Source organism: Aegilops tauschii, chromosome 2 (assembly GCF_002575655.3).
Source record: "Aegilops tauschii subsp. strangulata cultivar AL8/78 chromosome 2, Aet v6.0, whole genome shotgun sequence".
In the NCBI taxonomy this organism is placed as follows: domain Eukaryota; kingdom Viridiplantae; phylum Streptophyta; class Magnoliopsida; order Poales; family Poaceae; genus Aegilops; species Aegilops tauschii.
The window spans coordinates 48,411,457-48,483,545 of record NC_053036.3 but is presented as its reverse complement, the minus strand read 5'-3'; the positions used below and the strand labels follow the sequence as shown (position 1 = coordinate 48,483,545).

Below are 72,089 nucleotides of genomic sequence, written 5' to 3'. Positions count from 1 at the left end.
GGAGAGGGGTATATCGACGACGACAGACCCGATAAAACATAAGAAAACGAAGAAGAAACAAAAAGAGGAGAAGAAGAAAAGGAATAGAGGAGAAGATCGAAGAAAAAAAGAAGAAAAAAAAAGAGGAGAAGAAGAAAGGAATAGAGGAGAGAATAAGAAAAAATAGAATTTTTTCTATTTTTTCTTCTTCTCTTCTTTTTCTTTTTTTCCTCTTCTTATTTATTTCTCCTCTTCTTCCTCTCCTCTTCTTCTCCTTTCTTCCTCTTTTTATTTTCCTTTTTCCTCTCATTCATAAAAAAATGTTCAAATAGAAAATTTCGAAAAAAAGTAAAGGTTTTGCCTAATGCATTGTTCATATGAATATACAAACATTTGCATATTCTACAATAATTAATATCACCAAAAAATCTATGAACAGAAAAAAATACTAACTTTTCTAAAAATCTATCTTTTGCATATATACATGAACATATATATACACAGAGAACATAAATACATACATATACACAGAGAAAATGCAAAAAAAGATCTAAAAAAAGGACATATAAACAGATATACACACATACATATACTCATACATATACATATAAGCATATAAATGTGCAGAAAAAACAGGGAGGAAGGGGGCAGTGCCGGCCCTGACCAAGGCGATGGCGGCGCGTCGGGGCAGGGGCAAAGGCAGAGGCGGCGTGGTCGGGGCAGGGGCAGAGGCGTCGGCGGCGAAGGGCGGGGCAGGGCGACGGCGACGACGGGGATGGGCCGGGGCGGCGCGCGTCGGGGCAGGGGCGCGGCTGACGGCGAGGGCGCAGGCAACGGCGACGGCGGGGGCGGCGGGCGGCGTCGGCGTCGTCGGGGCAAACTGCAGATGAACTCTGAAAAATTTCCTAAGTGTTTGCTTATATAGCAAAGCCTTTAGTCCCGGTTCGTGGCACCAACCGGGACTAAAGGTAGGCATTAGTCCCGGTTGGTGCCACCAACCGGGACCAAAGCCCTCTTTTCAGCAGCGCAAAGGGCGGGAAGCGGCGGCCTTTGGTCCCGATTGGTGGCACCAACCGGGACTAAAGGGGGGGCATTGGTCCCGGTTGGTGCCACGAACCGGTACCAATGCACCCCTTTAGTCCCGGTTGGTGGCACCAACCGGGACCAAAGGCCTCTTGCTGCCCGCGTCGCGGCCAAAAGTTTAGTCCCACCTCGCTAGTTGAGAGGGACTCGGAGTGGTTTATAAGCCCCGCTGCGGCTGCTGTCTCGAACTCCTCTCTATAGCAGGCTTCTGGGCCTAACTTTGGCGCGCTGCCCGTTGAGCCCTCTAGCCCTTCTGGGCCTGTATTTGCAAACCCGAGGGTTGGAGGGCCCAGCGGGCAGCGCCCCAACAATTTTTTTTGCTGTATTTAGTTTTTTTGTTTTCTTTTTTGCTTTATTTATTTTGTTTTGTTTCTACTTACAACAAAATACTTATTTATTTTATTTTATTTTTTTTCTAATTACTTATTTATTTTACTTTATGATAATTCTTTTTGCTATTAAAGTTTCTATCAAAAAAAGTTCTTTATGAAAATTCTTTTTGCTGTATTTAGTTTTTTTGTTTTCTTTTTTGCTTTATTTATTTTGTTTTGTTTCTACTTACAACAAAAAACTTATTTATTTTATTTTATTTTGTTTCTAATTACTTATTTATTTTACTTTATGATAATTCTTTTTGCTATTAAAGTTTCTATCAAAAAAAGTTCTTTATGAAAATTATTTTTGCTTTTAATGATTTTGAACAGAAAAATACTTCGATAATTTTAGTTGCATCAATTTTATATGATTTTAGTTTCAATAATACTAGAGGTTTCTTATAATGTTTTGAACAGAAAATACTTTGTTAATTTTAGTTTCATAAATTTTATTAAAATTTATTTTATTTTGTCGGAACACAAGAAGTCCGGAGTTGTAATAAGTTATTAAAAATAAAAAGAGGCGCAATGTTTGTTGATTTGCTTTAAGCCTTTCGGAATAGTGTAGACTGCACTGCACATAGCTCCATGCAGTCTACCTTATTCCTCAAGGCTTGAAGCTAAGCAATGTGAGCATTGCGCCTCTTCTTCATCGTCTCTGCACTCAGGGCTTATAAACCGCTCCTAGTGCCTCTCAGCTAGCGAGGTGGGACTAAAAAACTGCTAAGTAAGAAACTCTAGTACCGGTTCGTGCCACGAACCGGTACTAAAGGTGCTCGTGGGGCCACAGCCTCATTAGTACCGGTTCGTGGCACCAACCGGGACCAAAGGGTGGAATTGGTCCCGGTTCGTGCCACCAACCGGAACCAATGGCCTTGCACAGCGGCGTGGTGGTGAGTTTAGTCCCACCTCGCTAGCTGAGAGAGAGCCGCACCTGTTTATAAGGTGCGGTGCGCCTGAGCTGTCGAGCTCCTCTCCAAAGCAGGCTTACGGGCCTAACCTCTCTGTACATGCCTGTGGGCCTACTGGGCCTTCTGCGGGCCTGAATCCTGGCCCATGGATGGGTTTCTAATCATATTCAGGCCGTGGTGGCCCAGTAGGTGGCATAATTTTTAATTTTTGGCCTGTTATTTTTCATGCATTTACTAATTATTTTGAGCTATAAGACCCTAAAATTGAAAAGCATTTCAAATGAACTCTGAAAAGGTTGAAAGTTGGCATGGTATCATCATTTCATCCACATAGCATGTGCAAGAAAGTTGAGAGGGTTACGGCAAAAACTAGATGCACTTTGTGTACAAAACGGACAATGGTATCATACTCGTCTGTTACAAAGTTGGCATGGTATCATCATAATAGTTGCGGGAGAAAGTCTTCACTTTTTCTTCGCTTGTGTCATTTGCTTATTGCGCCGTAACCATGGATAATCTTCATCGTTTATCAGGATGCTTGGGTCAGCCTTGACTTTGAAGGGAGGAATTTCATGAAACTTTTCATAATCTTCAGACATGTCTGTCTTGCCCTCCACTCCCACAATGTCCCTTTTTCCTGAAAGAACTATGTGGCGCTTTGGCTCATCGTATGATGTATTCGCTTCCTTATCTTTTCTTTTTCTCGGTCTGGTAGACATGTCCTTCACATAGATAACCTGTGCCACACCATTGGCTAGGACGAATGGTTCGTCAGTGTACCCAAGATTGTTCAGATCCACTGTTGTCATTCCGTACTGTGGGTCTACCTGTACCCCGCCTCCTGACAGATTGACCCATTTGCACTTAAACAAAGGGACCTTAAAATCATGTCCGTAGTCAAGTTCCCATATGTCCATTATGTAACCATAATATGTGTCATTTCCCCTCTCGGTTGCTGCATCAAAGCGGACACCGCTGTTTTGGTTGGTGCTCTTTTGATCATGGGCGATCATGTAAAATGTATTCCCATTTATCTCGTATCCTTTGTAAGTCAACACAGTCGAAGATGGTCCCCTGGACAACGAGTACAACTCATCACAAACAGTGGTGTCACCTCTGAGACGTGTTTCCAACCAACTGCTGAAAGTCCTGATGTGTTCACATGTAATCTAGTCGTCACACTGCTCCGGGTATTTGGAGCGCACACTGTTCTTGTGTTCATCGACATACGGGGTCGCCAAGGTAGAGTTCTGTAGAACTGTGTAGTGTGCTTGAGACCAAGAATATCCGTCCCTGCATATTATTGAGTCCCCTCCAAGCGTGCCTTTTCCAGTCAGTCTCCCCTCATACCGCGATTTAGGGAGACCTATCTTCTTAAGGCCAGGAATGAAGTCAACACAAAACCCAATGACATCCTCTGTTTGTTGGCCCATGGAGATGCTTCCTTCTGGCCTAGCGCGGTTATGGACATATTTCTTTAGGACTCCCATGAACCTCTCAAAGGGGAACATATTGTGTAGAAATACGGGCCCCAGAATGACAATCTCGTCGACTAGATGAACTAGGACGTGCGTCATGATATTGAAGAAGGATGGTGGGAACACCAGGTCGAAACTGACAAGACATTGCGCCACATTACTCCTTAGCCTTGGTATGATTTCTGGATCGATCACCTTCTGAGAGATTGCATTGAGGAATGCACATAGCTTCACAATGGCTAATCGGACGTTTTCCGGTAGAAGCCCCCTCAATGCAACCTGAAGCAGTTGCGTCATAATCACGTGGCAGTCATGAGACTTTAGGTTCTAGAACTTTTTCTCTGGCATATTTATTATTCCCTTTATATTCGACGAGAAGCCAGTCGGGACCTTCATACTGAGCAGGCATTCAAAGAAGATTTCTTTCTCTTCTTTCATAAGAGCGTAGCTGGCAGGACCTTCATACTGCTTCGGAGGCATGCCGTCTTTTTCGTGCAAACGTTGCAGGTCCTCCCGTGCCTCAGGTGTATCTTTTGTCTTCCCATACAGGCCCAAGAAGCCTAGCAGGTTCACGCAAAGGTTCTTCGTCACGTGCATCACGTCGATTGAAGAGCGGACCTCTAGCTCTTTCCAGTAGGGTAGGTCCCAAAATATAGATTTCTTCTTCCACATGGGTGCGTGTCCCTCAGCGTCATTCGGAACAGCTAGTCCGCCGGGACCCTTTCCAAAGATTATGTGTAAATCATTGACCATACCAAGTACGTGATCACCGGTACGCATGGCGGGCTTCTTCCGGTGATCTGCCTCACCTTTGAAATGCTTGCCTTTCTTTCGACATTGATGGTTGGTCGGAAGAAATCGACGATGGCCCAGGTACACATTCTTCCTGCATTTGTCCAGGTATATACTTTCAGTGTCATCCAAACAGTGCGTGCATGCGTGGTATCCCTTGTTTGTCTGTCCTGAAAGGTTACTGAGAGCGGGCCAATCGTTGATGGTTACAAACAGCAACGCGTGCAGGTTAAATTCCTCCTGTTTGTGCTCATCCCACGTACGTACACCATTTCCATTCCACAGCTGTAAAAGTTCTTCAACTAATGGCCTTAGGTACAAATCAATGTCATTGTCGGGTTGCTTAGGGCCTTGGATGAGAACTGGCGTCATAATGAACTTCCGCTTCATGCACATCCAAGGAGGAAGGTTATACATACATAGAGTCACGGGCCAGGTGTTGTGATTGCTGCTCTGCTCCCCGAAAGGATTAATGCCATCCGCGCTTAAACCAAACCATACGTTCCTTGGGTCAGCTGCAAACTTAGCCCAGTACTTTCTCTCGATTTTTCTCCACTGTGACCCGTCAGCGGGTGCTCTCAACTTCCCGTCTTTCTTACGGTCCTCACTGTGCCATCTCATCAACTTGGCATGCTCTTCATTTCTGAACAGACGTTTCAACCGTGGTATTATAGGAGCATACCACATCACCTTCGCAGGAACCCTCTTCCTGGGGGGCTCGCCATCAACATCACCAGGGTCATCTCGTCTAATCTTATACCGCAATGCACCGCATACCGGGCATGCGTTCAGATCCTTGTACGCACCGCGGTAGAGGATGCAGTCATTAGGGCATGCATGTATCTTCTGCACCTCCATTCCTAGAGGGCATACGACCTTCTTTGCTGCGTATGTACTGTCGGGCAATTCGTTATCCTTTGGAAGCTTCTTCTTCAATATTTCAATAGCTTCTCAAATCCTTTGTCAGGCACAACATTCTCTGCCTTTCACTGCAGCAATTCCAGTACGGTATCGAGCTTTGTGTTGCCATCTTCGCAATTGGGGTACAACCCTTTTTTGTGATCCTCTAACATGCGATCAAACTTCAGCTTCTCCTTTTGACTTTCGCATTGCGTCCTTGCATCGACAATGACCCGGCGGAGATCATCATCATCGGGCACTGGTTCCTCTTGATCTTTAGCAGCTTTCCCCCTTGCAGCATCATTGGGCACATCGTCTGGTTCCTCTTGATCTTCAGCAGCTTCCCCCATTGCAGCATCACCGTATTCAGGGGCACATAGTTGTCATTGTCCTCTTCTTCTTCGCCGTCTTCCATCATAACCCCTATTTCTTCGTGCCTCGTCCAAACATTATAGTGTGGCATGAAACCCTTGTAAAGCAGGTGGGTGTGAAGGATTTTCCGGTCAGAGTAAGACTTCGTATTCCCACATATAGGGCATGGACAACACATAAAACCATTCTGCTTGTTTGCCTCAGCCACTTCGAGAAAATCATGCACGCCCTTAATGTACTCGGAGGTGTGTCTGTCACTGTACATCCATTGCCGGTTCATCTGCGTGCATTATATATAATTAAGTGTGTCAAAAACCATTACAGAACATCATGAATAGATAATTAAGTGACCAAATTAATAGAAGTTCATCATCACATTAAAACCAAAGTACATGCATAGTTCTCATCTAACAACATATATATAGCTCTCCAGAGCATCTAATTAATTAAACCATACATTGAAACTATGTAAAACATTTCAATGCGAAAACAAATGCGATCATAATCGCAACCAAGGTAACAATTGATCCAACGGCATAATGATACCAAGCCTCGGTATGAATGGCATATTTTCTAATTTTTCTAATCTTCAAGCGCATTGCATCCATCTTGATCTTGTGATCATCGACGACATCCGCAACATGCAACTCCAATATCATCTTCTCCTCCGCAATTTTTTTATTTTTTCCTTCAAGTAATTGTTTTCTTCTTCAACTAAATTTAACCTCTCGACAATAGGGTCGGTTAGAATTTCCGGTTCAACCACCTCCTAGATAAATAAAATCTATGTCACGTTGGTCGGTATATTTGTCATAAACAATAAATGAACCAAATAGTTATAAAAAGATAATATATACCACATCCGAATCATAGACAGGACGAGGGCCGACGGGGGCGGATACCAAAATCATCGCACTATGTAATAAGAAGGAATAATAAAAGTAACAAAATTAGACAAGTAACTATCTAAAGTAAGAATTTTTTCCTTTCAGAAAGAAGATAAGAACAAGAGGCTCACCACGGTGGTGCTGGCGACGAGATCGGCGCGGGTGATCGACGGCGGTGAAGACGGGGACGGGACGTGACGGACCGCTAAACCTAGACAAATCTCGGAGAAAATGGAGCTCGGAGGTCGAGTTTCGAGAGGAGAAAGATTAACTAGTGTGGCACAGACATTTCATCGAACACCTCATGTGCATAGGAGGTGAGCTAGAGCACCCAAATGCCCTCCCCTCGCCGGCCAGAAAAAACAGAGCACTGTGGAGTGCTCTGCTGTGGCGATGGGGTATATATAGGGAACTCATTAGTCCCGGTTGGTGCCACGAACCGGGACCAATGCCCCCTTTAGTCCCGGTTGGTGGCACCAACCGGGACCAAAGGCCTTGTGCTGCTCCGCGTCAAAAGTTTAGTCCCACCTCGCTAGTTGAGAGGGCTCGAGAGTGGTTTATAAGCGCTGCTGCTCCCACCCTCTCGAGCTCCTCTCAACTGCAGGCTTTCGGGCCTAACCGTTCTCTTTGCCTGTGGGGCCTACTGGGCCTTCTGCGGGCCTGAATCCTGGCCCACGGATGGGTTTCAAGTCGTTTTCAGGCCGTGGTGGCCCAGTAGGTGGCATAATTTTTTTCTCTGTTTTTTGTTTTCTCTTTTGCTTTATTTGTTTTGTTTTGTTTCTACTTACAACAAAAAAATTATTTATTTTATTTCTAATTACTTATGTATTTTACTTTAATTATTTTATTTTTATTTATTTTACTGCTGCTATTTTTATTTATTTTACTGCTGCTATTTTTATTTAATTTATTAAGGTTTATTTATTTTAGTTACTATAGTTTATTTTATTTTATTTTATTAAGGTTTATTTATTTTTATTTACTATAAAAAATGAACATAGATGCGCCTATAGAGAAAATTCAACCTAAATTTATAATAAATTTCTATGAAATTCAAAGAAATTTACTGTGAATTTAGCTCAAATTCCCTGTATAAGGGCATCTATTTTCACTTTGAGAGGAGCTCAACAAGGCAGAGAGGGACGGGCTGATAAACTGGTGTGAGCGCCCTTCGGTTGGCGAGGTGGGACTAAACACTGGCCGCAAGTAGGACCAGCCCTTTAGTCCCGGTTTGTGGTATGAACCGGGACTAAAGGGTGGTGGGCCAGGAGCGTGGCCCATTGGTCCCGGTTTGTCCCACCAACCGGGACCAAAGGGTCCGGACGAACCGGGACCAATGCCCCCATGAGGCCCGGCAGGCCCCTGGCCGCACGAACCGGGACCAATGCTCACATTAGTCCCAGTTCGTGACTGAACCGGGACTAATGTGAATATTGCCCTGTGACCAAAGCCCAGTTTTCTACTAGTGCATGGGCGGAATGTCTTCCGGTGTGCCTCACACATCTTCCCATGAAGATGTCGTTGAAGATCTTGCCAACACCGTCCGAACTTCACGTGATGCGGTGCGCGACAATGATGATGAGGACGAGGAAGAATCATCTTCGGAGGAGCAAGAATCGTCTTCGGAAGATGAGGACGAAGACGAGGACGAGGCTTGATGTGTTTTTCGTTTGTGTCATGAACTTGGTTTGCATTTTGAACTTGGTTGGATGAACTTGTGGGCATGAACTTTTATTTCATCAACTTGTTTGTCTGAAATTTATATGCCATGTTCATTGCATTTTGAATATTTGAAATCCATTTTGTGTTCAAAATGCAACATATGGCATGCGCCGGCGAGTCGCGTGCGCTGTATTTTTGCGCGCTGCCGGCCGCGCCAAATCAGGCGATGGGCGCGCGGCAAACTAGTTTTTTACGCGCGGTGCGTTCGGCGGCTGTTGGAGATGCTCTTATGACGCTGTTTCTGGGCGCCGCTTAATTTGCTACTAATTATAAATAGGGGGTTGAGGTTCCTGATTGATCTTGCTTTATTGTGTGTTCTTTCTTTATATTGTCTGATTTATGGTTTGCGGAAGTTACTTTGGAGGGGGATCCCGTCGTTGATTGTCCTCCTGGAATTCGGTATGTTGTTGTTATTAGTCGTGTGCGTGGTGGACAAGGTCGTGGTCCGGCTCTAGTTTCTGTTGCTGGCCGTGATTCTCTCGGTGCGCTTTTGTTGTGGGTGGGTGTGTCTGTGCCGTCGGGGTGTTGGCCGTTCGATGATTCTTCTGTTGTTGGCACGTTTGGCTTGTTTAGTGCTGATTGTTGATATTTTTCTGGATGCCTGACGTTTGTTTTACAGTACGGGGTGAGGAGAGTTTGATTGATCCGTAGTTTAACAAGTTAGCTAAGTAGAGTTTTTCTATAGAGATGCGGACCCGGACCTGAAACTGATGGCATGTATCCAGGTCGTTTATGAACATACAGGTTTTTACAGCCTTTTAATTTAGTACTGGTAGATTTTTCGAACATACAGGTCATAAATCACTCCATGTTTTTAAGTCTCTTGATTCAGTACTGGTATATTTTCCATTGGAGTTTCAAGAACATCAATTCTTGGCCATGCATCTTGACTACCAAAAAAAACAAAGAAGCAGGAGATGCTTTTTAGTACTAGATATTTGATGCATAAGAGTTTTATGGCTTCATGTCAGAGGCTAAAAAAAGGTGCAAGAATATGTCGCAGTTTGGCATACAGCTGGATAGAAGTCCTGCTTTATTTTTCATTCGCCTAAGATGTGTGTGATTTCTTAGTTTGTAGCAACAAAGGATAATCTGAAGCTTCTTAAATCGTTAATTTTCTCTCTTGCAAGTTTCATTTCTGCAAATAACATCACAGGAGAGCTGCCCTTGAACTTCTGTATGCTCACAAACATGACATATTTGTATGTCTCATTCACGTCTAATTAGTAATTTTCTTGCTTTGGCGACACGTCTGATTTTTACAATCTGAAAAATGTCCTAGCAGAAAGCACCAAGGGCTTCTTTCTTTGTTGGATTATTATATTATGTTCTGTAAATTACATAGAGCTGAAAGAGGAAAATGGTAGAACTAGAAGACATTCTTTGCTTATGTAACACCAAAAGGTTGGTACCAGTTCAGCTTGTGTTCCCTTAGGTTGATTTGTTCATTCAGATGCTGGTAAATTTATGAGCATCATCGACTGGATATGGCCCTTTCAGATGGATGATTGTTTGTACGCATTCTTTTTGTCACAATTTTTCCATGATGAATTGCGAAGGTGGATCAGTGCACCGTTTTTATGTGTCATTGCAAGGGCGTGGCACAACCCTAAAGCCATTGGCACACCCCTAATAACAGTTGCCCTACGGACATTTGCGCATGCAAGGTTTTCCTAATAACAGTTGCTCTAAGGACATTTGTGCACGCAAGGTTTTCCTATCGTGGGCTTTATGTACTGCACACTTGGCTGATACATTGCTGAACTCCACACTATTTTCGCATCTTCATAAGAATTTAGAATATAGATACTTGCTTTACTTTGGTGCTACATTAGCTCATACCTTCATAAGAAGATGTGTAGTAGCTGTAGCCTACATTTCTCGAGTTGCGGTTTGGTCATGACCGCAGTCACGTCAACGTTCTTCCTGCCCAAAGACGGCGATACCAAATGCACAATTGCTGCTTTGCTGTTATGAGAAATACAGTTCTTACTGACGATGTTCTGCCTGTTTCTTGTGTAGGAGATGGCTACAGGGTACGAGATTGTCAGGAGGGCACCTGATAACAGGCATATACTTGTGCTGTAAATTTGTCATCCAACAAGAAGGTGATTGGTCTTTGCATAATTGTGAACTGGTGTGGTGAGCCTTCCCTTCGTTGCTCTAGTTTAGAGCATCTCCAGCCGTTGGCCCCCCGACGCTAACCGCGTGCTGAGGACGTGATGCTCCCCAGTCGCCGCGCCCATGTTTTTTTTTTTAAAACAAATTCCGGCACAAACAAGGCGCAAATTCAACCAAACTTCGGCTAGTTCATAACATATTTAAAATATTTCACAAAAGAAGAAAAAAACACTACTAGACCCGCCGTCGCCCTCGCCTTTCGTCGCCGGCCGCCACCCTTGAAGCTCTACATGCCGAGGAGCCTAAAGAACTGCGTGTAGTCGCCGCCGCCGTCGTCGTCGTCGCCTCCTCCGCGGCCGCCGTCCCTGCTGCTCCCCTACCCAGGGTCACCGACGCGCGGCGAGTTGGACGGTCTGGGGGCGTCCTCGTCCTCGTCGCTGTCGAGGATCACCACGCCGTTCTCGTCCTCGTGCCCACGCTGGCGGGCGGCTATCTCGTCGCGGAGGTAGTCGTCCCGTGCCCACTTTAGGGCGGCCTCGTCGGAGAAGCCGCGCCGGACGATGGCCTCGTACTCCGCGGGGAGGCCGGGCTCCACCTTCGGCCTGACAAGCCGGGCAGAGGTGGGGGAGGACTCGGCGATGCGGACGCCGGAGCTGCGGGTGCGCTGGCTGACCGGCGTGTCCTCGAGCTCCGGCTTGACGGGGAGGAGGGAGGGAGAGTCGGACGAGCGGCCGTACGAGGAGGAGGACGCCCCCGGGTCCATGCATCTCGGCGTCCACGAGCTCCCACGCCGGCGGGAGAAGGAGGGGGAGCGGGGTACTCCAGCCTGGGCGTGTTGCCGCCCTCGATGTACTCGAGGACGGCGCTCCAGCGTGCGGCCCGGCACGCCCCACCATCGGCGGCGGCCGTCGGAGTTGAGCCTTTCGTAGGGCACGACGCCGTTGGTGGCCTCGAGCTGCTCGGCGTGGCAGCGACGGAAGTACCGCTCCCACAGCGGGCTGTCGGGGATGTACCTCGGTCCTTCCCTCGCCGCCTAGGCAGAGAGGACCGAATACGGGCGATCTCCGCACGACGCGCCGCCCCGGTGGGCGGCGGTGGCACCGGGACCCGCCGGCGCTGATCCTCCACGCCCCGGGTACCCGCATGTCCGGCGGGACCGGGTACTCGGCCTCATAGAGAAGCCGAGCTTCGTCCTCGTGAAGGTGGCGGCGGCCGAAGCCGTTCGCCGCCGCGCCGTCGCCTGGAAAGCGCTCGGTCATTGGGTGAACTGAAAACGGCGAGAAGAGAGGGAGGAACGGGGGAGTCAAGGAACAAGTCGTCGGCGGTGGAGAGTCTTTGCGTCACCGGTGCGGGAGGGGGTCGGCTTATATAGGCGGCGCTCGCGTGGCCGCCGTGTGTACGCGTGGCGGGCGAGGGACGTGCATCGTCCCGTCTTCACTGCGCCGCCCGTGAGGCATCGATGGAGGAAGCTGACCGGCGCGGCAGCGCGCGGCAGCTTTGGCATTGATTCCGTTGCGGGAACCGAGGCGATGAGGACGACGAAGCGACGAGAAGAGCCGAGTCGCTACCAAGGAGGGCCTGCCGATTTTCGCGCCAAAAACGATTCGGCCGGCGCCCCCAAGCGCCCCCAGCGCGCCGGGTTCGGCCTGGGTCCGCCGGCGCCAATTTCGGCCCGAGCCAGCGAAGAAAGGGCCTTTGGGGGCGCGACTGGGCCGATTTTTCGGCGCCGGCGGCCGAAAAATTGCCTGGGGGGCCTTGTTGGGGCGCGGCTGGAGATGCTCTTACCAACGGCAGTCATATCTTCTGAGGTTCCTTTGCTTGGTTTGTACAGACAGATTAATAATTTTTTAGAGCTACTTGCTGAACTTCACCTTGTATCTCCTCTGAACGTTCTGTTTAGCTCTCTATTCAGAAATCGATTGTGGAGTAAATGCCCCGAACTGTATGAATGAGTTTATGGGCTTTCCCCCTGCATGCCAATGACTATGTTACATTTGCGAATTACCTGATGCATATATGCCAACTTTCTTCTCATGTTAAATTTGCATTTAGGTATTGTGTCTATGACCTTGTGTATTTTCTTGATATGTAACCCTACGGCCTTATAAGAAGACTGTTAAAACAATGTCTTGGATGGGTTATCACATTCAATGTTGTGTGGCATTTTTTCAAGGCATGCACAGTTAAATTTTGTGGCCTAGGCACCTGGCTGTATACGACAGAATTTAAGAAAGGAAACCACTAGGGATCAAACTACTGATCCCTAGATATCCATCAGACCAGCCCACTGCCGTACGATTGGGGTTGATCCGAGTGTCTGATCTAATAGGCTAGCTGGACGTGGGCCTTTGGTAGTTAAGCGGGATTTGGTAGTTTCCATCCATCAGCGCTAGCTTTTTAACGGCTAAAAGAAAATTGCTCCATGAATCACGCACGACCTGTACTTTCCATGCACCAGCTTCCATATCTAAACAACTTTCGTCTGGTGATGCTTCCTATTAATTTTCCTCAACAAACCCTTCAAGCATTGCAAACCATGCTTCATAACTGTATGTTTATTTCTGTTATACGGAAGTCATGCTTCTAACACTACAGCCGTTCTTAGTAAATCGCAGCACTATCAAGTGGCGCGCTTTCTTCATTTTTTAGATTAAATGCTTCCAAATCTTTGATTTACTAGCAATCCAGTGGCTTCGTACAAAATTTAATAAATCTGCATAACAAATTAGTGTATTGTTTCGGCAGCAATAAAATTAACAGATCATACATCCATGATTTAAATTAGGCATGGTTCCAGTTTTGTGTTTTAAAGAGGTTACAGATCACAAGTGATTCAAATTCTCATCCAGTAGCAATATTTAAACGAAAACACTAACGCCCACACGTGTGGCAATATTGCAACTCGCCCACACGCCTGGATCACCGTCCAGTTAAATTTGCACGAATCTTGACACACCGAGGCAGTTTTCGCGTGCCACGTAGGACAAGGCCGGTGTGTGGGCGTTGGAGAGGTCGCCCACACGCCCCACAACACGCGGTTGTCAGCTGCGCTGTGTGGGCGAACTAGTTTCTACCCACACAGCCACCACAGCCACCACCTAGTCCACGTGCGTGTGGGCGAATTGCTTTTCGCCCACACGACAGTCGTACGTTATTGGATGTCAACTGCAGTTGCGCGTACATGGCAACTAGGTAAACACACATGGCAACTATGATTCGTTTGCTAGGCGGCAACTGCAGTTGCGCGTACGTGGCAATCAGATAAACATACATGGCAACTGTGATTAACCACACGTGGCAACTAGGTAAACACACATAGCAACTATTGTTTGACCATATGTGGCAAGTAGTTAATCACACAAGACAACTATGGTTTGATTACACGCGGCAACTACCATAAATTAGACATGTCAACTATAGTTAACCAAAATAGAGAGAGTTGTCATGCTTTTACAACCACATTTGCCATCCCGGATGGCAACTAAATCGTCATCCCGCGGGTATCTAATGTAGCTGCGCCAGGACGTGTGGGCATATTTGCTTCGTGCCACACGTGTGGGGTGGGGGTGAGTAGTACTTGTTGGGCGTGTGGCACGAAGTAGTCACGCCCACACGTGTGGGCAATTTTACTGTTCGCCCACACACAGCCCGTGTGGGCTGCCCTCTGCTCATGCCACACACGGTGTGTGGGCGAATGCCTATTATGCCACACGTGTGGTGTATATCGGCGTCCTATTTAAATGTTCATCACATATGCTTCCATGCTTTGAATTATTGTTTCAACCCTTGTTATTGTATGCTTCCTTTTCTATTTTCGTATATGCTTAATATGTTGTAATCGAAGTTACTTGCTTCCAACAGAAATTTTACAGAGATTCATAGAATATTATTCAGTGCTTCGTCAACATAAAAAAGAAGAGCAAAAAATGCACTTTAGTTTCATTGCCTGCTTCAATAGTAGCACCGACACATAAGCACATATTCATGTTAGTTGCTCCCCGATTGTATCAATGTTGTTTTAGTTCTCAAGTAGAATTGTGGTATAGCCGCTGACGGGCGAAGGGGATGTTGTTGCCGTCGGTCGACATCCTCGCCATTGCTGCCGCTACCCCTAGCAGCCACCTTGTTGTTGTCGTCTCCATCTACACATTGGCCCTCGATAGCCGCAGAGAAGCCCTTGGTGAAGCGAAGGACACCACTCCGCTGTTGCTCATGACATTGTGCAACAAGCTTTGCTTCCTACATAGGAGGAGTATGCATCAAACATTGCTTCCAAAGATGTTAGAATTTGCACCCGAAGAAAATAAGGAGCACATTGTAGTGATAGCCAAAATATCTTAGCATTACTGTCGAAGCATTATAGGAGTATGTACTAAAGGAGCATTATAGAGCAAAGCTAGGAAGCACTTGCTCACGTGATGGAAACATTTTTTACATGGAGTAGAAACATATTCTCATGCTGATGAACTATTTTCCCTTGCACGGAAACAACCACGACAAATAGAATGCGACAGAACAACAGGGAAGGGACGACGACACAAGTGAGGCAGTGAGATAGCGAGCGTACATGATCGTCGACGGACGTGGGCGTGGGCGTGCTGAAAAGCGCTCTCGGTCGAGCATGGACAAGTCATTGGCGCCGAATAGGATCGTGGCGGTGGCCACGATGCAGTAGCGGTCGGCGACGCGGGAGGCAAAGTGTGTGTTGTAGCCGCGACAGTCAACGGACGAGGATATGGACGAACAGGAGTATTACTTGCTTGGTATGTCCAACTTAAGCTCCGTTTCAAAAGAAAAACTATGGAAGCAAATCATCATGTGACGCAAAACAGTTGTACTGTACATTAGAAGCACCATCTGCATGCACGAATTCATACGTCTGACCAAGCACCGGCTGCAACAAAGAAAGACGAAAGTGCAGACCTCAGCAAAGTCGACTGTACGTATCTCCGCCATGTAGGACTGCGGCGGTGTGCGGGTAGGCAGGATGGGTCGGGGGCGAGACCGCGCACGAATCCGGCGACCTCGGCGGGGGACGAGGCGCCAAGCAGGGCCATGGGCTCTTCCAGGGGTTTTGCCGCGTGCTCCGGCGGCCACCAGGCCAAGCATCGTGTAGATGGACAACGGCGGGCTGGCCAGTGGAGTGGCCATGATGCTCGGGGAGAAGGGGATCTGGGCGAGGAGGAGGAGATCGGGCCGGTGTGGCTGTGACTGGAATCAGGAGAGATTAGGGGCGATATTAGGGGGAGATTTACGTCCGTGGGCTGCGGGCTGTTAGTTCCTACCGATGTTTTTTTACAGAAAAGAAGCACAATTTCTGAGGCGTTAGATTTCAGTTGAACCAACGGTGTTGGACTGGTCTGGCGATGGACGTTTACAAGACTACAGATTGAAAATGTTTCCCTTTAAGAAAATGGAGAGAAAAAACAGAAGGCCAACAGACTTCCAAGACGAAAGCTAAAATGAAAAGAATCCGTTAAAATATAGGATTGCAGGTTCTCACACTTCAGAAAGATATAAGGTGGTATCAAATGATATAGCACACTGACAACTGATTTTTATGACATGGAAGAAGAAAAGCGAAGTATATAACCGAAGATTGACATTGGATCATTCATGTGTATATAGGTTAAAGAATTTTATATTGATAAAATTTCAGAATTCTTTTAGAATTCCTGTGTTCGCTATGGAATTTCTGGTTTTCTTTGTTTGAAATCCAATTATCTAAATTTTAAACAAGAAGCAGTTCGCCCATTGGCAAATGGTTATCCATCAGTCGGAGGAAATTTGGCTCGACAAAAAAATGAAGCAGAGGAATAGTAATAGAAGAATAAAAACATTTAACTTAAAAGAATGGACTAATAGGGTCAACTATTTAGCCAACTTTCATAATTAAGTACCGTTGCTCTATGGGCAACTATTGTCTCTACCTGTCCGATCTTACAATTCTCTACATGTCCAATCTTACAATTAAACTTAGGATCTTACAACTAGTTATTGCACATCTGAGTGACACAATCAAACACAAAAAGCAAAAAGGAAAAGAAGAAAAAAAATACCTGCATGAATCTTCACCTAAAATTAGGAACATAAGATTTAGATGTGCAATACTTAGGCTGGTCATAGTGGGAAGTAACTTAGATCAGTAACATGCATATATTAGTATTACTATCTTTATAGTGGGTACTACTCCCTCCGGTCCATAATGTAGTACGTATAGAGTTTTTCTTAATGTCAAATTTTGTAAACTTTGATTAAGTTTTTAGAAAAAACTATTTATATCTACAATACCGAAAATATAAAATATGAAACCACATCTTATATATGAAACTACATCTTATGATGAATCTAGTGATATATGTCTGGCACTCTAGATATAAATGTTTTTGTCACGAATTCGGTCAAAGTTTGTGAGGTTTGGTTTTTCAAAAAAATCTATGTGCACTACATTATGGAACGGAGGGAGTAACATATATGAAGTGTCATGTAACCCTTCATTTATTTAGTTGTAGACTCATTTGCTTTCGAGTGTGTTATGTTGCAGTAAGATATTATGTTACCATAAACATCTATTTTCTTATTAATTATTTGCCACGTAAGCAAATTTGTATTGGGTTGCGTTATGTTACTAGCTAAATTACTCTTACTATGACCAACCTTAGGGCACATCTTAGATGTACTTCAGCAAAACTGTTAAACTTACACGAAACTATATAAAAGTAAACAATTATTGGAAAAATATATAATAACCAACAATAAAAATATTTTTATTATGGACTGCACTATCTGTCAATCGTTATGTTTTTAAGGTTAAAAATACCGAACGCATGCATACATTAGAACCAAAGTACCAAACAAATCCTTCTTTGACATTTTTGGATGTGTGGAGTGGGGAAGTGCATGGATAAACCCGGATACATATGAACCCACTTCGGGAAAAAGTCTAAAAAAGGTCCATGTCCTATGTGTGTGCATAAAGTTTCATAGAAAAATAACATTTTTTATGGCTTGTGCAAAAAGATAAAAATTATGTCGTGTAACGCTATTTAGAAACACTAAAATTTGTCTTTATTACGAAGACAAAACAAAAAGATATTTTTTGGTAAAACTTTATGCCGCGCACACACATTTGCGAACATGTATGCATGATTTTTTTGCTTTTTTGACATTATAAAACATGCCTAAAATGCATTTTTTGAAAAGTGGGTGCATATGCCCATGCGTGCAGGACGTGCCTCTCATGTGGGTGAGTTCGAGCTCTCTTCATATCATTGGCACATGCATATGCTCTTTTTTTTAGTGTGTGTGTGTGCGTGCGCGTGCATATAAGACAAAATGATGTTGTAAGCATAGATTTCATCTAGATTTGACTTCACAAAATGCTTTGTGGCTCAAATCTTTCATCCGATTTAAAACCTGTTTTCACCATTAAATCTGTCGAGGCGAGAACTTCAAAACTAGATTTCATGTTGGTATGTTTTGATGACTTTTTTTATCCAAAGTTACCTCACCGGCACCCCTCAAACCCAAACCAAATTTGGGGCGGGTATGGGAGGCTCGGACGTGCCCATCGGACCATCTTGACCCCACACATATCCCCACCTAGACAAACCGTAGACCGCAGTCAAACCACACTCCATTCCACTTGCCGTCTGCTCCTCTCCTCGTCCCCCTTTTGATCCAATGTCAAGCTCCGGCAGCACACCGTCCGATGGCGATGACCCCGTCGACTGGGAGTCGTTGTTGCTCGAGACGGAGGCGGACGATGAGGAGGAGCTCGTCGTCCGCATCACACTGCTACGACTCCGACGGTCCCCACGGCTTCGATGACACACCTCACGCCGACACATACACAGAGGATTATAATTGCAACGGCGACTGCAAGAGACCGACGCGGAAGTGGTGATGTCTCAGTGTCGCTCTCGCTTCCATTTTAGTTTTTAGTTAATTTAGTTTTTATCTATGTTGCGATGATGAACTAAATCTTTTGATCCGATGAACCATCTTTATATGCTCGTATGGAATTTAGGTTGAACTATGTTTATCTATATGTGTATGATCGACATCTGTAGTTTCTCACGTTGCATGAATAGCACGATTTTGAGGGGTCCGATTTGAGATATCCGATTTGTGGACACGGGCACATGGCCATATGAGGGCTCACCGGTCACTGTCTACGAACGCGTCCGTGGACGTTTAGGAGGCTGGTTTTGCTTTATCCGGCTGTTCCGGCTGTAGAAGCTCTAATGGATGATTTTGTATAGACTTTGCTTCATTTCAATGAGAAATGGAACATGGCGTGATGCCTTCATTCTAAAAAAAATACCAGCAAGAATCCCGCTGCTGTAAGAGAAGAACAACATGTTTCCTACAGTTTCATCCTGTAGTTCTGTACACTGACTATCCGGCATCGTTTGAGACTTCGCGTCGTTTCATTCCCCAGTATCCATTAGCCTGCACACCCTGCCTTCTCGCAGCCCGACTAGAACGCCCGGAGCTCTTGGGCCAGCTCCTCCTCCCTCCCGAACACCACCGTCCTGTGGTCGCGCCCGCCCACGACACGGAGCTCCGCGTGCGGGAGCTTCGACTTCAGGTGGCGGCTGCTGCACTCGACCGGGACCACCTGGTCTGCGTCGCCGTGAACCACCCTCACCGGCACCCCCGCCGCCGCCAGCGCCTCCAGGTTCCGGTCCTGCGCCCTCGCCCCGCCGCAGATCACGTTGTGCATCGTGTGCCACGCCGAGTGGTGCGTGTGCCTCGTCAGGTCCCTCACCACGATGTCCACGCCGCTGATGAAGTACATGCATGAGCAAAATGGCAGAGATCCAGGCAAATGTGTCCCTGTTCATGCCTGAGCTCTGGATTAATCTGAGTTAATCGTGATTGATTTGATTTGATCGCTTACCTCGTGCGCGTGAGGATCTTGATGAGCCACTCCCAGAACCGGTGGTTCTTGCAGACGACGAAGCAGATGGTCCTCCCGATGTGCTCGTACCAAGACATCACCGCCGAGCCGAACAGCAACGGCGGCCAGAGCTTCTTCTCGGCGAGCCTGCGCAGGGCCACCTGGCTCGCCCTCTCCTCGCACGGCAGGAAGTACAGCTGCGACCAACACGACGCGACCGATCCATTAAGCAGAAAGCACATCTCAGAATGATGCAGAGCTCTGATCGAGTGCGCGGCGTACGTACCGGGGCGACGAGCGTGACCGATTTGACCCGCGCCGGGTGCTTGGCGGCCAGGGCGATGGCGATGGTGCAGCCCATCGAGTGGCTGACGAGGTGGAAGGAGCCCAGGTGGAGCGGATCGACGAGGCTCCGCTCGATGGCCTCGACGTGGTCCCGCAACGTGTACGCGCAGTTCGCCGGCTTGGGGCTGTCGCCGAAGCCGAGGAGATCCACGGCGATCAGCCTGCGGTGGTTCGCGGCGGCGGGTTCGGGGAACACGGTCTGCGCCCAGAAGGAGGAGGAGGACGTGAAGCCGTGGATGAAGATGGCGTCGTCTCCGCGATCACTCTCGCTCCGCGTCTCCTCTGCACCTGTGAAGTCGCCGGCGTTAATGTCGTCGTCACGCACGGCACGGCAGGTCATGGCGGCGACATTCGTGCGCGCACACAGACGGGTAACTAAAAACGGAAAAAATCTGTCAAGGACAAGAACGATAAAGCACACGGACACGGACCTTTGTTGGGCGCCGTCGGCTCCTGCAGGACGAAGTGCAGCCGGTCGCCGCCGTTGCTCCACCACTTCCCGCACTTCCCGCATCCGCAGTCGGACCACCGCGGGCTCCGGGCCTTCGCCGGCGACGCGTCCTCCTTCCTCCTCGTCCCCCCGCCGACCGGCCCGAGGAGCCGCAGCAGCGCGTCCCGGCACGCGCTCCTCCGGACGTACAATGTGTCGGACACCCCGTCGGCCTCCTCCTCCCCCGTCGCCGCCGCCTTGCCGCGGTTCCGGTGGCAGTAGCAGCCGAGCGGGCTCTCCTCCAGGAAGCCGTCGAGGACGCCGTAGACGAGGCAGAGGAGCACGTCGACGACGTCGAGGGCCGCGAACACGGCGGCCGCGAGCGCCGCCATCGCCGCCCCCGGCCATTTCGCGGGGCACGGCATGAGATCTGCGAGCGCGGCCATCGTGAGCCCGTGATCGACCGCAGGGTGGTAGGTGGCGCGAAGGGCTCAAGAGCATCTCCAACAGCCGCGCTACCGCGCCGCAAATTTGGCCATTTTAGCGCGCGCAACCCGGCGGTGGCTCCAGCGGGCGCGCAATAACCACGCGCGCGGTATAAGGAGTTGGGCGCGTGGTCGGATTTGCTATCTCGCGCGGTGTTTTGAGGCGCCCGCGGCACACTCGAGCGCTCGCGCCGCACTCACTCCTCTCCGCCTCCTACGCCCCGCGCGCGCCGGTGCCGGCGAACTGCACCCATGGACGCACGCGCCGGCACCCCGCCCACTCCAGCCTATAGCCGCGACCCCTCCACCGCCGTCGCCGCCGCAAACCCTAGCGCGGGGGGCATGAGTTTTGCCTCTCATGGGAGGAATGGGTGCACCTCCGGCCGCCATGGGCGGAATGTCTTTCGATGTGCCTCCTCACACACATTCCCATGAAGATGCCGTTGAAGATCTTGGCAACACCGTCGGAGCTTCACGTGATGCGGTGCGTGATGAGGAAAGGGAGGAAGGTTCATCTTCGGAGGCGGAAGAATCGTCTTCGAAAGATGAGGACGAAGACGAGGAAGAGGATTGATGTGTCTTTCGTTTGTGTCTTGAACTTGGTTTGCATTTTGAACTTGGTTGGATGAACTTGTGGGCATGAACTTTTATTCATTAACTTGTTTGTGTGAAATTTTATATGTCATGTTCATTGCATTTTGAATGTTTCAAATTCATTTTGTGCCAAAATGCCATATATGCAATGCCCCGGCGAGTCGCACGCGCTGCTGGAGCGGCGCGCGCTGCATTTTAGCGTGGCTGTTGAAGCCAGCGCTGGCGGCCGCGCAAAACCAGCGAAACGGCGCGCGGTAAATTAGTTTTTTACGCGAGGTGCGAAGCGCGGCTGTTGGAGATGCTCTAAGTGGGTGCGAGTCGTGCGGCTGGAAAAACGCGGCGCTTGTGTGCGCCGCTGCTCCACGTCGCGGCGTTGGCGCGTGTGCCGGGACCAAATCCCCGAGCGTTCGGGCGACTCGTCGTGCCGGCGGCTTCTGGTTTGATCGGCTCGACGGCGACGGGTCACCGGAACGTTCACGTGTGCACGGCAGTCGGCGTCGATTCACCGGGAACTTTTCTAGATTCTGTGGAAGTTCAGCGGCCCCGCGTCAACATCCCGTGGGATCGGAGGGCGCGCGTGCTTTACCGCGGCGCGGGGCACGAACGTTCTGGTGCCACCTACGACGAGGACGACACGGCGGAGCGGAGCAGCGTCTCCATTTCTACATCTATCCTTGGATTCCTCGACGGCGACGTGCGTATATGGCCATGAAAACAATACGACTAATCTCGGCCATGGATTCGAGGACGTGAATTGCTTCAATGGCAAGCGTTCGATATGTGTAGAGAGCAAATCATATTGATTCTCAGAAAATAAAACGTGAATGTTACTCAAGTAATTAACATCCTACCCAGTTTTAATGCGCAATTTATAGTATCTTGGCTAATACTAGCTTCCTCCCAAAAAGCTTGTTTTATATTTGTCTATAGATACGGCATTTATCCATCCATTTATAGTTAAATCCAAGACAATTTTTTTGAAACGGAGGTAATACGTTAACATGCAATTAATCTCCTACCTATATCAGTGTGCATTACAGTTACACACTTAGGGCCCGAACGCCCTAGCTCCGTCGAAGCAACTTCATGAAGAGGGCCCTCCTCTGGTGCAAAATGGAGAGGCGGCTAAAACGCAGCTTCACGACACGACAGAGCGAGGAGTTTGGTAATTACGTAGGGAATCCCACCGCTAAGTCAAAAAACGTTTTGCAAAGGAATAGCTCGTCCCCTCATGCATATGGCCCGCTCGCTTGTACCACATTTCGTGTGCTGCAGCTGAACCTCACTGTCGTCGTGCCCTTCTCCGTCTCGCTCCCGCGTTGCTACCTCCTATGCGCCGCTCCGTCGTGGCCATGGGTGACCTCATGCACCTAGACCCGCGCCGCCAAGTCTGATGCCCATTGCCCTCAACCCTCCTCTATCTCGCTCCCTCGTTGTTCCCTCCTTCCTCTGCCCTTTTTTGTTTTCCCTACATGCCTTCTGATGCTTGCCTCGATGTGTCACCACACTACTCCTCCGCAACGAGACGTGCAAACCCTACCCAGCCCTCTGAATGGAGGTGGAAGAAGGGGTTACAACCGTTGGATGGTGAGACGTGGAGGCATAGCGTCCGTCTACGACTTTTCCTTTGAAATAGATCTGCAACCCAATTTTCTTTGCATCCCGAACATGTCTACTGCGGTATATTTTGGCTACCAACCCATGGTCTGGATCGATAACTTATTTAACAGTGCTCACTGCAGCGCCTAGTGGGCCGGCCCACGAACGCCCAGCCCACCACCCCCTCCCCCCCCCCCCCCCCCCCCCCCCCAAAGAAGTGGTTGTCATGAGGAACTCGTGCCGCCACGTCCTTGGAAGTGTTTAGCTAACCACTAGAGCTTCTGAATGCTAGTGACTGATAACAACGCGCAAAGTTTCAGAACCATTGTAGCCGCGCTATTTCTTGCATAGTAAATTACTGTATCTCTTATATTTTGAATAATAAACCAGTTGGAAAAAAATCATCAACTTTTGGCAAAAAAAGTTCATAATTTTTAGAAAATATGATGAACTTAAAAAAAATCACAAAAGGGGAAAAGTTCATCAATTTTGAAAAAAAAATCCTTCGAATTTACAAAAATTATTACATTTTAAACAAGTTCAAATTTTTTAAAAAGTTTGTCAATTTTGAAAAGTTTCTTTATTTGAGAAAATAATAATTTTGAAAACAAACAGCATGAAAACCAGCCAAAACAAAACAAAACAAAAAGTAAAACCAAAAAAGGTTCACATTGGTTAGTGTAGTATTTGAAAAATAAATAAATAAGGTAACTGGACACAACAGGAAAGTTGTCCTAGAGAAGCTGGAGGACTTTCGAGCTGGTAGCTTCTACACATCGCTTATAGGGACGCAAGAGCTCGCCTCGCCTACAGCAAAGGCATATTTGGGCCGGCCATGAAGGAAACTATTACGAGGCAACGCTATTTTGTGTTCGCTTCGCACGATGGCAAATCCACCATCTGCTCGAAAAAAATTGTCTCAAAAAGAAATCTGCTCGAAGAAATAACGATCTCGACACAATGGTGCACTTTCTTCAACGTACATAATGGTTTGATCTGCAATATGTGATCAAAATAATATAGCAGGAAAATTTCTTTAGATAAATTACTCACTACTTTTATGTGTCTAATTTTAAAAAGTAGAGGCAAAAAATGTTGTGAACTTTTAAAAGAGTGTTCGAACAATTTTAAAATGTTTCATGTAATTAGAAAAGTGTTCTTTTTTACTTTTGGAAATGTTCATAAAATTTTAAAAAATGTTCATGCATTTTAAAAACTATTATGTATATATGTATGTGTATATATATATGTGTGCGTTTTAAAATTAGTTAAACACATGCTAAAGAATTTTTAATAGATGATGAATTTTTTTTAATATGCGAAAAAACCAGTTAACCCAGATTTTTTTTCTTAAGTACCCAATGAGCAATTTTAATTAATCACAATCATTTTTTAATACATGATAAATATTTTTAATACATAATAAACATTTTTTAAGTAAAGGGTGAAAACTTTAAATATAAGGTGAGCATTTTTAATACACAATGAACACTTTTTAAATACCCGATGAGCATTTTTAATACACTGCAAACATATTTTAATACACAATAAACATTTGTTGATACACATTCGTCGATCACAGCAGTGGTGACCGACCTTGATCAAGGTGCGCACTGACATCTCTATGTGACTTTTGTGTTGGTGTCTCCCTTCTTATATACTCCAGTAATATTTCGCATCGTGATGTGTTTGTGACATCTCTGTATAGTAATACATTTGCTCATCGTGATGTGAATCGAGCAGAGTCGCGCTATTTAGGTTGATCCCGAGTTAACTGAATCCATTCGAGCTTCCAAAAAAAGCAAGGGTTCAAGGAAACAACCCTCTCCACAGCCCACCACAAATGTCCATTGTTTCTGGCCTAGAGCCATGTCGGCCTACACGACGAGCTGCCTGCACGGACAGTGGATCCAATTATTTCTCATCAGCGACTTCATTGCTCACTAGTAAGGTTCAGGTTCGATCATCTTCAACAGTACGTGTCAGTCCAGGGCAACATTACAGGACAACAGAATGCAATATATTGCTTGTTCAATCACTTCACTGATTCCCAGCAATACCAGTTTTCCTGTTTGAATATTTGTTGATTATGTTGCTTGATAAAATCTGAGTTGTTGTATAATACTCCCTTCGTCCAGAAATAAGATACTTCCATTTCTTCGACAAGTATTTCTGGGTAATCCCTCCGTTCAGAAATATAAAATGTTTTGGATATTTCATTTACGTTGGTTAGCTAATTAGCAGTTCTTGACTTATGTCATTATCAGCATTATGCTTTACTTGTTTACTCTGAGAGTGGTTTAGCTTAAAAAGAATAAATGGTAATGTGCATGGCAAAACAAATGTTTTTCGCGGCAATTTCAGTCGTGGGAACACGACAATTTCTTCAAACCAACTACCCCCTACATAAACCCGGGCATGGACAGCCCGGCCCAAAAACCCGGGCTCGGGCCTTGTTTTGCAGCCCAGAAAATAGTTCGACCCGGGCTCGGGCTTCTCTTTTTATGTATTTCGGGCCGGCCTTTCGGGCTTCGGGACGGGCTTACACGTGCGTACACTAAAAGCAACGTTCGGGCCGGGCTTACACGTGCGTACACTAAAAAACAACGTTCGGGCCGGGCTTTTGGGCTTCAGGCTTGATTTTGGGCTGGGCTCGGGCTTGAAAAGAGAGAGTATTTTGGGCTTCGGGCCGGGCTCGGGCTTGAGAAATGAAGGTTAGGCTTTTACAAGCCCGGCCCGACGTTTGCCCTGATTTACCCCTACATAAGCCACTATGCTTCCCTGTTGTTTACTTTTGGGCTAGCTTTACACATTTTCTGGACTTAGAAGCGATCAATACTTTCTGTTTGCACGCAATTGAACATCACTGACGACGCACTGAAATAAAATACCAACAAACTTCCAATTGATTCCACTTCGCGCAAATTTGCAGTACAGGAACCACACATGATCCCATGGACAAATTTGCAGTGGTACTTGGAGGTTGGATGACAGTCGACAGATGACCACAAGACACTTTGGTACCGGCGGCTTTGATTACTCGATGACGCGATAAAAATCAGCTTTGATTACTCTAATCAGCACGGTTGATGACTGTTGAGCTGGTGCAAGTGCTGATACGATTTATTTCATGTGGTTGGGACGTGAATTGTCCTGCTCGCGCGTTAACCAACACAAGTAGTACTACTACGCAAGATAAAAGCTTTATTAAACGATCCGTTCGTTCAAAGTTAAAAAAAAGGGGGTTCATTAAACGGCAATGCCTTAACAGATGCTTAAGAATCACGTAAAGGTTCGACCCCTTCCGTTCTAGAGTGTTCGCGAACACGAGCCAAATCCCTAACACTAACAACGCCTTAACGAATTGCAGGTACAGGAAGTTCAGGAGCACAACAAGGCGTCAAAGCCATTTCGGCGTGCCAAACCCTAGTTAACCTTGCATCCGGTACGTTAGGTGGAAGGAGAATTGGGGCAAGCGGACGCAGCGCATCTGTTCGAGCAAGAAGAATGGCGACCGATCAACTCTGCCCACGTACGGCGGCGCATCCTCGACGCGCGCCGCTGCTAGCTGTGCATGCATGCATGGTCGACACGACGACTGCGCCGTCCACGCGGCCGGTGGGTGACCACCGTTGTCCTCTTGCTCCGAACGGCAAAGCGGTCGTTCTTGGCCGTCATTCGTAATGGCGGCAGCAGGTCTGCGACTGCGAGTCTGTCGAAACGTGCCAGGGAGTGCGCGCGGTCCATGGGCCGCTTCGGAAAACGCGGGGTCACGGGCCGCGGTGGCCGGCATGAAGACGAGCAGAGCGTGCAGAGTGATCCGCGTCCACAGTTGATTGATAAATTTAGCGGAGGCTTTGTCTAAGATGTTGCTCCAACGAAATTTCTCGTTCCCTGCCCTAATCCTATCCGGCTAGGGCAAAAAATTTCCTCGAGACTTCACAAGCGAGCCCGTGGATTCGCCTCCGCATTGCTTGTCGCATCATTGGTCGGTGGCAGGGAGAAGAATACCAGTGGCTCCACTTCGGTTATTAGTTTAGGTTATGTTTTTTAGTCCTTGGTGTGATGATCGGGCGGACGGTGGCGCTTCTAAGTTTGTCTTTCTGGATTCAATCCACCTCGAGTTCGTTCATTTGGATGTAGTCAACGGAGCTCCAGCATATATTCCTGCCGTTTTCTTAGAGCGGTGAGGTTAAAATTTATTGTCATGTGACGAGATTTGGTGTTAGATACTTCAGATCTATGCAAGGGTTTAACAGCGAGGACTGTGGCTCCAGACCGCTAGTCCTTTGAGACACGTGCACGAAGACTTTTCGGCGGTCATTGATAAGGTCAAGCTGTCCCCGATAGGGAAGCGGCGACAGCGGTGCGTCAATGGCTCGTTCTGGCGGTAATTTGGTCATTCAGTTGTGTTAAAATCTCGGTGTAATCTTTATTAGTATGTTTGTGACACTTTGCACTCCTGATGAACTTCTATAATATATTGGACCATTTTTGAGAAAGAAAATCTCAATCGATTTCACGGAAGCTTTGGTCTGCGACGAAAATTCGATTGAGGCTTTGCTTGCCAATGGATTGAAAAAGTTAGTCTTGCTCCAAAGAAAAGGCAATGTTTTGACTATGCCAAAAGAACGGTAGTGTTCATTTCGGTCATAATCCATACACACTCTTATGAATGTCGTTCGATGTTTCTTTTTTGTTGAAAAAAGGATTATAACTGGTCCAATGCGACGATACACGCCTCGAAAATATAAATAAATTGACAACCGTGAAGAGTGTACGTAGTCGACGAGAACGCGCGTCTCCTCCCACTAAACACGTATAGCCGGAAATCCTGAAATAAATTCAGGATAAATGCGAGCATCAAGACTTGAACCCTAATAGGCTGATGATATCACTGTCCACCTAACCATTCAACCATAGATTAGTTTGCACTTTGTTTCCACAACTAAGAAGTTATCAAAGCTTCAGCCCCGTAGGACCGATGCTCCAAAAAAGAGGACACCGTTGTAGAAAAGACATCACCGACATGGGACTGGCTAGGAGTCAGTTGACTGAAAAACTAATTTAGGCCAGTTGATTTGTTATGAGCTATCGGATGCAAGATGGATGGTTAGATCGGCTTCTTCAACCTTCAACCCAACCCCATGTCCGTCTTCTTTTCTGAAACCGCCCCACATACCACCGGCCTCCGCCGCCCCGCCCTCTTCACAACAATCATCCACTATCGTGTTGTCGCCGCCCCCGAACATCCCTCTAACCCCGACGATGAACATTTTTTCCCAGCGAACATGCGCCCCCGACCATCCCCTAACCCCGATGATGAACATTTTTTCCTGGCGAACATGCGTCCGACTCAGCTCCAATCATGGAGTTGGAGAAGCTGGCTGCCAGAGCATTACCGAACAAGCTCTTATTCACCAGAAAATGCTGCATCACCATCAAAGTCATGCCCCGCTAAAATCAAACCCTATCCAATCTACAGTCCGACGTCGAAGCACTAGAGTTCCTTGGCCCTTTAGCCGCCGGAGTGGCAGACAGCGGTGGCGACCAACGCGCCTCCCGCTTCCCCTTCCCCGAAGGTAGTGGGAAAGGGTGTATTGACGAGCTTGGTTAGTAATATAAAGATGTCAACCAATGAGTTTGTGTCCATCAAAATCCTATTGCGCTTAAGGTCACTACGAGGTGCTTGCGGCGACTTCCTCATCGATCTTAAAATTTGCCTGACTTCAATATCTCATATGTGTTCGCGGACCGATCCTCTAATGTAAGTCCCGTGGATGAAGAGTTGATGACATGTGGGCCAACTAACATGTGGACCCGCATGTCAGCCACGGTTACATCACCTAACTTGAGTCAGAGGATCTGTGTCCGGTGTCACACGGATAACGTGTTTTAGCAGAAAAAACATTAGCATCCAATGTGTGGGAGCAGATTGTTAAACTCGGTCTACAAGACATCTCTCGGAAGGTGTTTAGAGCTTGGGCAATCATGTCACCTGGACGTCTGGTCGCGAACAAAGCATAGCACTTGCGCGCGCCGCGCGGGGACGTCGCTGTCACGTGGAAGTCCAGAAGGAAGAGCGACGGCGGGTCGATACGCAAGAGCACGGGGACGGAGACGGCCAGAGTGGCCCCAGAGCGGCGAACACGCGCCACAAACCACCAACGCAGTACCAAGTTCACTAGCCGGCTCGTGAACCGTGACCCGCCCGAGTGGTGCCGCGTCAATTCACTCCACCTACAATCCCCTGGTGTTCTCTTCTCGCCCGTGATCGATCATTCGAGCTCGTTAGGCCAACTCCATCGCACAATCCCAAACAGACGTTTGTTTTGTTCGGATTTTATCCGTTTGAGATGACGATAGGTGTCAAAAAGAACATGTGTGTCCGGCTTATGTTCAAGGCGCCCACCGCGGCAACAAACCCCAAAAAGTGTCCGCTGCCCCTGCACCAGCCGTAGCATGCCGTGGCCGCTCGCGCTCGCTCGCCGGGGCCGCCCGCCGCGCCAGCCTGCAGCCGCGTTCCGCCGCCCGTCGTCGTGCCAGCCCGCAACCTCGCCCGCGAGCTCCGGCGCGAGGTCCTGCTCCGCCCAGCGTGCCCGCGCCCTCCGCCCCACCCCAGCCGCACCGACCGCGCCCGCGCGCGCTCCGCCCCGCCCCGGCCGCGCCCGCACGCGCCGCCCCGCCTAGGCCGCGGCGAGCCCGGCCGCGCCCGCGCGCGCCCCGCCCTGCCCAGGCTGCGGCGAGCCCGGCCGCGCCCGAGCGCGCCCCGCCCCGCCCAGGCCGCGCCTCGGGCACCCCGCACCTCGCCCCGCCCCGCACGCCTCGCCCTCACCCCGCCTGCCTCGCCGCCGTCCACGCCTCGCCTCGCCCCGCTCGCTACATCGCCGGAGCTGTCGGTGCTCGTCCATGGCCAGAGAGAAAAAAGGAGGAGAGAGAGGTGAGGATGACACATGGGCCCAGCCGGACATGCAGCGGACGAGGACGCCACAAATTTGTCCGTTTCGTGTCTGCTTTCACCCCAAAGCCAGACCAAGTTTGGGCCGCGAATGGGGTCGAACGGACAGAAAAATCAGATGGGGTCTGCGGGTGGGTGCCGTCTTTTGTCCGTTTTACCCCAAACGGACATATCCGGACAGAATAGGGTCGTGCGGTGGAGTTGGCCTTAAATCAACGAGCTCTCCTGCCTTTTTGCCTGCCCCCGCACCACACCTGCCACGCACGCCGCTCCAGCTCCCCGATCATCCGTGTTGGAAATTGTGGGCTATACGGTCTACCCTCTAATTCCTCTGCCTTATCCATGGTGCCGCTCACAATGCGTATTGAGGCTAGAGGGTAGGGACTTATTTATAAACTCCACGTCCAGGTGTTTTATTATTCCACCTGTTTCCGAAAAGATCCGTATGACTCCTATGCAATGTTACCAACCACGATAAAACATGTCAGTTTTTCAAGTCTAAATATACTAGTCCCTAGCACACATGTGTGAGTCATGTGCCATGATTAGATTGTACATGTGAGATTAACTTTCAATCTTAATCATGTGGGTCAACAGCCTGCAGAGCCCATCCTGCAAAACAAACCCAGCTCTTCCACCCTGTGATGTCCCGGGAAAAATACGTACGTACATATAAAATTCCAGTAGAGTTGATCCCTATTAATTCCTCTATTGTATTCCATCACAGTCGTCCTCGGCACCTCGAGTATTACTTCCTTGAGTGAAATTCCGCATCAGTTATTCCCCGTCACAAACATTAATAATATAAGCATTTCCAAGTTAATTTAAATAAACACTCCCTTTGTTCCTAGATATAGGGTGTATGGTTTTTGGCACGGAAATTAAAAAACACACGTGGAGGAAAAATTTCACAAGTTTTGAGTGAGATTACACATGACTAAGGGCCTGTTCTGAACCTCTCTGAGCTTCCCAAACTCCACAAAATCAGCTTCTGGAGCTAGCTTCAAACTCCACCTGGTGATTAGCAAACCGTTCGGCACGCTCGTAGCTTCTCCCAGAGATTTGGCCCAGTTGGGGAGGTTGTAGGCCTGTTCCGCGCTGGTATAGGCCCGCTGGAAACAGCCCAGCTCGGGAGCAGCCCAATGGAGGACCTTGTTTGACGCTGGTATAGGCCCGCTGAAAACAGCCTAGATCGGGAGCAGCTGCCATGGGTGGACCTTGGGAAGAAGAAAGGGAGCTCGGGGTGGTCTTCTGGATGGGAACCGGCCGGGATGGCCCTGTATATGCCGGATCCGGCAGTGGAGCGGAGCGCCGGCCGACTGAGGGGTGGATCCGGCTGTGGCGGCGGGGGTGGCGGCGGTGGAAGGTTAGGTTGAGGGAGGGAGACGAGCGCAACGATTCGAACGCGAGCGTGGCCTGTCGACTTGGGAAGCTGGCTCTCCGAAGCGTTTTCTTTAGCGGTGGCAGTCTCGTTGTAAATACGGGCAACTCCAGTTTCTTGTTTTTCTGGAGTGGGCTTTCCGGGCTTCATGATTTTACACGTGAGCGGGGCTGAGCTTCTCAAATCCAGCTTCTTCTCAAATAAACGTTCGGGACAGCTTCACACAAGAAGTTTTAGGAGCTAGAAGCTGTAGGAGATCAGAACAGGCCCATAATTAACATGAGAAAATAGAGGAGCTTACATGATATAAGGAAATGTAATCAAATTCCTAAAAAAATTATCCAAACAAATGGTGCAACGCAATACATCTTATATTTTGGACTTTTTCTCAAAAATCTATACAACTTATATCAAGGAACAGGGGGAGTAATAATCATGTTGAATAAATGTTGAAAGCCACATAAATATCCAACAATCCGTACAGTCACCACCGCGCCGGCATTGTTAGCAACTGGCCGTAGCGTATCGATGTCAATGCCACGCGCCGGCCGGTTCCTGTTCTGCATTGCCGCCGTGGGCGCGGTGGTGCTCGTCGTGGTGCCGCCGGCGGGCGTGGCCGGCCACACGAGGGGTGTGCGGCCGGGGCAGGCGGCGGGGCGGCCGTTCCCGGAGAACGCGACGCGGGCGGAGGAACTGGAGCGGCTGTTCATGCGGTGGGTGCGGTACGTGGGCGGCCTCAAGCACAGCACCTTCCACCACGCGCCGCTGGCCCGCGCGTTCCCGTCCTACTCGCTCGTCGTCAACAAGGACCCCGCGGCCGGCGACTTCACGTCCGTCCAGGCCGCCGTCGACTCGCTCCCGACCATCAACCTCGTCCGCGTCGTCATCAAGGTCAACGCCGGCACATACACGTACGTGCATTGCCCCTGCCCCCCTGCCTTCTGCCGTTGCCAGGCCCTGTTTACTTTGCTGCCTCCATTGGAGGCGAGCTCCGAAGATGCGTGCGTGCATCCATCCATCCATCCATCCATGATCAGAGGTTCACGGGAGGAGGAAGGAGGCGTTTCCTTGAATCGAGGGCGTCAGGGAAAAGGCCCACCAAGATAAGAAGCCCACTCCTGACTGGCTGTAGCGTAGCTATACTCACATTATCACATTTTCCCTGGATGCTTCAAACTGATTTACCATTGAAAACTTCTAGCTGTTGTGGCATTTTGGCTACGATTTTCGCCGTGTCTTAGAATTCTGGCTTCCCACAACTTGGTCGCAGGGAGAAGGTGACGATCTCGTCGATGCGCGCGTTCATCACCCTGGAGGGCGCCGGCGCCGACAAGACGATCGTGCAGTGGGGCGACACGGCGGACACGCCCGCCGGGCCGAGGGGGCGCCCGCTGGGCACGTACGGCTCCGCGTCGTTCGCCGTGAACGCGCAGTACTTCATCGCCAGGAACATCACCTTCAAGGTACGTAACTCTCCACCGCCGCTGTCCCCGCTGCTCGGTGCTCCATGTCCTAACACACGCTTGCGTTGGCAGAACACGGCGCCGGTGCCGAATGCGGGGGCGACGGGGAAGCAGGCGGTGGCGCTGCGGGTGTCGGCGGACAACGCGGCGTTCGTGGGGTGCCGGTTCCTGGGCGCGCAGGACACGCTCTACGACCAGTCGGGGCGCCACTACTACAAGGACTGCTACATCGAGGGGTCCATCGACTTCATCTTCGGCAACGCGCTCTCCCTCTACGAGGTACGTGCGTGCTCTCCTCTTCCTCGATGCCTCGACGCTCCATTGCCGGTCCTTCCACGTACGAGCGAGGTGCATGCTGAGCAGCGAGAGGAAAACAGAGCATGTACGACTAGCACGAAAACAGAGTAAAATCAGAGAGCCGGCAAACATCTGTGGCACGCAATGCTAGGATTTTGTTCCGTGACCGGTTGCAGTCGCAATCTTGGCGTCTTCGCCCGACTCGTCACAGCGGCTGAATCATGCATGCACACGGCCTCTTGCTGCTGTCCGTTTGTGCCCCCGGCGCCGCGACCGGCGCCCCGGCGGCCCTACACCCACATGCTCGATAAACGTCAAATATTTCCGTCACGTCTCGCGCCCACGGTCACACCGGGGATCCCCATGTTTTCTGTTGCGCTTTTCTAGATTCACGAACAGTTAAAAAATACAGATATGCTAATGTGCTGTGACGAGGAATATATATGAATGTGTGCGTGGTGTGGGTGCAGGGTTGCCACGTGCACGCGATCGCGCGGGACTACGGGGCGCTGACGGCGCAGAACCGGCAGAGCTTGCTGGAGGAAGGACACGGGGTTCTCGTTCGTCAACTGCAGGGTGACGGGGTCGGGGGCGCTCTACCTGGGCCGGGCCTGGGGCACCTTCTCCCGCGTCGTCTTCGCCTACACCTACATGGACGACATCATCGTCCCGCACGGCTGGTACAACTGGGGCGACCCCAGCCGCGAGCTGTACGCTCTTTCACTCTTCCTTTCTTTTCCACCGTCTCCGTCCTCTCCCCTCTTCCGGTTTCTGACGGTGGATGATGATGATGATGACGCAGGACGGTGTACTACGGGCAGTACAAGTGCACCGGGCCCGGCGCGAGCTACTCCGGCAGGGTGTCGTGGTCGCGGGAGCTCACCGACGAGGAGGCCAAGCCCTTCATCTCGCTCAGCTTCATCGACGGCACCGAGTGGATCAGGATCTGACCCAGGTCGCGTTCCATGTAGTAACACGCACACACGGCATGTAAAGAGGAGGAAGATATAAATGAATTTATAAAAATTCTTTTGCAGTTTCATTTTACTACATGGTACAAACCCATGCATTCATATACACGCACATCAAACTAAAACTAAAGGCAATTTTTAGCATGCACCTCAAACTAACTAAAACTCAAACGTATACACTATCCTTATGAGAAGAGAGATTGTGTCGGCAAATTTGGAGTTTAACAATGTACCACACATCGCCCGCCAGCTTCACAAGCGCAACGCCCCCGCACTCCTATTCAAACTTGATATTGGCAAGGCGTTCGCCTCGGTCAAATGGGGGTACCTCCTCGATCTTCTTCAACGGAGAGGGTTCCCAAGCAAGTTTAGGAATTTGATTGAGGCCCTCCTTTGCTTTTCATCTTTGAGTGAGTATAAAAATTATTAGAAAGTATAGGATAGACTAAGATTTGGTTCTGCCTTGTTTTCTATTTCAAGTTGGTCTTTGTACTCCTATATATATTCCCACGAGGCTTAAGCAATCCATCATCAAAACAATTCCACCAATCCTCTCTCTCCCTTCTAACATGATATCTATCGCAAGTCGATCCTAAACCCTAGCCGCCGCCGCTTCCGCACCCGCGCGCCGCCCTCGGGGCGGTCGGCCTTCATGACCGCCGTCGGAGGCCGCGCCGCCCGTACCTAGGATTCGCCCGCCGGTTGTGTTGACCGGCTGCCCTAGAGAGTCTTTTTCCCGAGCCCTTGCTCCGGGTTTTTCTCTCTCTCGCCGTTCGTCTTGATCGGCGTCTTTGTTTTTGGTTTTCTGATCTAAGATCGGTTTGCGTCGCCCACCGCCCATCGACCTTCGCGCGCCTCTACTTCAACTACGGCGTCGACTACACCGACCTCTGCTTCGACTGTGCGACCTGACTCCGAGGGACGCCCGCCATCCGTCGTTCCACCCGTCGTTGTCCGTCGGTCCGTCATCGCCTGTCGTTCCGATCTGATCTTGGCCTCCACCAACTCTCGCCTCCACTCCAGATCTGACACGGCGTCGCAGGATTCACGCATGCTCACCGTGTATGAAGCTGCCCAGTCGTCTGCGTGGCACGAGGCCAACCCACGCCGTCGCGCGCTCCCTCGGGCGTGGTTGGCGTTGATGCGGCCGGCTGCTCGTGTTGACTCACTGGACCACATGTCCGTGCATGGCTCAAGTATGGTTGCGATATGTGGCTACTCGCACCTACGTGTTTCCACCAAGTTGCATGTGGCCACGTCCATCCGACGCACGCCCTGCGGAACTTCGACTTCGCGGGCGTTTGGACTGATCACCTGAGCGTACGCGATTCACTTCATCCACGCCGCGCGGTCAATCTGATCAGTCGATCTGATCAGTTGTTCGCGCGCGCTCTACAGGTTTCTGTGAAGATTGTCATCGACCACGCGCACATATTCACCGATCGAGCATCGGGCTGCCGCTGCGTCGCCTCATCGGGCCGCAGCGTCGCTGCCCCGTGGTTCTTCTTCCGGCTGCACCGACCCGCGTCACCACTGCGTCGCCCCTTCGGACTGTAGCGCCGCGGTCCGCGGTCTCCGCCGCCGCCCCGAGGTCTTCCCCCGTCGCCCCGACCCGCCTGCCGCCGCTGCGTCGCCCTTCGGGTAGGGGGTCTCCAGCACCAGCCCGTCGCCAGCGTCGCCGTCATCTACCCCGACTGTCGGTGTCAAAACCGACGGATCTCGGATAGGGGGTCCCGAACTGTGCGTCTAAGGTCGATGGTAACAGGAGACGGGGGACACAATGTTTACCCAGGTTCGAGCCCTCTCTATGGAGGTAATACCCTACTTTCTGCTTGATTGATCTTGATGAATATGCGTATTACAAGAGTTGATCTACCACGAGATCGTAATGGCTAAAACCCTAGAAGTCTAGCCTGTATGACTACGATTATGATTCTGCCTATGGACTAAACCCTCCGGTTTATATAGACACCGGAGGGGACTATGGTTTACACAAAGTCGGTTAGAGAGAAAAGAATCTTAATATCCGATCGCCAAGCTTGCCATCCACGCCAAGGAGAGTCCCATCCGGACACGGGAGAGAGTCTTCGGTCTTGTATCCTCATAGCCCATTAGTCCGGCCCACGTACTATAGTCCGGACGTCCGAGGACCCCTTAATCCAGGACTCCCTCATCGACCACTTCGTCTACTCCGACAACCGCGGGCGACCTCGGCCCCGTGCTGATTGGCGCCGCAACCGTCGTCGAGTCCTTCTCTGCTGTCCTCTTCGGCTTCTTCGACATGGCGTACAGCTCGTGCAGGTCCCTCGTCAATGCATGCCCGGTGCTGGCAACACCGATGCGTGCCTTTATCTACGACGTGTCCCCGGGCCTGGCAAGCCTGTTGTGGCGCTTCGTCAACTTCGTCTTCATCCGTCTACGCATGCCCGGTGCTGGCAACACCGGTGCGTGCCTTCGTCCACGATGTGTCCCCAGGCTTGGCAAACCCGCCGCGACGCGTCCTCAGCAACATCTTCTTCCCGGTGCACCACTCCTTCGACACCACTGCGCCCATGCTAACTCGGCGCCACCTTGCGTCCGCGGCTCCACGGCGACTTCCTCGACACCGGCTACCCCGACTTGACATCGACCACGATATTCTTCGCACGGCTACCTCGACCATGGCTGCACCACCATAGGCTCTCGGCTACATCGACAAACGGCACAAAAGGCTACCGCCTGCTTGAGCAACCTCGTCGGTTTACACTCCAGCCATGACTCCGCGATGCATCGACCGTTACGACTGTGGGGGGTGTCCGTCAGCTTGCCTTCGGATTCCTCTCCAGTCTCACCGTCTGCGTCGCTACCGTTGCGACTGCGGGGGATGTTGAGTATAAGGATTATTAGGAAGTATAGGATAGACTAGGATTTGGTCCTGCCTTGTCTTGTACTCCAAGTTGGTCTTTGTACTCCTATATATATGCCCACGAGGCTCAAGCAATCCATCATCAAAAACAATTCCACCAATCCTCTCTCTCCCTTCTAACATTGAGGACATTCCTAAGTGGGATGGCCGGCCCTCCCATCATGCATGGTCGTGGGCTTCGACAAGGGGACCCCCTCTCCCCACTTCTATTTGTAATCGTCATCGACCCACTCCAACAAATTCTTGAGCTTCCAACGAGAAAGAAGATTATTCACAAGATTCGTGGGAGGGGTGTCATGGTGCGGACTTTCCTTTACGCGGATGATGCGGCCGTGTTCATGGCTCCAATCAAAAGAGATATTGAAAATTTTGTTGTCATTTTGGAGGGTTTCAGGGAGGTGACTGGTCTTTGTACAAACTTCCATGAGAGTTTGGTTGTGCCCATCCGTTGCAACTACCTAAACTTGGGGCATACACTTCAAAAATTACCGCTAGCTAGAGCATCTTTCCCGATGCGATATTTCCTTTATCGGTTTGGCAACTCAAGCAAGGGCATCTTCGATTCCTTGTGGACAAGGTTGGAAACAGATTGTTTACTTACGAGGGCAAGAACATTCCAGTAAAAAAACGAGGGCAAGAACATCACCACCATCGGTCATACAACCCACCCTTGTCAAGTCCACAACTACCTCCCTTGCGGTCTACTTCATCACATCGTTTGTCATTCCGTCATCTATAGTTCCGAATGTCAATAAGCTTGAAAGGGCTTTTCTATGGTCCGGCTCGGATAAGACGGCGGGGGAAAATGCAAAGTAAACTGGGAGGTGGTTTGCCATCCACGTGAGTAAGGTGGACTAGGATCTCAGCACGGACATTTCGTTCGCGCCTTGCGCTGGAGATGGCCTTGATATGAATGGAAGGAACCAAACAAGATGTGGGTGGGGATGGGAAACCCATGTGATGAGGAGGATCTAAACTTTTTCATGCTTCCACAACTACCATTGGGAATGGGGCGAGGACTCCATTTTGGGACTCTCCTTGGCTTCTTGAGCACAAGCCTAAGGAAATTGCTCCGCTAATTTTTAACGCCTCCTCGAGAAATAATTGGAAGGTGCATGAGGCCCTAAAGAACAACACGTGGATTGTCAAGATCAGTCTTTCTATCGTTGCGTTAATTGAACACATCCGACAATTCTTCACCCTTTGGATACTTCTCCGTGAGGTGCACCTTGATGAGTCCACCGAGGATGACATTGTGTGGATGCATACGACTAGTGGGCTCTATTCGGCCTCCTCCACTTACAAGACACAATTCCTTGGCATGACCTTTTGTCCATTGGACCAAATGGTTCGGAAGGCTTAGGCTCTGCCAAAGGTTAAGTTCTTTGCAAGGCTGGCTATTTAAGACCGAATTTAAACCGCCCATAGGTTGGAAAAGCGAGGATGGACAAATTGTGGACTTTGTCCTCTATGCAAGAGAGTACAAGAGTGCGGCACACACCTATTTTTTAAATGCGGTTACACCTTGAGGCTTTGGGGTTTGGTCATGGAAAAGCTTGGGGTTGAGGATTTGGGAGTGGCCTATTGACATTCGGAGGGCTCCGTAAAGGATTGGTGGCAAGTAGAACCGGCCCCGGAACCATCGGGAGGAAGGCCATGGCTTCGCTTACCATGCTTGTATCGTGGATCATATGGAATGCGAGGAGCGCAAGGATTTTCCGCAACAAAAGTGCGCCACCAACAATTTTGCTAATAACATCATGACCGAGGCAAATCTTTGGGTCACCGCCAGAGCGAGGAAGTTAGGGTCAATCGTGTAGCGAGAATAATAATTCATGCCCTGATTGGGTGGTATGTAACGAACTCTATCCTCTTCTTAATTAATGGACGAGGCAAATCTTTTGCCTCCGTTTAAAAAAACAATGTACCACACATCATCTTTCAAAACAAAAACAATGTACCGCGCATCGCAAAGCTGGGCCCGGGCACCTAGGGCTCAGGTTCAAGGTGTGGCTTTTCTTTTTAGCTACCATTTACCTATATTTTTGTATGGGCCCCTGGGCTTAGCCCAACATACACAGTCCAGGACTAGTTCCACTACACCTAACGCCAAGCGAGCGCTATTTCTCGCATTAAGCGAGACGGAAGGTAACTCTCGCAGCGAGCAACTACCACATCAGGTCGGCCCATTAACACAATTTTCGAGTAAGAAATGAAGCACTCAAGAGGGATCGATCCTGGGACCTCCATGTTCCTTCGAGGCACAACCGGCCACTGCGCCAGCATCTTCTTCGTGTACAATACGTGGTCGCGACTTACTAGAAGAAGGAACACGAGCCGACTTTTCACACTGGTCCACCTTCTTTTTCCTATTTTTACTAGGGTTTTTCTTTTCTTTTCTTTTTCAAATTTTATTCGATTTTCTCCTGTTTTCTTTTCCCCATTTCCTTTTGTTTTTGTTTGCTTTTCTTTTTTTTTTCTCAATTTTTCTTTTTCTTTTTGTTTCGTCCATTGTTTTTATCCCTTTTCTTTTCTTACACATTTTTCTTGTTTCATTCTATGGTTTTTTGTTACTTTCTTGGCTTTCAATGCTTTTTTAGTTTCCTTTTTTTCTTTTTTCTTCTCCAGTTTTTTGTTTTGTTTTCATTCTTTTGCATTTCTTCTTCCGTTTTATTTCTTATTTTCCTTTTTCTTGGGTTTATTTTTTCTAAGTTTTTATTTTTTTGTTTTCATTCTATATATTTTGTATATGTCAATAATATTTTTAATACACTTTTAACATTTTTCTAATACAAATTTAACAACTTTTAATACATGGTCAACCTTTTTTCTATACACATTTTAAACATTTTTTCAAATGCTTGATTAGCATTTTTCAAATACAAGATTAACATGTTTGAACTCATGCTCATCATTTTTCCTATACACACTTTTTAAACGTTTTCAATCGCTTGACTAACTCTTTTCAACTACTAGATTAACATTTTGTAACACATGGTCAATATTTTCTCTATGCACATTTAACATTTTTTCAATGGTTGATTAACATTTTCTAAATGCAATATTAACTTTTTTTAACACATGGTCAACATTTTTTCTATACACATTTAACATTTTCCAAATGCTTGATTGACATTTTTCAAACACTTGTTCAACATTTTTTTCAAATGCTTGATTAACATTTTTTTATATACATGATCAGGAAATTTATTCATTTTTTCAATACATGGTCAACATTTTTTTCATACACATTTAATATTGTTTAAATGCTTGATCAACATTTTTCAAATACTTGTTAAACATTTATTTCAAATGCTTGATTCACATTCATCATTTTTTGATAAGTGATTGACATTTTTTGTATACACGTTCAACATTGTCTGAACGGTTGTTCAACATTTTTTAAATACTTATTCAAATTTTTTAATACTTATTATACTTTTTACAAGTACTTATTCAACAATTTCAAATACCTATTTACCATTGTTTTAAATGCTTGATTAATATTTTTATATACATGATAAAGAAATTTCATCATTTTTTAATACATGGTCAACATATTTTGTGTATTCAACATTTTTCAAAGCATGATTGACATTTTTAAATATTATTTGAAGTAAAATTAATATATATGTTTAGAATATTTAAAAGTGTAAATAAAAGAAAAAATGGAAATAAAAAATGCAACATGAAAAAAATACAGAAAAGAAAAAGCCGCCGCCAATTGGGCCGGGCCATATCCTCGTGCGCTTCAGCGAGTCCGAAGACTCGACTCGCTAAACGCGAGAGCAGCGCCCCTAACGCCAGGGCCCAACCTAATTGAGCTTGCGTGCACGCACCGTTGGGACCGACCCATGAGAAGCGAGCTACTCCTGGCAGTGCGCCACTGGCAACTTCATCCCGCTGCCCGCTCCATTGCCCCCCACTGGCAACTTCATCCCGCTGACCTTTCCTTGCCCGACTTTTGACCACAACTAGCGGTTGGGGCGCGCCATGGTGCGCCTCCTAAGCGGGACCTCTGCGCACTTGTCTTGCTCAAGCACCGTCGTAGTGACTGGCCGCCGCCTGGGGCTTGTGCACGGGCGCCGCCATGCCGCAGCTACAGGAGGACTGCCGTGGGTCAAGCCCGGGGCGGAAGAGCATCGGTGGCGCAGTTCGGCGAACATGATGGGGCAGCGATGGAGTTATCTTCTCCATCATCGACCGGCTCTGCCCTAGTGTACGTCCTGTAGGGGCGCGATCGACGCTTATGTCACCGACGGATAGACACCGCTTCGGACTGGGAGGCGGCGCCGCCGGCCTGCGACGCCAGCCCCAACCAACTCGGCACTGGTGCCGCCGGAGGCGGAGGCGGAGTCCATGATCCTGGTCTCCGGCCCCCGCGTTGCCGTATCCGGTCTGAGGCACGTCGGCTGCCGCGCAGGTGGGGCTCTCCTTCTCCTTCCCTTCCCTTCCCCGCGGCCGTAGCGCCGGCTCGGATTGATAAACCGTGGGGATTGTACTTCCCCCAAATCTCATTTCTGTCAGTAGATTCAGGTTTTCAGAGTTAACCTTGGCCCCTCCCCTGCTTGAGAAAGGCCAAGCCTGCCTTCCTTAGCTCATTCCACATGGTATGGCTAGGCTATTATTCCCTGCTAAGAAAACCTTCATCTTATAATGTCTTTGTTAGCTCTATCTGAAAATTTTCTTATTAACCTCTCGGTGCCCGTGTTCTCAAGCAGGTGAATGTATCTTGTTCGTCAATGCCGGCGGGTGTGCCATTGAAGGCGATGACCCCTCTGCAAAGTTTTCCAGTGATTGTTTGTTTAAAGGCGGGGACATCTGAGAGCATAGTTGAAGGCGTCGACTATCCGTCGCTGTACAGCTCGGCACACTACTGCGATTTCAGCTACAAATTCGATGGTCTTGCCCCTGGAGACTATTATCTGGATCTGCATTTTGCTGAGATAGTGGACACGGATGGGCCAAAAGGAATCAGATCATTTGATGTGCTCGTGCAAGAAGACGAGGCAAACTTACTGACTTGTCTGTCTCTTTAAATTTCTTTGCATGGTTTCCTTATCCACATTTGGCTCAAACAGTCTGCCTTTTCTGTTCACAGATTTTGTCTGCTGGATGTCTTCGTGGTAGTTTGGAGCTAACAGGCCCCTTCAGGTGCTTGACATTAGGGCTTTTATTGGGAGTAAGAGCAATGGTGCTATCATCACCCAGTAGTGGCCTCGCGTCGCTCCCCAGGGCGACTTCGAGGCGAACCCTAGCGCCGCCACAAAAGCTCCCCACGCCGTCGGCTCCCTCGCCGCCGCTGCTGCCGGCATCGGCCGCGGTGGCGGCGGGCCCAGCACCGAAGGTGCCTGGGGCTGGAAGGTTGCGGCGGCGGCCCGCTGGTGCTGCTGGGGCGGTGTTCGCGGCGCTCGTCCGCGGGCGGCGGCCTGGGCGGCGCTCCCCGGTCGAGTTGGTGGTGGTGCTCTCCCCTTCCACTGTGTGCGGCGCTGGTCGTGGGGCGTCCGAGTGGCACGAAGAGCTGCGCGGCAGAGGTGGCGACGCACGTGCGGATTGGATCTGGCATGCTCGTGGTGGCGGTAGCTAGATTGATGTTGTAGCACCGTCAGGCTGTGCGGGATTCGGTCCGGCAGTTCTGGCTGGCGTGACGGGGCGGGGTGGCAGCCCCTCCTCTCGTCTTGGTGCTGCGCGTCCCGGCTCTGGCCGTGGGATTCGTCTCCGGTGGTCGTCCGGCTGGAGGTGCTGCGGTGACGGCTCCCTGCCAGGCCTCCAGATCTGGCTGGCGTGGTTGGTGAGGGGTGGCAGCCCTCCCATCCCTGCCCCTGTGGCCGCCTTGGGTGTTGCGGATATGCTCGAGGGTTGGACTCCGGGGCGGCGGGCCCGGGACGGCGGTTGATGTGTCGGCGGCCGTGGAGTTCGCGTGGGCGACGCGGCAGCCGCGGTGTGCTTGGTGGAGGGAGGCTCATCTCTTCTGTATCGTCAACGAGGCGTGGTGGTGGTCCCTGCGTGGCGATGGCGTGGTTGCTGTGCAGGGGTGCGCGGGTCAGTGGAGGTGCGGGTTGGCGTTGGCCGACCGCGCGAGAGTGGTGGTGATTTGTGCATCCTCAGCTCTCGGGTCAAAATCTCCGGACGAAAATCAAGATCCTGGTTGGATCAGGTGGCGGCGTGGGTCAGTGGAGGTGCGGGTTGGCGTTGGCCGACCGCGCGAGAGTGGTGGTGATTTGTGCATCCTCAGCTCTCGGGTCAAAATCTCCGGACGAAAGTCAAGATCATGGTTGGATCAAGTGGCGGCGTCGTCTCCAACGTTGTTTTCCCTCTTTGGGGCGCCGTCTAGGAGATCTTGGTCCCATTTGTGCTTCCTGCAGGCTGGACGTGCACGGCATCGTGGTCGGCTGGTGCCTGACCGGCGGTGAAGTTGGTGTGGCGTTGCGACGCGTGTGGCAACGACAATGGTGGCGAGCAGAACCGACTCGCGGCTTGTCCTTCTGTTGTCGACGGTCCGGCGTGCCTATGGGTGTGCCCATACTGGTTTCTGGCTGTGACAGAGAAGTCCGAGCTGCGAGAGGCGGGGCCACTGCGCCAACGATGACTCCATGAGGGCGGTTTTCAGTGGACGGTGCTCTCCGAATGTTGCGCTGGACTAGGTCAGTGCGAGGCTTGCAACTTTTCCTGTGATGCTTGTCAGCAAAATCGGAGCTGCCATGTCCTCGACGTTGCGGTCGACTGTTTGGTGTTGTTGTGGCCAAGTCCGTGTGGGGTTTGTATCACGTTTTTGCCTGGTTTTCCTTTAATTAACCGGGCAACTCTCTTCTTCTTAATCAATGAAAATGGCAAATCTTTTGCCTCATTTCAAAAAATAAGTTATGGTGCTATCATCAACTTCAAGGGTGTAAGGGGGAACCCATGGTTTGTGGCATCTGCATTCGGAAAGCCCCACCAACACCAGGTACTTTGTTTATTTTAGATGCAATGTGCTCATTCGCGAGCTTGCATTCCCACCGATAATCTTTGCGTTGAACGTGCAGCGGCAAAGTTAGGTACACCTGGGAGTGGCTTATGCAAAAAATGTTAACTGATGTTCAGATTTCGTCACCTATTCACGTCAGTTTCACAAACTATTTTTCCAACATATCTCATGTAATCCTGATATATGATCAATGTACAAAAATTGCAGGAAAGGACAGCTAAACTGATCCCAAAGTACGAGAAACAAATTGAGGAGCTAACCAGCCAATGCACCATGAAGGCCGTGGTCTTTAGTAGAATCTACCAATCAGGAACTTGTCAGGCTTAGGATGCAGCTTCACCAAAAGCTTTGCAAAGTGATAATTTTGGTAAGTACAAACTAATGCATTAAGCATCGCCCTGTCCTAGTTTTTTATATATATGTATCATTGCTCTAACATATAACACAATAACTTGCACAACAAGTTCTTGACAAACGAACAGACCAACGAAGAGAAGTTTCTCAGAACTACGAAAATGACAAGAAACTATGGGCTGCTGCTGTAAAACATGGTCCACACTGACGATGATATAAATATGGAGGTTGTTCGCCCAGAGAAATCCCGAATGCGAATCTAAATATATAGACATGTTATTAAAGAAAAGAAACGCAAAACTGTAGACATTCAAGTGAAGATAATCAGAAATTACCGGCTCAGACTCCAAAACGAGAATCTTGTTTGCTCTTTTAATGTTCACGGCTGAGTTGTCCTGATATGTTAAAAGTAAAATTTAGAACATCACAATTTTCTTATGAACTAAAGTAAAATCCATGCATGAAAACGCAAAGATACCTTACTAAGCGAACACTTACATTTCTTCAAAACAAGGAGGGTGGCAGATTGTGTGGAAAATAACACATACCTTTGTACTGATCGTCACCGTTAGCGCATCTGCCTCTTCAGTAAACAATGAACTTTTGCCATTAGATTTGAGAGAATCAGAATGCCTAGGTGAGAACCAAGAAACCAATTAAGTTATGAGACAAATAATATGGACAATCAGGGCAAGCCAAAAATTGGAGCATAGCTAAACCAGACAGCTATGCATATTTAACGATTGGTAGGCCTAACTTTAGGTGCATCATTACATTCATATATTGCATTGCTATAATCCCACTTCCTATCCATCCACCAGCCCAAGGTATAAATGCAACATGCCAAATGCAATACCAGTTTTCTTGGTCTGAACTTGCTGCGTGATGTAATGCATTCCCTTAAAAATAGTTTAAATCAGATTACATCCAAGCTTCATGTACCCGTTCCCCGCTCCTTCCACTGCCAATCGGTACAGCTTCACTTTCGCACGGACACAAGAAGAAGCCTCCGTCCTATAAATTAAAACATCGGGTCATAATTTGTCTGCATGGTTCTTTGCTACATCACATTCATCAGAGCAGGATATATAGTTATATACGTCACTTCACAAAGTTTCCTTTTCATAAATTAAAAACAAGATACTTCAGACACAATAATGCATATTGTATTGAAAATCCATGTGCAAAAAAAATATGGCATATAGCTAGCAAAGAATAGAAAAAATCATTACCCCAAAAAACAGACAAGTGGCGCTCCAGACATGACAATAGCGAAGTATCCACTTTCAGAGATTTCTAAAGCTTGCGAGATATACTCAGCCAAATCTGTTACTATCTCATCTGAACTCTCAAAAATCCTTATTTCAGTATTGAGTTTTGGTTAATAAGGCAGCTATTTTCCTGTCCACTGTTTGCTCTGGCCTAGAACTCTATCATTCTTGCTAGACCAAATAATCCCGCGCAAAAAGCACCAGTATATTACAAACAAGAACGCCCGAAGTGACCCAACTCGTGGACAGAACATTAGAATTTAAGAAAACTTCAACATAGTGATAACATCTAGTAATACATCTCTAGTAGTAGTTACAGATGTCACACATCAAATGCGAAAGTTATTCAGCGAACCTCTATAGCTTGGTTCTCCGCCATGCGCTGGTCCATGTTGAGTGCTAGCAGCGTCTCCAGCTGCATCAGAGGCGGGGCCATCTCCCCATCGACCATCTCCGCCGCCAAAATGTTGTTGTAAATTCAGATAAAGAAAATTAATGCAAGGAGAGAAACTTAGATCATACTGGGTTTATTTCATCCCTAAAAGCTTATGATACTGTTCACATATATGTATGCTCAGATGTAGTAACAAAGATGAATAATTTCAGCCCTTAAGCCCTAATAAATGCAGCAAAAGATTCACTATTTTTTTAATGCATAGGAATCCAAAAAAAAAAAGACTTGAACAGACAGAAAATAGTAAATTGTAACTGCTTCAAGGTGGAAACTATGAATGCCATTATCGTGTTGTAACCTCTAAAATGAGTTTGGATCTCCCTGAAGCACGGTTTCTCAGTTATACGAGCCTGATCGAGCTAGTTGTGCACTAAGAAAATGTATAAAACAAAGATAAGTGCAAATGTACATACAAACATGTAGCCGATATAAAGAGAAAATGAAGGCACCTCTTTGGAGACATGGAAACGATGAACAATAGCACCAAAGCATCGCCCTTGTAAATCACTGACACTACAAAGTACTCTGTACCAGAAAAAAAAGGCATAACCAGTGGTTAAAAGTAGGAGAGTTACAGGCTAAAATCAGTAGCAAACCTGTAGGCATTAACATGGAAACCTATAAAATATAATCTGTAGCTCATACGGGGATTATCAAACATGGACATTTTAACTCATCAAGAAAGTGAGACGGTAGAATCATACCTACCTACGTTTTTTCCATGGAAGCACAACATTACCAGCAAGATATATATCATGATATATGTTCAAACACCAACCATATATGACTGGTTGCAATCACACAAAACACCTCTCATATGCAATGAGTGACAAAAAGATCTCAATTCAAATGACATTAGAAACGGAATATCCAGAATGATAAAAATGCTAGTAGTAAAAAGGATAAAAGAGCAGGTGACCACTGTCAAGATTCCATGGCACTTAAAATCAAACTATGACATGGTTACATCCACTGATTTGCAAGAAAACCTTCGCAAGAAGATGGCTAGAATCTCATGTCTTGGATCTGTCACCCATAGCTCCTCCTATAGCTATTTCCGCACATCCACTGCAAGTATTGGTTCTGTCCACCATAGCTCTTCCTTCAGCTAGTTCACCACATCAACTGCACAAGGCCAACAAGAGAGCTTCCATCAGGACAGAACACAAGCATATCATGTTAATTATCTTGGATTGTAATACTGCCGCAAGAAATAAAAAAAAGGTGAGATTAGCCTTTGTTGGTGCAAAAGTAAATCACCTTGGGCATAGTTTATGGGAGACACGGCCATCAGCCGCAGAAGGGATAGATGATGCCACATAGATGCCCTGGTATTGAGGAATACTTCTATCTATTACAGATGTAACGACAGTACCAAGACCCGTACTACTATTGGGGAATAACAGAGAGTTGTAGGCTAGATAAAATGCCGCAGCAGTAACTCGTTTTAGCAAGCATAGGGAATATCCATGACAATATATAACTTGAAATAATAGAAGTATAGCTCTTTCAAACCAAAGATTTCTAGCCGCTTTCTCTAAAATATGTTATTTTCAGTGTAAGTGTTCAATAACGAATTTACTACTGTTGGTTAGGCTAAAGCACTACTTCAAGTTCCATCGATCAAAAAAATATGAACACAACACCAATGCATTAGCTCATATATATTTTCAGCAAACACAAATCGAGCAAGGCAATGAAAAGAAACCCAACCAGAGAACCTAGAGTTCCCTACAGGACAAAATACAACATGAAACACATGACGAATCAGTTAATACACATTTCGTCAAACAGGACAGGGGCAAGGTAATGAAGAAAAATCTCAGCTTGGGCAAGGTCAGTGGCGTTGTCCTGCTACTGCTAGTAGAGTAGCAGGGGAGAGATGATGAAAAGAGAGAGAAAGAGCTCACATGTTTCGCCGTTTCTACATGCAGCAACTTCCAGATCCCCTCCACCCGAGGTCCTTGTGGCGACTCAGGCACAGCAACGAGCCCCGTGCTAGTTCTCTAGAGTAGGAGAGAGTCTGTCAAGGAGGAGGGGAGGACGCATGGCTGGAGGTTGGCTAGGAGAGAGCCTCCTTGGACCTGGGCGACTGAGGAAGGAGGCGCCGGTGCAGCACCAGGGCCGCGCAGGTCGCCGCCGCCCAGACCGTGCACCACCGCCCGCTGGTCATCCAGATTGTGCCCGGCCGCGGGGCGGCCAGATCGGCACACGGTCGCCACGGCAAAGCAGACCGAAGACGGCGGGCAGAGTAGGGCAGGCTGAGTCGCAGGCGGCGGCGGCGTTTCTGGGGGAGAGGAGAGGAAGAAGGCTGCGTGTGAAGGAAGGCAGAAAGAATAGATTTTGGCATGACCCCTGATCTCCTTTTTCCTGTCCCACCCAATCGCTAAACGCGATAATTTTTGTCGTACCTCTGATGAGGTGGACATCGTCAGGAGGCGCTATTGTAGCGACTGTTAGAGCATCTCCGGCCATTGGCCTTCAGGGCGCCTAAAATCGCCGTCTAGATTTTTTGAAAAATTATTTCCGCCACAAACACGGCGCAAATTCAACCAAATTTCGGTGAGTTCATACATATTTAAAATATTTTACAAAAAATAAAAAAAGCGTCTAGGCCCGCCGTCTCCCTAGCCGCTCCTCGCCGCCCGTCGCCCTTGCAGCTCTACATGCCGAGGAGGCTGTAGAACCGCGTATAGTCGCCGCCGCCGTTGTCGTCGTCGTCGTCGTTGCCGCCTCCTCCTCCGCGGCCGCCGTCCCTGCTGCAGCCCTCTCCAGGTTGGCGCGGCGGGTTGGACGGTCCGGGGGCGTCCTTGTCCTCGTCGCTGTCGAGGATCACCACGCCGTGCTCGTCCTCGCGCCCACGCTTGCGGGCGGCTATCTCCTCCAGAGCCCGGCGCTGCCGGACCATCTCGTCGCGAAGGTAGTCGTCCCGCGCCCACTGTAGGGCGTCCTCGTCGGAGAAGCCGCGCCGGGCTATCTCCTCGTACTCCGTGGGGAGGCCGGGCTCCGGCTTCGGCCTGACGAGGACGAGGCGGCCAGAGGCGGGGGCGGAGTCGTCGATGCGGACGCTGGAGCTGCGGGTGCGCGCGCTGACAGGCGTGTCCTGGGGCTCCGGCTTGACGGGGCGGAGGCAAGGAGAGCCGGATGAGCGGCCGGACGAGGAGGAGGACGCCCCCGGGTCCATGCGCCACGGCGTCCACGAGCTCCCACGCCGGCGAGAGAAGGACGGGGGAGCGGGGTACTCCAGCCTCGGCGTGTTGCCGCCCTCGATGTACTCGAGGACGGCCTCCAGCGTGCGCCCGGGCACGACGCCGTTGGTGGCCTCGAACTGCTCGGCGTGCCGGCGGCGGAAGTAGGGCTCCCACAGCGGGCTGTCGGGGATGTACCGTGGACCTTCCCTCGCCGCCCGCGGCAGAGAGGCGCGGATACGCGCGATCTCCGCACGCCGCGCCGCACCGGTGGGCGGTGGTGGCACCGGGACCCCGTCGGCGCTGATCCTCCACGCCCCGGGCACCCGCATGTCCGGCGGGACCGGGTACTCGGCCTCAAAGAGGAGCCGAGCTTCGTCCTTGTGAAGGTGGCGGCGGCCGAAGCCGTTCGCCGCCGCGCCGTCGCCTGGGAAGCGCTCGGCCATGGTTGAACTGAAGACGGCGAGAGGAGAGGGAGAAATGGGGGAGAAACGGCGCGTCGGCGGTGGAGAGGCTGTGCGTCACCAGCGCGCTGGGGGTTGGCTTATATAGGCGGGGGCGCCGCGCGTACGCGTGGCCGCCGTGTGTACGCGTGGCAGGCGAGGGGACGCGCGTCGTCCGGTCTTCACCGCGCCGCCGGTGAGATTGGAGGAGGCTGACCGGCGCGGCAGCTTTGGCATTGACTAGCCATTGATTCGCCGCGAGAAACGAGGCGATGAGGACGACGAAGCGGCGAGAAGAGAGACGAGTCGCTGGCAAGGAGGGGCCGCGGCTATTTCGCGCCAAAACGATTCGCCCGGCACCCCCGGGCGTCCCCCAGCGCGTCGGGTTTGGCCTGGGTCCGCCAACACTGATTTCGGCCCAGGCCGGCGAAAATCGTGATCCTGGAAGCGCGACTGGGCCGTTTTTTCGGCGCCGGCGTGAAAAAATCGCCTCAGTAGGCCTTTCTGGGAGCGCGGCTGGAGATGCTCTTAATGTGTTTAGTTATGCCTACCATAAAATGTCTTGATATCCAATTTGGAACATTGAAAAGTATTGAAGCTTCGAAACCGTACACCTACCTTTTTTTGAAAACACCCATTTCACTAAACGCCCAGAATCCCCTCTCAACATGTGAGAGGTGGGCAACTTTAACGATAGTAGGTTAGATCGCATTTGTTGTTTGACTGCACGCTCGAGGAGTGCCTATGTATGGTTTATTGCGAGACAGAAGACCTTGCCTCAGGCACCCTGTTAGATGGGTGAAAGAGAGACATGCGCCTTGCACGATCTAGCACACATACACATATTTCTTTTGTATTTTCTCACCTATTTTGGTTATTTATCGAAATGGTTATAAAAATATATGAAAAAAATCATTTAATAAAAATATCCGATGAATATTTACAAATTTCTTCGGCAAATTTTCATGAAATTTTTTGAGTTAGCATTTTTTTCTAATACAATGTACGTAGAGCAGCATCGGTCTCACTTTTTTTTTGTGAGTGCATCGGTCTCGCAATAGGCCAGATGTAGCAATTGCGTTTTCCTAGGCGGTGCTTCTGGCTGCAAAATGGGCCCGTTTTCTCTGGCGTGGGCTCAGTCGGCGCACTATACCATCAGGGCATCTTCAATAGATTGTATGTTAGTCTTGTTGGTAAAATGTTCATGTTATCAACCAACAAGCTATCATACAACTACTCCAATAGGTTGTATCTAAGCTATTCAATAGATAATGAAAAAATAAATGTGATTGCTTTCTATTTCACCTTGGAGCTTGTGTAAAGGTTGGAGTACAACTTTGCTCTCTCTCCACATTTATTACATGCCATATCATCACTATGTCATAGGTGTCAAATTTACCAACACCTATCTTACAGCTGTTGGACATGCCCTTAGATGCTTCCGTGGTTTGCCTAAAAAAAATGCTCCCGTGGTGTGGTGACTCCTTTATATTCGTCGGGCCCGTTTGTCTGTGGGGTTTTGAGGTTCCGATTGGTGGTGTTCTGGGGAAGCTGCTCGGTTTGCTTGGTCGCATGGCCTTTGTTTCTCCGTCCCCGCCAGAGGGAGCATCGTTGTTCCTGCTGCTGAGTGTTCTTCTTCTTCCTCTGCGGTAACGTATTTCGTGGATTTCGGCCGTCCTTGGTCCTGGACCGATTTCTGTGGGTTTGCTGCTCTGTTCTTTGTCTTCTCTTCTTCAGGGTCTAATTTGGGTGCTATTTTGGTTTTTGGCTAGTTGGCCCTTCCATCCCAGCCTGCTCGTACTGTGCTCTGTTCTTCCGATCGGTCTTCTTCTCAAGGGGTTGTTCATGTATGAACACGTGCATGTCTGGTCCTTCATTTGATCTGTGTTTGCGCGATTCTCTGTCAAGTGTCGAGATGAAATCTGGGATAATCATAACTTGTTCGATTGCCTCAACAGATAAGGCCATGCATGTTGTTGATCTTAAGAGCATCTCCAGCCGTTGGTCTCCCAAGGGCGCCGAAAAAGAGCGGTCTGGGGGCAAACCGGCGCTAGATTGGCTCCTGGGGCGATCTAGCTCCCAGCCACGCCCCCAAGACGTGGCAAGTTCAAACTTGTTCATTCCCGCGCACAAAAAACGCCACAAGTCCGGCGATCATCAGCAGCTCATCAGTTCGGCGATCACCTTGCCAGAGTTCGGCGATCGGATGAAAAGTTCGGCAGACAAAAAAAAGGAAAGGACGCGTGGGCAGCGCATCAAACGGTGGGGTCGGCCTCTTGCGTCGGCGGAGTCGGCGTGCGCGGGCTTGGCGGCGTCGACGGAGTTGCTTCTTTGCTGGGCGGCGTCGGCGCGGCTTTTGTGCTGCTGGGCGTCGTGGAGGCATCATCGCTCAGGCTTGGCGGCGTCGTCGGCGTGGGCATGGGAGTTGGCGGCGCCGTCGACGGCAGCGGGTTCAGGATGAGGCCGTGCTCCGCCAAGTACCACACCTTGAGCTGCTCGTCGTTGCTCTGGAGCATGTTCGCCCCGCCCATGAGGAAAGCCAGGTCGGTGTTCCTATTCTTCGCGGCGACGTTGGTCCGGAGTAGGTCGAGCTTGACGGCGCTGTTCGTCATCAACGCCGACCACCGCGCCTCGGTCTTCTCTTCACGCAGGGCAGCCCGGGCCTGTCCGTCAGCGAGGCAATGCTCAATGGACTCCTGCACTCGCGCGGTTGCCGAGTCGGCTTGTTTCCCCTTCTTGGCCCCTTTGTTGCCTTCGGGGCACCCGTCGCCCGCGCCCGGCGTCGGCGCGTCCGGCTTGTAGGTCTCCTTGGCCTTGGCGAGGGTGCGCCGGACATCCGCCCACTTCTCGCACTTCTCGATCCGCTTGAAGACGTGGAGGTACTTGAAATCTTGGTTGACGACAAGAAGCCGGCCGGAGAACCGACGCTTTGTTGACTCCAGGGCGCGTACGGGCCATGGCCGCCGGGTGGATTCATCATCCCCACGCGAACCACCTCGGCTTGTTCGGTCAAGCGCTCCGCCTGCTCCGCCGCCGCCGCACCCGCGAGACGCGCCGCGCTTTCCCGTGCCTTCTTGGCGTTGGCCCTGTTCTGCCGGTCGGTGGTGACAGTGTTGGTGAACTCAGTATTTCAAAAAATTTACCTACGATCACGCAAGATCTATCTATGTGATGCATAGCAACGAGCGGGAGAGTGTGTCCATGTACCCTCGTAGACCGAAAGCGGAAGCGTTAAGTAACGCGGTTGATGTAGTCGATCGTCTTCGCGATCCAACCGATCAAGTACCAAACGCACGACACCTCCGCGATCTGCACACGTTCAGCTCGGTGACGTCCCTCGTACTCTTGATCCAGCTGAGGCCGACGGAGAGTTTCTCAGCACGACGACGTGATGACGATGATGATGAAGTTACCGACGCAGGGCTTCGCCTAAGCACTGCGACAATATGACCGAGGTGGAAGTCTGTGGAGGGGGGTACCACACACGGTTAAACAATCAACTTGTGTGTCTATGGGGTGCCCCCCTCCCCTGTATATAAAGGAGTGGAGGAGGGGAGGGCCGGCCCTCTCTATGGTGCGCCCCAAGGGGGGTTCCTACTCCTAGTAGGAGTAGGTTTCCCCCCTTCCCTAGTTGGGGTAGGAGAAGAAGGAAGAGGGAGAAGGAGAGAAGGAAAGCGCCCCCCCCAATTCGGATTGGGCTTGGGGGGCGCGCGCCTCCCACTTGGACGCCTCCTCCTCTCTCTCCCACCATGGCCCATTAAGGCCCATTAACTCCCCGAGGGGTTCCGGTAACCCCCCGGTACTCCGGAAAATGCCCGAACTCATCCAAAACCTTTCTGGTGTCCAAACATAGCCTTCCAATATATCAATCTTTATGTCTCGACCATTTCGAGACTCCTTGTCATGTCCGTGATCACATCCGGGACTCCGAACAACCTTCGGTACATCAAAACACATAAACTCATAATACCGGTCATCATTGAACGTTAAGCGTGTGGACCCTATGGGTTTGAGAACTATGTAGACATGACCGAGACTCATCTCCGATCAATAACCAATAGCGGAACCTGGATGCTCATATTGGTTCCTACATATTCTACGAAGATCTTTATCGGTCAAACCGCATAACAACATACGTTGTTCCCTTTGTCATCGGTATGTTACTTGCCGGAGATTCGATCGTCGATATCTCAATACCTAGTTCAATCTCGTTACCGGCAAGTCTCTTTACTTGTACCGTAGTTCATCATCCCGCAACTAACTCATTAGTTACAATGCTTGCAAGGCTTATAGCGATGTGCATTACCGAGAGGGCCCAGAGACACCTCTCCGACAATCGAAGTGACAAATCCTAATCTCGATCTATGCCAACTCAACAAACACCATCGGAGACACCTGTAGAGCATCTTTATAATCACCCAGTTACGTTGTGACGTTTGACAGCACACTAAGTGTTCCTCCGGTATTCGGGAGTTGCATAATCTCATAGTCATAGGAACATGTATAAGTTATGAAGAAAGGAATAGCAATAAACTAAACGATCATAGTGCTAACCTAATGGATGGGTCAAGTCAATCACATCATTCTCTAATGACGTGATCCCGTTCATCAAATGACAACTCATGTCTATGGTTAGGAAACTTAACCATCTTTGATTAACGAGCTAGTCAAGTAGAGGCATACTAGTGACACTCTGTTCGTCTATGTATTCACACATGTACTAAGTTTCCGGTTAATACAATTCTAGCATGAATAATAAAAATTTATCATGATATAAGGAAATATAAATAACAACTTTATTATTGCCTCTAGGGCATATTTCCTTCAGTCTCCCACTTGCACTACAGTCAATAATCCAGATTACATAGTAATGATTCTAACACCCATGGAGTCTTGGTGCTCACCATGTTTTGCTCGTGAGAGAGGCTTAGTCAACGGGTCTGTAACATTCAGATCCGTATGTATTTTGCAAATCTCTATGTCTCCCTCCTTGACTTGATCGCGGATGGAATTGAAGCATCTCTTGATGTGCTTGGTTCTCTTGTGAAATCTGGATTCCTTTGCCAAGGCAATTGCACCAGTATTGTCACAAAAGATTTTCATTGGACCCGATGCACTAGGTATGACACCTAGATCGGATATGAACTCCTTCATCCAAACTCCTTCATTTTCTGCTTTCGAAGCAGCTATGTACTCCGCTTCACACGTAGATCCCGCCATGACGCTCTGGTTGGAACTGCACCAACTGACAGCTCCACCATTTAATATAAACACGTATCCGGTTTGTGACTTAGAGTCATCCGGATCAGTGTCAAAGCTTGCATCGACGTAACCGTTTACGACGAGCTCTTTGTCACCTCCATAAACGAGAAACATATCCTTAGTCCTTTTCAGGTATTTCAGGATGTCCTTGACCGCTGTCCAGTGATCCACTCCTGAATTACTTTGGTACCTCCCTGCTAAACTGATAGCAAGGCACACATCAGGTCTGGTACACAGCATTGCATACATGATAGAACCTATGGCTGAAGCATAGGGAATGACTTTCATTTTCTCTCTATCTTCTGCAGTGGTCGGGCATTGAGTCTGACTCAACTTCACACCTTGTAACACAGGCAAGAAGCCTTTCTTTGCTTGATCCATTTTGAACTTCTTCAAAACTTTATCAAGGTATGTGCTTTGTGAAAGTCCAATTAAGCGTCTTGATCTATCTCTATAGATCTTGATGCCTAATATATAAGCAGCTTCACCGAGGTCTTTCATTGAAAAATTCTTATTCAAGTATCCTTTTATGCTATTCAGAAATTCAGTATCATTTCCGATCAACAATATGTCATCCACATATAATATCAGAAATGCTAGAGAGCTCCCACTCACCTTTTTGTAAATACAGGCTTCTCCAAAAGTCTTTATAAAACTATATGCTTTGATCACACTATCAAAACGTATATTCCAACTCCGAGAGGCTTGCACCAGTCCATAAATGGATCACTGGAGCTTGCACACTTTGTTAGCACCTTTTGGATCGACAAAACCTTCTGGTTATATCATATACAACTCTTCTTTAAGATATCCATTAAGGAATGCAGTTTTGACATCCATTTGCCAAATTTCATCATCATAAAATGCGACAATTGCTAACATGATTCAGACGGACTTAAGCATCGCTACGGGTGAGAAGGTCTCATCGTAGTCAACTCCTTGAACTTGTCGAAAACCTTTCGCAACAAGTCAAGCTTTGTAGACAGTAATATTACCGTCAGCGTCAGTCTTCTTCTTGAAGATCCATTTATTATCTATGGCTTGCCGATCATCGGGCAAGTCAACCAAAGTCCATACTTTGTTCTCATACATGGATCCCATCTCAGATTTCATGGCCTCAAGCCATTTCATAGAATCTGGGCTCATCATCGCTTCCTCACAGTTCATAGGCTCATCATGGTCAAGTAACATGACCTCCAGAACAGGATTACCGTACCACTCTGGTGCGAATCTTACTCTGGTTGACCTACGAGGTTCGGTAGTAACTTGATCAGAAGTTTCATGATCATCATTATTAGTTTCCTCACTAATCGGTGTAGGAGTCACAGGAACTGATTTCTGTGATGAACTACTTTCCAATAAGGGAGCAGGTACAGTTATCTCATCAAGTTCTACTTTCCTCCTACTCACTTCTTTCGAGAGAAACTCCTTGTCTAGAAAGGATCCATTCTTAGCAACAAATATCTTGCCTTCGGATCTGTGATAGAAGGTGTACCCAACAGTCTCCTTTGGGTATCCTATGAAGACACATTTCTTTGATTTGGGTTCGAGCTTATCAGGTTGAAGCTTTTTCACATAAGCATCGCAGCCCCAAACTTTAAGAAACGACAACTTGGGTTTCTTGCCAAACCACAGTTCATATGGTGTTTCTCAACGGATTTAGATGGTGCCCTATTTAACGTGAATGCAGCCGTCTCTACAGCATAACCCTAAAACGATAACGGTAAATCAGTAAGAGACATCATAGATTGCACCATATCTAATAAAGTGTGGTTACGACTTTCGGACACACCATTACGTTGTGGTGTTCCGGGTGGCGTGAGCTGCGAAACTATTCCGCATTGTTTCAAATGAAGACCAAACTCGTAACTCAAATATTCACCTCCACGATCAGATCGTAGAAACTTAATTTTCTTGTTACGATGATTTTCCACTTCACTCTGAAATTCTTTGAACTTTTCAAAATGTTTCAGACTTATGTTTCATCAAGTAGATATACCCATATCTGCTCAAATCATCGTAACAAGAAAATAACGATACCCGCCGCGAGCATCAATACTCATTGGACCGCATACATCAGTATGTATTATTTCCAATAAGTCTGTTGCTCGCTCCATTGTTCCGGAGAACGGAGCTTTAGTCATCTTGCCCATGAGGCATGGTTCGCAAGCATCAAGTGATTCATAATCAAGTGATTCCAAAAGTCCATCATCATGGAGTTTCTTCATGCGATTTACACCAATATGACCTAAACGTCAATGCCACAAATAAGTTGCACTATCATTATTAAACCTGTATCGTTTGGTTTCAATACTATGAATATGTGTATCACTACTATCGAGATTCAACAAAAATAGACCACTCATCAAGGGTGCATGACCATAAAAGATATTACTCATATAAATAGAACAACCATTATTCTCCGATTTAAATGAATAACCGTCTCACATCAAACAAGATCCAGATATAATGTTCATGCTTAACGTTGGCACCAAATAACAATTATTTAGGTCTAAAACTAATCCCGAAGGTAGATGTAGAGGTAGCGTGCCGACGGCGATCACATCGACTTTGGAACCATTTCCCACGCGCATCGTCACCTCGTCCTTAGCCAATCTTCGCTTAATCCGTAGCTCCTGTTTCAAGTTGCAAATATGAGCAACAGAACCAGTATCAAATACCCAGGCGCTACTACGAGCATTAGTAAGGTACACATCAATAACATGTATATCAAATATACCTTTCGTTTACCCATCCTTCTTATCCGCCAAATACTTGGGGCAGTTCCGCTTCCAGTGACCAATCCCTTTGCAGTAGAAGCACTCAGTCTCAGGCTCAGGTCCAGACTTGAGCTTCTTGATACGTCTCCAACGTATCTACTTTTCCAAACACTTTTGCCCTTGTTTTGGACTCTAACTTGCATGATTTGAATAGAACTAACCCGGACTGACGCTGTTTTCAGCAGAATTGCCATGATGTTATCTTTGTGCAGAAACAAAAGTTCTCGGAATGACCTGGAAATCCACGGAGATTATTTTTGGAAAATAAGAAAAATACTGGCGAAAGAGTCAAGGCCAGGGGGCGCACACCCTGTCCACAAGGGTGGGAGGCGCGCCCTCTCCCCCTGGGCGCGCCCCCTGTCTCGTGGGCCCCCTGATGCTCCACCGACCTCAACTCCAACTCTATATATTCCGTTTCGCGGAGAAAAAAACAGAGAGAAAGTTTCATCGCGTTTTACGATACGGAGCCGTCGCCAAGCCCTAATCTCTCTCGGGAGGGCTGATCTGGAGTCCGTTCGGGGCTCCGGAGAGGGGGATTCCTCGCCGTCGTCATCATCAACCATCCTCCATCACCAATTTCATGATGCTCACCGCCGTGCGTGAGTAATTCCATCGTAGGCTTGCTGGACGGTGATGGGTTGGATGAGATTTATCATGTAATCGAGTTAGTTTTGTTAGGGTTTGATCCCTAGTATCCACTATGTTCTGAGACTGATGTTGCTATGACTTTGCTATGCTTAATGCTTGTCACTAGGGCCCGAGTGCCATGATTTCAGATCTGAACCTATTATGTTTTCATGAATATATGTGAGTTCTTGATCCTATCTTGCAAGTCTATAGTCACCTATTATGTGTTATGATCCGACAGCCCCGAAGTGACAATAATCGGGATAGTGCTTGGTGATGACCATAGTTTGAGGAGTTCATGTATTCACTAAGTGCTAATGCTTTGGTCCGGTTCTCTATTAAAAGGAGGCCTTAATATCCCTTAGTTTCCATTAGGACCCTGCTGCCATGGGAGGGTAGGACAAAAGATGTCATGCAAGTTCTTTTCCATAAGCACGTATGACTATATTCGGAATACATGCCTACATTACATTGATGAACTGGAGCTAGTTCTGTGTCACCCTAGGTTATAGCTATTACATGAGGAATCGCATCCGACATAATTATCCATCACTGATCCAATGCCTATGAGCTTTTCACATATTGTTCTTCGCTTATTTACTTTTCCGTTGCTATTGTTACAATCACTACAAAACCCAAAAATATTACTTTTGCCACCGTTACCATTACTATCATACTACTTTGCTGCAGATACGAAGTTATCCAGGTTGGTTGAATTGACAACTCAACTGCTAATACTTGAGAATATTCTTTGGCTCCCCTTGTGTCAAATCAATAAATTTGGGTTGAATACTCTACCCTCGAAAACTGTTGCGATCCCCTATACTTGTGGGTTATCAAGACTAATTTCTGGCGCCGTTGCCGGGGAGCATAGCTCTATTCTTTGAGTCACTTGGGATTTATATCTGCTGATCACTATGAAGAACTTGAAAGACGCAAGAACTAAAATTTATCCCTCAACTACGAGGGGAGGTAAGGAACTGCCATCTAGCTCTGCACTAGATTCTCCTTCTGTTATGAGTAAGCTTGCGACACCTAAACCTGCTACTGCTATGAATTCTGATATGTCGCATGTTATTGATGATGCCACTTCTGCTATGCATGATACTTATGATGAAACTACTTCTATGCTTGATACTACTGTGCCATTAGGTGAATTTCTTGATGAACAACTTGCTAGGGCTAGAGAGAATGAAATTATTAATGATGATATTATTGAAGATAGTGATGATGAAGGTTCTCCCCCTAATTATGAATTGCGTGTTGTTCCTGAGGGTTATGTTATGGATGAAGAAACTGCTAGAGATCTTTTTGCTTGCAATGATAGATCTGATCTTAAGAAATTACTAGCTAAACTTAAACAGAAAACTCTGAATGCTAGGATGAAATATGACCCTGCTTTTGCTACTTCACCTATCTTTGTTACTGATAAGGATTATGAATTCTCAGTTGATCCTGAGATAATCACTTTAGTTGAATCTGATCCTTTTTATGGCTATGAATCTGAAACTGTTGTGGCACATCTTACCAAGTTGAATGATATAGCCACCCTATTTACTAATGATGAGAAATCCCGCTATTATTATATCCTTAAGATATTTCCATTCTCATTAAAGGGTGATGCTAAAACTTGGTTTAATTCTCTTGATCCTGGTTGTGTGCATAGTCCCCAGGATATGATTTATTACTTCTCTGCTAAATATTTCCCTGATCATAAGAAACAAGCTGCCTTGAGGGAAATATATAATTTTTTTGCAAATCGAAGAAGAGAGTCTCCCACAAGCTTGGGGGAGGCTTCTCCGATTACTTAATGCTTTGCCTGATCATCCTCTTAAGAAAAATGAAATACTTGATATCTTTTATAATGGACTAACCGATGCTTCCAAGGACCACTTGGATAGTTGTGCTGGTTGTGTTTTTAGGGAAAGAACAGTCGACCAAGCTGAATTGTTATTGAATAATATGTTGACTAATGAAAATAATTGGACTCTTCCTGAACCAATTCCTGAGCCAATTGAGCCAACTTCTGAGCCTATTCCTAAACCTACTCCGAAGAAGAGAGGTGTTCTATTTCTCAGTCCAGAAGATATGCAAGAGGCAAAGAAATCGATGAAAGAAAAAGGTATTAAAGCTGAAGATGTTAAGAATTTACCTCCTATTGAAGAAATACATGGTCTTAATATACCGCCTATTGAAGAAACAAATGGTCTTGATAACCCGACACAGGTAGTAAAGGTAAATTCTCTCTATAGATTTGATGAAGGTGATATTCCTTGTTATAAGTCTACTAGCCAATGCTTAGATGAATTTGATAATTTTATTGTCAAACAAGAAAACTTCAATGCTTATGTTGGTAGACAATTGAAACACAATACGGATACGCTTGAACTCTTGAGTGATTATATATCTAGAGTTAAAGGTGAACTTAAACACATTAGTAAACATGCTTCCATGGTTACCACTCAAGTAGAACAAGTACTTAAAGCTCAGAATGATTTACTCAATGAATTGAATAGTAAGAATAATGACTATGCTGTTAGAGTGGCTACTAGAACTGGTAGAATGACTAAGGAACCTTTGTATCCTGAAGGCCACCCTAAGAGAATCGAGCAAGATTCTCAGAGAAATAATTTAGATGCACCTAGTCCTTCTAAAAAGAAGAAAAAGAAAAACAATAGGACTTTGCATGCTTCTAGTGAACCTATTGTAGACACACCTGAGAATCCAAATAATATTTCTATTTCTGATGCTGAAACACAATCAGGTGATGAACATGAACCTAGTGATAATGTTGATGATAATGTTCATGTTGATGCTCAACCTAACAATAATAATGAAGTAGAGATTGAACCTGCTGTTGATCTTAATAACCCATAATCAAAGAATCAACGTTATGACAAAAGAGCCTTTGTTGCTAGGAAGCACGGTAAAGAAAGAGAACCATGGGTTCAGAAACCCATGCCTGTTCCTCCTAAACCATCCAAGACAAAGGATGATGAGGATTTTGAACGCTTTGCTGAAATGATTAGACCTATCTTCCTACGTATGCGCTTAACTGATATGCTTAAAGTAAATCCTTATGCTAAATATATGAAGGATATCATTACAAATAAAAGAAAGATACCGAAAGCTGAAGTTTCCACTATGCTTGCTAGTTACACTTTTAAAGGTGGAATACCAAAGAAACTTGGAGACCCAGGGGTACCAACTATACCATGCTCCATTAAAAGAAATTATGTTAAAACTGCTTTATGTGATCTTGGAGCCGGTGTTAGTGTTATGCCTCTCTCTTTATATCGTAGACTTGAATTGAATAAGTTGACACCTACTTGAATATCTTTGCAAATGGCTGATAAATCAACTGCTATACCTGTCGGTATTTGTGAGGATGTGCCTGTTGTGGTTGCAAATGTCACTATCTTAACGGACTTTGTTATTCTTGATATTCCCGAGGACGATAGTATGTCGATTATCCTTGGTAGACCCTTTCTGAATACTGCAGGGGCTGTTATTGATTGCAACAAAGGCAATGTCACTTTTCATGTTAATGGTAATGAGCATACGGTACACTTTCCGAGGAAACAACCTCAAGTTCATAGCATCAATTCTATTGGAAAAGTTCCAACTATTATTATTGGAGGTTTTGAATTTCCTCTTCCTACTGTCAAGAAAAAATATGATATTCTTATTATTGGGGATGTTCATATCCCCGTTGAGGTAACTTAGTGTTATTCGAAATTTCTCCGGTTCCATGTTTTTCGGAATGAGTTTGTTAACAAGACTTGATCAACCTTGTTAGTGGATTCATTTTGATGATCATGAGATGGATGAAACTAGAAGGCACAACCTTCTGTACCCTCTTTTTACTTTCTGTTATTTAGAACTAATAAAGCAAAATTAGTATTATCTTTCTGTTTTCTGAATTATCCATGCAATAAAAAAATATCCCGAAAATAAAAGTTCTTCAAATGCCCTGCCAATTTAGTATGATTTTTTATGGAATATTTGAGGATTTTAGGCACTGAGAACACAGCAGGGGGGCAAGCACCTGGCCACGAGGGTCCAGGGCGCGCCCCCTGTCTCGTGGGCCCACGGTGGCCCCCCTCCACTTATTCCTGCACCCACACACTCCATCTTCCTCCCAAAAAAATCCCCATCCAGCTCAAGCACGAGTTCTAGCTCATTTTGCTGCGATTTTCGATCTCCTTGATCAAAGCTCCATTCACAAAACTGCTTTGGGAGATTGTTGCTTGGTATGTGACTCCTCCATTGGTCCAATTAGTTTTTGTTCTAGTGCTTTATTCATTGCAAATTTTTACTGCATAGGTGACCCTGTTTTTGAGCTTGCATGTCAAATTTATGAGGTCCCAAGTAATTCTAATGCATGATATAGGCTCTAGGCACCTGTAGGAGTAGTTGCTACCAATCTTGTTTAGTTTGATTCACTTTTATTTTGAAGTTACTAAAAATTTTAGAAATTTTTCAGACGAAGAAATATGTCTAGGAAAATGTACCAAGGTGGTTCCTCAACAAAGAGAGGACCTAGGCGTGCTATGCGTGAGCAAGACGATGAACCACCAAGGGAAGCTGAGGTGCGGCCTTGTGAATGGCCGTCAGAAGAGTTTATGGCCAATGCAGGCATTAAGGATGAATTTGACGCATATGTGCGTAATGCCGATCTTGAGTACTTCATACAAGATAAGTGTCCTCAGTACTATTATTTGACTGATTCATTCGTGAGAAGGTTTAAATTTTCATCTTCGTGTAATTCTCAAACTGTCCTGTTTGATATATATGATCAATCCTATACCATGGACTTAGAAGATTTCTCTACTGCCTGCAAACTCCCGCAGTGGGGTAGTGTTAATGAACCCCGTAAATCTGAATATAAAGACTCCCTTGCTAGTATAACTGTGGGAGAATCTAGGGATATAGCACAAGCTACCATAGGGAGCATTCATTTTCCTGCTATACATTATTTTGCTCTTTTCATTGGTAGATGCATTAATGGTAAAGATGAAGCTTGTCACATGTGTGTCCCTGATCTCTATGTCCTCAAGAGTGCTGTTTTAGGTAATAAAGATTACAACTTGGGGGCAATAGTTGCATGTAGGTTGCATAATAATGGTTTATCTGGAGATTTATTTGGAGGGATTTATGCGAGTCGTGTTGCTAATTATCTTGGTATACCTCCACGTGAGGGTGACATGTTGCCTTCCGCTTATTTAGATTATGAAGCTATGGTCAGTCATCGTTTTCTTGTGGGGAATGAACAATTCCTCCAGTATCGACTAATCTTTGACAGACGTCGCGCTGTCCATGTTACTCTCCCTGCTCCTTCCCTTTTTGATTACCAGGCAAAACAAAGATATGTTGTAACCAGGGAGGAGGCAATCGAATACGAGAGGAGAGCGGAGGCAGCCCGCCAACATGCCGCAGCTCAGGAGGCATTGGCTGCTGCATCTCAGTACGACCCCAGTTATAACTTTGGATTTCAGCCAGGCTATCCATGCCCATAGACCAACTTAGGCCAAAAGCCTAAGCTTGGGGGAGTACGTATTTCTCACCGACTTTACATTCATGTTCACACACTATTTTAGTTGTCGGTGCTCATACTCTTTCATTGTACTATCCATGCTAGTTTAATTTAATTTTCTAGCTTTCTTCTTATGTGTTTGATAAACTTTAGAAAAACCAAAAAAATTAGTTAGTTTAATTTCAATGCTTGTAGTAGTAATTAAAATGAAAACCCAAAAAGATTTCTCATTCTTCTTTTACTTGTTGGGAGCTTTCCCGTGTAAATAGTTTTATTTCTTTTCTTTCCTTTGGGGGTCGAGAGTAGAAGACCATAATGAAAATGTTTAATGGCTCTCATATGCATGACTGTTGATTTGACCAAGAGCCCATATTACTTTGTCTTCTCTCTTGAATTGAATGCTTGCAGATTCCAGCTTAGTCCAATGCACGTGCACTATTATTATTATACACGCCGTTCGGTCGTGCGAGTGAAAGGCAATAATGATGATATATGATGGACTGATCGAGACGAGAGAAGCTGGTATGAACTTGACCTCTTTTGTTTTTGTAAATATGATGAGTTCATCGTTCCTGATTCAGCCTATTATGAATAAACATGTTTGCAATGACATTTAGATTATAGTTGCTTATGCCATGCTTAATTAGCTAGGAGCTTATAATGATTTACCTTGCGTGCCAACATGCTATTAAAATGATTGTGATGTGGTATGATGGGATGGTATCCTCCTTTGAATGATTCGAGTGACTTGACTTGGCACATGTTCACACATGTAGTTCAAACAAAATCAACATAGCCTTCACGATATTTATGTTCTTGGTGGATTATATCCTACTCATGCTTGCACTCAGTGTAAATTAATTTTAATGCATGTTCATGACTGTTGTCGCTCTCTCAGTTGGTTGCTTCCCAGTCTTTTGCTAGCCTTCACTTGTACTAAGCGGGAATACTGCTTGTGCATCCAAATTCCATAAACCCCAAAGTTATTCCATATGAGTCCACCATACCTTCCTATATGCGGTATTTACCTACCGTTCCATGTAAATTTGTATGTGCCAAGCTCCAAACCTTCAAATGAAATTCTGTTTTGTATGCTCGAATAGCTCATGTATCAACTAGGGCTGTCTGTATCTTCCATGCTAGGTGGGTTATTCTCAAGAGGAGTGGACTCCGCTCCTCATTCACGAGAAAATGGCTGGTAACCGGGATGCCTAGTCCCATGCTTTAAGCAAATCAAATCAAAATAATTGCAAACAAAACTCCTCGGGACTCTTGTTAGTTGGAGGCACTCGTTGTTTTGAGCAAGCCATGGATTGATGCTTGTTGGTGGAGGGGGAGTATAAACTTTACCATTCTGTTTGGGAACCGCCTATAATGTGTGTAGCATGGAAGATATCGTCATCTCTTGGTTGTTATGTTCAGAGTGAAAGTATACCGCTCAAAATATTATTTATCTCTATTTTAAAATCGAGCTCTGGCACCTCTACAAATCCCTGCTTCCCTCTGCGAAGGGCCTATCTATTTACTTTTATGTTGAGTCATCACCTTCTTATTAAAAACACACGCTAGAGAGCACCACTGTCATTTGCATGCATTATTATTAGTTTATATTGTGTATGACTTGACTGGATCTCTTTTACCATGAATTACAATGTTTAGTCAGTCCTTGATCTTTAAAGGTGCTCTGCATTTATGTTTCGCGGTCTCAGAAAGGGCTAGCGAGATACCATCTTGTTATATCATATTATGATTGTTTTGAGAAAGTGTTGCCATCCGAGTTTTATTATTATTGCTCGCTAGTTGATTATGCCATTGATATGAGTAAACATGAGACCTAAGTGTTATTGTGAATATGGTTAGTTCATAATCTTTGCTGAAAACTTGAATGCTGGCTTTACATATTTACAACAACAAGAGCAAACATAGTTTGTAAAAGTTTTTCTTTATCACTTTCAGTCTGTCAACTGAATTGCTTGAGGACAAGCAAAGGTTTAAGCTTGGGGGAGTTGATACGTCTCCAACGTATCTACTTTTCCAAACACTTTTGCCGTTGTTTTGGACTCTAACTTGCATGATTTGAATAGAACTAACCCGGACTGACGCTGTTTTCAGCAGAATTGCCATGATGTTATCTTTGTGCAGAAACAAAAGTCCTCGGAATGACCTGGAAATCCACGGAGATTATTTTTGGAAAATAAGAAAAATACTGGTGAAAGAGTCAAGGCCAGGGGGCCCACACCCTGTCCACGAGGGTGGGGGGCGCGCCCTCTCCCCCTGGGCGCTCCCCCTGTCTCGTGGGCCCCCTGATGCTCCACCGACCTCAACTCCAACTCTATATATTCCGTTTCGCGAAGAAAAAAATCAGAGAGAAAGTTTCATCGCGTTTTACGATATGGAGCCGCCGCCAAGCCCTAATCTCTCTTGGGAGGGTTGATCTAGAGTCCGTTCGGGGCTCCGGAGAGGGGGATTCCTCGCCGTCGTCATCATCAACCATCCTCCATCACCAATTTCATGATGCTCACCGCCGTGCGTGAGTAATTCCATCGTAGGCTTGCTAGACGGTGATGGGTTGGATGAGATTTATCATGTAATCGAGGTAGTTTTGTTAGGGTTTGATCCCTAGTATCCACTATGTTCTGAGAGTGATGTTGCTATGACTTTGCTATGCTTAATGCTTGTCACTAGGGCCCGAGTGCCATGATTTCAGATCTGAACCTATTATGTTTTCATGAATATATGTGAGTTCTTGATCCTATCTTGCAAGTCTATAGTCACCTATCATGTGTTATGATCCGACAACCCCGACGTGACAATTATCGGGATACTTCTCGGTGATGACCATAGTTTGAGGAGTTCATGTGTTCACTAAGTGCTAATGCTTTGGTCCGGTTCTCTATTAAAAGGAGGCCTTAATATCCCTTAGTTTCCATTAGGACCCCGCTGCCACGGGATGGTAGGACAAAAGATGTCATGCAAGTTCTTTCCCATAAGCACGTATGACTATATTCGGAATACATGCCTACATTACATTGATGAACTGGAGCTAGGTCTGTGTCACCCTAGGTTATAGCTATTACATGAGGAATCACATCCGACATAATTATCCATCACTGATCCAATGCCTACGAGCTTTTCACATATTGTTCTTCGCTTATTTACCTTTCCGTTGCTACTGTTACAATCACTACAAAACCCAAAAATATTACTTTTGCCACCGTTACCATTACTATCATACTACTTTGCTACTAAATACTTTGCTGCAGATACTAAGTTATCCAGGTGTGGTTGAATTGACAACTCAACTGCTAATACTTGAGAATATTGTTTGGCTCCCCTTGTGTCGAATCAATAAATTTGGGTTGAATACTCTACCCTCGAAAACTGTTGTGATCCCCTATACTTGTGGGTTATCACTTCTTCACTTGGGCAGAAACTTGCTTGCCATTCTTCTTGAAGTTCCCCTTCTTCCCTTTGCCGTTTTTCTTAAAACTAGTGGTCTTGTTGACCATCAACACTTGATGCTCCTTCTTGATTTCTACCTCCGCAACCTTCAGCATTGTGAAGAGATCGGGAATTGTCTTGTTCATCCCTTGCATATTATAGTTCATCACGAAGCTTTTGTAGCTTGGTGGCAGTGATTGAAGAACTCTGTCAATGAGACTATTCTCCTCCATTTTGCAGCTGTAGAACTTATTGGAGAGTTCATATCTCTCAATCCGGGCATTTGCTTGAAATATTAACTTCCACTCCTGGAACATCTCAGATGCTCCATGACGTTCAAAACGTCGTTGAAGTCCCGGTTCTAAGCCATAAAGCATGGCACACTGAACTATCGAGTAGTCATCAGCTTTGCTCTGCCAGATGTTCACAACGTCCGGAGTTGCTCCTGCAGCAGGTCTTGCACCTAGCGGTGCTTCCAGGACGTAATTCTTCTGTGCAGCAATGAGGATAATCCTCAAGTTATGGACCCAGTCCGTGTAGTTGCTACCGTTATCTTTCAACTTAGCTTTCTCTAGGAACGCATTAAAATTCAATGGAACAGTAGCACGGGCCATTTATCTACAACAACATAGACATGCAAAATACTATCAAGTACTAAGTTCATGATAAATTAAAGTTCAATTAATCATATTACTTAAGAACTCCCACTTAGATAGACATCCCTCTAATCATCTAAGTGATCACGTGATCCATATCAACTAAACCATGTCCGATCATCACGTGAGATGGAGTAGTTTTCAATGGTGAACATCACTATGTTGATCATATCTACTATATGATTCACGCTCGACCTTTCGGTCTCAGTGTTCCGAGGGCATATCTGCATATGCTAGGCTCGTCAAGTTTAACATGAGTATTCTACGTGTGCAAAACTGGCTTGCACCCGTTGTATGTGAACGTAGAGCTTATCACACCCGATCATCACGTGGTGTCTCGGCACGACGAACTGTAGCAATGGTGCATACTCAGGGAGAACACTTGTACCTTGAAATTTAGTGAGAGATCATCTTATAATGCTACTACCATACTAAGCAAAATAAGATGCATAAAGGATAAACATCACATGCAATCAATATAAGTGATATGATATGGCCATCATCATCTTGTGCCTTTTGATCCATCTCCAAAGCACCGTCATGATCACCATCGTCACCGGCTTGACACCTTGATCTCCATCGAAGCATCATTGTCGTGTCGCCAGCTATTGCTACTACGACTATCGCTACCGCTTAGTGATAAAGTAAAGCAATTACATGGCGATTGCATTTCATACAATAAAGCGACAACCATATGGCTCCTGCCAGTTGCCGATAACTGTGTTACAAAACATGATCATCTCATACAACAATTTATATAATCACGTCTTGACCATATCACATCACAACATGCCCTGCAAAAACAAGTTAGACGTCCTCTACTTTGTTGTTGCAAGTTTTATGTGGCTGCTACGGGCTTAGCAAGAACCGTTCTTACCTACGCATCAAAAACCACAATGATTTTTCGTCAAGTGTGCTGTTTTAACCTTCAACAAGGACCGGGCGTAGTCACACTCGATTCAACTAAAGTTGGAGAAACAGACACCCACTAGCCACCTGTGTGCGAAGCACGTCGGTAGAACCAGTCTCGCATAAGCGTACGCGTAATGTCGGTCTGAGCCGCTTTATCCAACAATACCGCCGAATCAAAGTATGACATGCTGGTAAGCAGTATGACTATTATCGCCCACAACTCTTTGTGTTCTACTCGTGCATACACTAGAAAAAAAGACACTTCCGTGATGATACGTGTTTGTCACAGTAGGTCACGTTTTCTGTCATGCATGTACATCCATGACAATTTTATGATAGAATCAAGATAGTCATACCTGTGCTGTCATAGAAGTGTTCCATGACATTACCAAAATTATCATCACGGAAGTGTCCACTTCCATGACGATAAATCGCGTGTCATAGAAGTGCTTTCGTCAAGGGTGACCGACACGTGGCATCGACCGTAATGGGTCGCCGTTAAGCTATCGGGTCCGGTTTTGGATCCGATAACCCGTTAACAGCCCGGACCAATGGGGATTTTCCACGTGTAAAATTCTCATTGGCCGGAGGAAACACGTGTTGGCTCAACGTTCGGACAGATGTCATCCACTCATTGGACAGGAGGCGCCTATGATACGTCGACACATGGCACGGCCCAACAGAGGCCCATTCCGGTGAAAAGGCTGGCCCAGCTAAAGGCCCACCATGTTTTTTCAGACACTAGTGGGCTGGCCCGTTAACAGCCTGCCATCTTTTGGGCCAAATTGAGGCCCATAGCAGATCATGCCCGTTCACATCCTGCCGTGTTTTGGGCCAAATTACGGCCCATATCGGATCAGGCCCGTTAACAGAGCACTGTTCTTTTGGGCCCATTCTAAGATAGGTTTGTATTTCAGCCTGTTAAATGCCCGTTAACTAGTTCGGCCCGAAAATAGTTTCGGCCTGTTAGCGGTCCGTGGTGCATCTGGGACGCTGTCGCCCGGTTTAACTTTAGGCCCTTTAACGACCCATGAAGAAACTGGGCTATTTCTTGCCCGAAGTAACTTTAGGCCTCTTAACGACCCATAGTCTTAGTGGATAAATTTCAGCACAACAGGCGTATCGGCCTGTTAATGGCCCGTGGAACAGTTGGGCCTAATTACAACCCGCGTTGAATCAGGCCTGCTTACAGCCCATCTGATAATGGCCCATGACACTTTTGGGCCTATGGCCCGCGTGGATACCGGCCGGCTTAAAGCCCATAATTTTATTGGGCCAAACTGGCCCGAGATATATTTTGGCATGTTAACTGCTCGTCCTATTTGGGCCAAACATGGGCCTTAGGCAGTTTCGGCCTGTATTGACCCGTGAATTTTTCGGCCCAACGCTGGCCCAATCTAGGTTTTAGCTTGTTAAAAGCCCATGGTATTCTCTGGCCCAGCTGGCTAGAACTTTATTCAGCCTGTTAAAGGCGGGAAACTACTATAGGTTTAGACCTGCTAATGGCCCAAGATGATTATAGGCCCACGTTTTGGCCCATATGAGTAACGGGCCGGCCTGAAGACCGACAACACTGAGATCCACTGAACCTTCCGGCCCAAATTACAGCATACCGACCAAAGAATAAAGCTAGACTATACAATAAAGAAATTACGGCATATTACATCCACTGGGAATCAAAGTTCGCTACCGGTGATAATAAAGCGCAACGTGACCGCGGATTACATACACTGGGCATCAAACGTCGCCACCAGTGCATATAAACGCACCGACAAAAGAATATACAAAACTGAGAGCACTCCAGAAGGCACTAGGCCTTTACAGGACGGGCCCCGCAAGCAGCCAAACAAGCTGATGAGACCTCAGTTGTGTCAATGATAGATGCTCCATCCCTAGCTATATGGCACGATAGTGCGCATGGCAGTCCTCTAACATCTTCTTTGCATCTTTGACTTCAAGTCGGAGTTGAGCTGAAGCAAGCCTTTCCGCTTTAAGTTGAGACTGAAGCAGCCAAACTGATTGAGGCAGCGACTGCACAGAGGTTGTCTCACACCTGCTGGTGAGTAGCTTCAACTCACTGTCTTCATCAAGACAGGACCTTGGGGTCATCTCGGTGTCCTCAATATGATTTGGCTCACTATCTTCCCTAAAGTTCTGCCTGGCATAAGAGATACGACTCTGAAAGAGAAACAAGGAGACACTTAACAGGTTTCACAATTATATAAGCAAATAAATGGATCTGTTCTGCATAAGGAACATGTTTTTACAACTACAATTTAAAACTGGTAGTTGTTGCAAACATCCAATCAGATGTAAACAGCAAAGTAAACAACAGTGGAGGAAATGATGCCTATCCAACTCTATACTAGAACAAAGTTTGAAGGCTTGAGAAGGATGAACTTACATTACACGTTAACACGGGCTGGACAAAGCCCATCTCCATGTTGATGGAAGGATAATTCAATAAATTCCCCAAAGAAAATTCTTTATAAGCGTTGCCATTTTTCTACATTTTGCAAAGAGTAAATATATATCAAATAATATTGGAAGAAACAGATGATAATGAAGCTCAGGTGCAGACTGATGATACATAATCAAATAGCAATTAATTAAGTACAGGGTTACAAGGCAAAAGGTACTGACAAGAGGAATGCAAACATCAACGTGTGCAGTGGCATTGGCTTTATTCAACATTTTGGTAAGAGTAAATGTAGATATGATAATTTGGAGAAAGCGGAGGGCAGGGCAGATAAGATGCAGAGTAATGCTAGACAATCGACTATCTCGCGATACAAGTACAGTAATACCACCACCGTCCGTTATTACTTGTCGCTCAAATGGATGTATCTAGCACTATTAAGTTCTAAATACATCCAATTGATCAACAATTAATTCGATACAGAGGGAGTACATGACAACATGTACATACATGAGCAATCCAAAACTTCATAACCATTGTGTTAATTCTACATTTATCTAAGAGCAAATATAGATCTTCTAATTTCAAGCAAAGGGAGGATAAAGAAGCGAACATTTACAGTGATGCTACATAATCAAACAACAATGAGTGTACGTATGCTGACAAAGGGCAAGAGGTACTGACAAGAGCAATGCTGAGCCCAGTATTGTTGTGAGATCCTATGATCCTTTGAGGAAGGAGCTTCATCTGAAATTAGTTTTCATACAAGAGAGAAGGTAAGGCACATGCATAAATTTAGGAGTTCAAATTTTGAATTGATATCATAG

At 47.3% G+C, this 72,089-nt stretch overlaps 1 protein-coding gene, 1 long non-coding RNA gene and 1 pseudogene across 6 annotated transcripts; 1 reads left to right on the top strand and 2 right to left on the bottom strand.

The window, feature by feature from the left end:
* Positions 1 to 18,900: 18,900 nt before the first annotated feature.
* Positions 18,901 to 20,808, bottom strand: LOC109741294 (probable lysophospholipase BODYGUARD 4). 2 transcript variants are annotated; one of them, XM_040401526.3, is made up of 4 exons: positions 20,301 to 20,808; positions 19,811 to 20,157; positions 19,525 to 19,721; positions 18,901 to 19,460 (listed from the first exon to the last, which is right to left on the bottom strand). In XM_040401526.3, exons 1-4 carry the CDS (start codon positions 20,743 to 20,745, stop codon positions 19,052 to 19,054), a joined length of 1,398 nt encoding a protein of 465 aa, XP_040257460.1. In that variant the 5' UTR covers positions 20,746 to 20,808; the 3' UTR covers positions 18,901 to 19,051. The 2 variants fall into 2 exon arrangements, with proteins under 2 accessions (XP_040257460.1, XP_020155959.1); XM_020300370.4 differs by having other exon boundaries at positions 18,901 to 19,408; positions 20,301 to 20,803.
* Positions 20,809 to 31,809: 11,001 nt separating this feature from the next.
* Positions 31,810 to 34,116, top strand: LOC109741291 (probable pectinesterase 53; annotated as a pseudogene).
* Positions 34,117 to 44,070: 9,954 nt separating this feature from the next.
* LOC109741287 (uncharacterized) lies at positions 44,071 to 48,336 on the bottom strand. 4 transcript variants are annotated; one of them, XR_002227557.4, is made up of 9 exons: positions 48,083 to 48,330; positions 47,909 to 48,004; positions 47,259 to 47,326; positions 46,988 to 47,123; positions 45,900 to 46,523; positions 45,130 to 45,287; positions 44,822 to 44,906; positions 44,609 to 44,668; positions 44,071 to 44,532 (listed from the first exon to the last, which is right to left on the bottom strand). It is a non-coding gene; the product is annotated as an uncharacterized lncRNA (long non-coding RNA). The 4 variants fall into 4 exon arrangements; XR_002227556.4 differs by lacking the exon at positions 47,259 to 47,326 and having other exon boundaries at positions 48,083 to 48,336; XR_002227555.4 differs by having other exon boundaries at positions 47,909 to 48,087.
* Between the last annotated feature and the right edge of the window lie 23,753 nt (positions 48,337 to 72,089).

Excerpts from the sequence above, each read along its gene's own strand:
- LOC109741294 (XM_040401526.3), bottom strand. The coding sequence starts at position 20,745 with ATGGCCGCGCTCGCAGATCTCATGCCGTGCCCCGCGAAATGGCCGGGG. Across the intron at positions 20,158-20,300 it reads GCCGACGGCGCCCAACAAAG|GTGCAGAGGAGACGCGGAGC; the intron begins GTCCGTGTCCGT and ends GCGACTTCACAG. Across the intron at positions 19,722-19,810 it reads CGGTCACGCTCGTCGCCCCG|CTGTACTTCCTGCCGTGCGA; the intron begins GTACGTACGCCG and ends TGTTGGTCGCAG.